Raw genomic sequence first — 72089 nt, 5'->3', positions numbered from 1 at the left:
TACCTAGTCTATTTTGTCTTACCAATTCACCCCATAAGTGAAGTAAGCCTCTTTAAAAACAACTATAACTTGAACAAATTAAGTCTCCCCACAGGGACCATAAAAAATGTTTAGTTCAGGTTAGGACCATTGGGGGTAGGCATCCCATAAGCCGCCATGGTAATGATTCACCATTGAAACATAGTTGTTGAATTTCTAGGGAGCTTAAAAATCCCGCAATAATTCCACATAAAAGAAAACCCGAGCATGGCAAATACTCGATTCGGAGGGGGTTTGGCTTAGGCCCAATACGTGCAATACTCTTTGGGGCTACCTAACCCATCTAGTGCTCGGTACTAGTAACCAATTACCAAGAAGTTAAAGACTCGAATGCTCACATGGAACGAAGGTACTTAGTGGCCAAAACTAGGGCATCCTTCCCTATTGGTGATGGTGCAGGAAACACTCGATCCTCATTACCATTACCTTGTTTGATTCCTCCGCTGTTGGAGAGCATCACCAGTTATTTCGGGACGTTGCCCCAGGACCCATCAGAGGTTTTCTCCAGAAGGCCCAGCTACATTGAGAGTGAATAGGATGATTAGGTCTTCATAGGACTATTTATGATACGCAACAAACAAAAACCCTTTTTTATTTTCTTGGTCACATAATTTAATTAAAGGAAAATAAACCATTGATATTTTCTCTTTGCTTTATGTATGTGATCCATTTTTAATTGATATATATATATATATATATATATATATATATATATATATATATATATATATCTGCCCACTATTAAAATAAAAGTAGCACACAATCTAAATCGACACCATAGGGGACCCCATGACTCCCTGTCAATCTAGGCATTTTTTAAACCTCTTCCCATTACCGGGAGGCGTACCAGGACTCTCACCATTTAGGCAGAAAAGACATCATTTAGCCAACATTATTGGATCTTCATTTATTGGTGCAACCTTGCTTGGAACTCCTCCATGGAAAGGGACACCCTTCACCACTTCTGAAGGATCGTGACACGTTACCCCCTTTGGAGCACACACACTTCTCCTCCGAACAGTCCCCAGGCTACCCATCAGGGTAATCCTCCCGTGACATCCCTGTAGAGGACTCCACTACACATAGTTTTCCAGAATCGCTTTTTGATGGCAGCAAACGCACAGATCCCATTTTTAGCTTCGCTAAATCTCCTAGATTTAAGCAAGCTCACAAATGACCTGATCGAACATGGCCAAAATTAGCTAGCTATACCCACAAAGATCCCTTCAGATATTCCAAAAATTGAGGGAAAGCAGGGTGAAGACTGAGGGAACCATGTCATGACATTTCACCCATGGTGTTCATCTAACAGTATCACAGAAGATATTATTAGATTAAGGTTATTTAAACGCACCCTAACAGGGCCTGCGAAGTGTTATATAGACCAGCCCTCTGCGTCTCACAGAACCTTTAGCTCATTAACTAAATAATTCCTTACTTTCTTCCAACTCCCAATCCTCCATGATTCTAGGTTGGAGCTTCTCACCAATTTCAAGCAAACATAGGCTACGCACATCTCGGGCCACATCCACGAATGGCGGAAACGCCGCAACCTATGAAAAACTGATTTTGAAGATAAAGTCCTCCTGGACATTTTCTTGAGATCCCTCACCTCTGAAATCTCAAAAGGTGTCGCCAAAACATTCCCACAAAGTGAGGAAGAAGCCATCAGTAAAGCCTAACAACTGGAGTTGATCTACAACTAGTCAGGGTACATTTACCACGTAATCCCAGACGCCCTGCGCCTGCAACCTTATCGAGAAATAGAAGGTGCATCCAATACTATTGACGGATTAACCGGGGTCCTATCCCAAAGACATCGTAGTAGTAGCAGCCAATACCTTGCATATCCAATGAATGGTCCATCTTACAATGTTGCGCCACCATTACAAAATATTAGATATTATAATGGTCAAACCGCACCTATGCATAATATAGGCAATAGGGATAACCAGCACCAACCCCCCCAAGGAGGCTCGTATCAACCCCCAAAAGGAAATCAATACTCCTCCTGGAGTATGGATAAAACGGCTGCTCCCCCAAACCAGTATGTTAACCAAGGACAGGAGAACCAATATTCTCCTTTCCCAACTCCACAACAAAAAAAATCACCAAAGAAAAGCAATGCACAGTTAAATCTAATGTAACCATCTCTCCCTTGATTGCATCAATCAGAAGAACAACTGAATTCGATTAATTCTTCTAACAGTGCTAGGAAAAAATCGAAAAACAAGCCAAAGGGAGAGCCCAAGTGGGGAGGCAGCAATCAGTAGCAACCCCCAAGGGTACTAGGAAGGTACAACCCCAACTAGAACTAAAACGAGGGTGTTATGTACAAAATGTACGAAATGCTCGCAGTCACCTCATCGATGTTAAGAATCATGATGTTCCCCCATGAGGGAAAGGTCATTACCATTGATCAACTCACATACTATGAGAAGACAATTTCACCAACACAGATGGCGTGTTGTGCTTAGTATCCCAAAAAGTGGTCACTACTTACACTGAGTTCAGCCCACGCAAGTTTAAGCCATCAAGCCTCCTAGGAACATTCCAAGGAGACCCTCCGGTAATACAAGAGTTTGTCCCAAGTATCGGAGCACTAGTTTGCATGATGACTTCATCAAACACTACCCAAACACCAAAATTAGTTCCAGAAACCTCTACACATGAAACTAAAGAAGTCATGTCCTTACCTTCCACAATTACACAAACAACCTTCTTATATCCACCATCAGGTTTTGTTTCACACCAAGTCATCATAACAATCACGTTGCCTGACCTAGCCCTTGCAATACCAGTCTGGTATTTATCCCCCAAGACCATGCCAGTTAGCACTGGTTACACTGCGATAGGGGTGTTCCCTATCCCTCCTGAGGGCGACAAGACACCCCATACGACACCTACCCAGGTTTCACCTATGCCACAAGTAGTGACAATACCAGCACCAGTTAAACCAAAACCAACAGATAATAAGAAAGGAAAAAAGACAGAAGCCCCAAGCGCTTCCTCCTCTAAGACCCCTCAACCCTGCACTTTGTGTGAAACCATAGGGCACCCCACTGATAAGTGCCCTGAATTAAAGAGGCTAAAATATCTTCTACATTCCCCACAAAATCCTGTAAACCATCTAACCTCTATTGAGAAGAAGAATTTACCCACACATTATAAAGCATTATGCACCAATCATGCATGTGCCATCTGCGACGAGTACATGCATTATACCCATAGTTGTCCCGAAGTGCCTTGATACAAATATGCGTTAGTAACACTCACTCAACCTAGTTCCCCATTACTCTCCATAGAGTATGGTTCCAAAAATATTTTCTATGTCGTAAGCGAAGAAGCCTCTTGCTCCTCTCATCTGACTGGTCCATCAACCTCCACCCATGGTCGAAGGCACCCTCAATAAGAACACACCTCACCATCACTAACATGTGCTTTGTGTGATGCGTCAAAAAATTTAATCAACCAATGCCCTGAGTTACAAGCATTTAATCGATTGTATCCAATTCCTCACGTCACCCAACCAACAAGATCAAGATACAGGCGTCACACTTGCCAAATTTGCATTGACAACCATCACGTGCGACACTATCCACATCTTTCTTAATTCCCTTCCAATATTAGGATTCCATTGACGGTGCTTGTTGAAAATGGAAACAAGAAATGCTAAAAATAGCACTGCTTTAAATAGTAGTTTGGGTACCAGTGTTGGACATAGCAGCAAGGAATGAAAAATGGAAGTGTTATAAATAGCATTGCTAAAAATCGCAGTTCGAGATAGATTCCTATTTTAGTTAGTCCCTGAACTAAAATAGTGAAGTAAAATTCGAATTTTATCTTAGCGGCTATTTGTAAATTAATTAATTAATTCATCTTGAGATAATTAGTTAAGGAAAAATAAACATGCAATCTATGTGAGGACATGCAACAATTATTCCTTTGATTAAGGGATTTATCCATTAGTTAAAGAGATAAGAGTGAGTTGTAATTAGTTAGCTTAGTTAACTGAGTTAAGTCTAGTTAGATTAGTTCTAATAGTTTTTAGAATCAATTGTGAGTTCAGTTAGTTAATGCTTGCATGCATGTAACTGCTGCTCTCGAAATAACTGAATATTCTCTCATAAATAACTCATACATGTCAGTTCAATCAGAGACCCAGTTGAGATCAGAGGAAGGGACAGTGTACTATCAGTTGGAGGATTTTTCCTATATAGGAAACTCATCCATGCAGAAGGAATTATCTCCTTCAGGATTACACAATTAGATCAGAGGTTAGTGAGTGTGTGAAGAGGTCAATTCGCATAGGTGGCAGCACTGGACCCTAAGGAAAACTGCGCAAGGAAATAGGAGGCTTGGAGGGCAGAGGAGAAGGCTGTGAGAACCTTTGACTGTCTATGAGTAGTATTGTTTGATTATAGAGAGAGCAGGATAGCTTGAGAGCTGATTCTTTTTGTAACTTGAACAAGATTTCCACTTGTATGATAATACAGAGATTGGGGTTTTAGGCTGAGGCTTTCCCCAGGTTATTTCTTCTATGTTATGTGTGATTGATTTCTCATTCTCAGTTATATGTGTTCTCATTGATCTTGCTCAATTCGATTAAGCTTCCGCAAAGTTTGTTGTAGAAGTAGATCTTGTATTTTGCTTTAGTCTATTGCATAATATGTTGATCTACAGTGGGAATTTCTACATGGTATCAGAGCAAAGGTGATCAAAGCGAAGAACAGTATACAATAAGGGAGGAGTTCAAAGTTTGAGGTTCCTGAATATAGAAATCGAGTTCTTATCACATCTCAATTTCACCAATGGCGTTCAGCGGTTTAAGACTCAAGTATGCCCTTGATGGCAGCTCGAATTATATAGCCTGGAAGGATCACGTGGCAGTAGTATTAGAGGATAATGGTCTAAAGGACTTCATTGATCAAGAAGTCCCCAATCCAGCAGCAGCTAATGCTACAGAATTGGCGGAATGGAAGAAATGTGTGGCTAGAGCAAGGAGAATCCTCCTGGAGGGAGTTCGAGACCACATTGTCTCGAGCCTCCATGGGAAGGAGACACCATTTTCGATGTGGAAAACATTGAAAGATATATATTAGAACAACAACAATCATAGGAAGTTGGCGCTAAAAGACAAGCTTCGGAAAATCAAGTGTGAAAAGGGCGACACGATCTCTACATATCTGAACAATCTCACTACCTGTAGGGATGAGCTTGGAAGTGTAGGGATCATGAAAGTCGATGATGACATGGTGAGTCTTGCTCTCCTCGGTCTTCCTAAGAGCTGGCATAGCTACCAAGACTCGGTAAATGGAAGAGAAAAACTGCCAGATTGGGAACGACTTTGGTTAGATCTGATACAAGAGGAGATAAGAAGAAGCACCAAAGATGGTTCCTCATCCAAGGAGGATGAAGAAAACTGTGCCTTAGCGAGTAAGGAAAAGAAAGGGAAAGAGAAGGATTCTCATCCCAAATCGAGTTCTTCCCATGGTGGGAAGAAGTTTGACAAATCGAAAGTGTGATGCTTTCGTTGTCATGAGGTGGGCCATTTTGCTACAATTTTTCCACTAAAGAAATCCAAGATGGGATCCAAGAAAGGATTCTGAAGGTAAGGCATTGGCCTCACAGTTCAAGTTGGATTTCACCCTCTTCGCATGCATGGTTTCATCCATGGTGGGATGTGGTTGGTTTCTTGACATTGGAGCTTCTTTCCACATGACCGGTGACAAGAGTTTGTTCAGTACCTTGGAGGAGAAAGATCTCTAGATACTCATAGCGATGGTAATGATGAAAAGTATAGTGTCTCAGGTGTAGGCACAATTTTTTTTTAGAGGGAGCATGGAGATCGCATTACCTTGACCAATGTCAAGTATGTACTAGGACTGGGGAAATATTTGGTGTCGATCGCAATGCTGGAAGACAAAGGCTATGATGTAGTCTTTAGTAAGGGAAAGGTTTTCCTTCGATACACCACCACTAGACAAGTGAATCAGATCGGTTCATGAGTTAAGAACCTGTATGCTCTTGAGGTTAAAGATGCATGCAAAGCCTTGAGGAGAAAGGTGACTGATGGAGACTTGGTGGTTGAGATGGAGAGTACATTACCCCTCAACATGCAGCTTCAGAAGAAGTCTCAGAGAATTGTGGAGGAGCCACAATTGGTGAAGCAGCTTCAGGAAGTTGTGGAGTAGCCACAACTGGAGAAGCCGAGAGGAGATCGAGTGGAGGCATCTACTCATGTAGAGACCTCCAATATGGGGAAATTTTGAGCCGAGTGGGCAGAGGGATCACATGCATCCATACCTCCAAGTCGAAGGTGGGGCGATGTGGAGTGACAGTCCCAAGAAGGCTGGAATAGGGGCAGGATCATTGAGGTACCCAACCTCTTTGATTAGACCTTGCTACAGGAGCCCCGACGAGGAGTAGCAGGACTGGCTTAGTGGGTAGAGACGGATGCAGATGGAGTGACAAAGAGAGCTACAGTGTAGGAATCCCAAGACAGTGCAGAGCTAGCAGGCTGCAACAATGCGAGATGCACAAGAGTGTTGCTCCAGTGCAATATGACACAGAGAGGTGTGCAACAATGCGAGATGCATGGAGTGTTGCAGCATCTCAGAGGTCAGAGAAGGAGCACTTGTCAGCGACAGAGGGAGCTTCAGCATCAGAGTATGTTTCTAGCCCAATAGAGAGGTCAGTTGGGAGTTTTCTATTTCTAGAGTTGTTGGGGCAACCACACTTGGAAGAAGTGTTGCATGCAGAACATTCCAAAGGTTCAGGATCAGGTTCGAGTTGAATGCCTTTCTTGTTGATAGGGAGTGTTGAAAATGGCAACAAGAAATGCTAAAAATAGAAGTGCTAAAAATAGCACTGCTATAAATAGCAGTTCGGGTACCAGTGTTGGACATAGCAGCAAGGAATGAAAAATGGAAGTGCTATAAATAACATTGCTAAAAATAGCAGTTCAGGATAGATTCCTATTTTAGTTAGTCCTTGAACTAAAATAGTGAAGTAAAATTCGAATTTGATCTTAGCAGTTGTTTGTAAATTAATTAATTAATTCATCTTGAGTTAATTAGTTAAGGAAAAATAAACATGAAGTCTATGTGAGGACATGCAACATTTATTCCTTTGATTAAGGGATTTTTCCATTAGTTAAAGAGATAAGAGTGAGTGTAATTATGAGTTGTAATTAGTTAGCTCAGTTAACTGAGTTAAGTCCAATTAGATTAGTTCTAACAGTTTGTAGAATCAATTGTGAGTTCAGTTAGTTAATGCTTGCATGCATGTAACTACTGCTCTCCAGATAACTGAATATTCTCTCACAAATAACTCATGCATGTCAGTTCAATCAGAGACCCAGTTGAGATTAGAGGAAGGGACAATGTACTATCAGTTGGAGGATCTTTCCTATATAGGAAACTTGTCCATGCAGAAGGAATTATCTCCTTCAAGATTGTGCAGTTAGATTAGACGTTAGTGAGTGTGTGAAGAGGCCAATTCACACAGGTGGCAGCACTGGACCCCAAGAAAAACTGCGCAAGGAAATAGGAGGCTTGGAGGGCAGAGGATAAGGTTGTGAGAACCTTTGACTATCTATGAGTAGTATTGTTTGATTTTAGAGATAGCAGGATAGCTTGAGAGCTGATTCTTTTTGTAACTTGAACAAGATTTCCACTTGTATGATAATAAAGATATTGGGGTTTTAGGCTAAGGCTTTCCCTGGGTTATTTCTTCTATATTATGTGTGATCGATTTCTCATTCTTAGTTATATGTGTTCTCATTGATCTTGCTCAATTCGATTAAGCTTCCACAAAGTTTGTTGTAGAAGTAGATCTTGTATTTTTCTTTAGTCTATTGCATAATCTGTTGATCTACATTGGGATTTCTACAGTGTTGGACCTGCCAACATGTCAGGGGATCTCCCCGATAAGAAGTCCCAACTAGATCTCAGACCGTTTGGTGTAGGAATCCCAATAGTGGGTCGTATGGTATCGCCTTGACCGCGGTTGCCTACAGAGGCAAGTAAGATGTCCTTGTTGGTAGCAAGGGTGTGACATGTGCAGCAAGCCAAGGAAGGTGCATGAACGTTTCTAACACAGGGAAAGTGAGGTGAGTGCACCTCTCTGAAACCTGTGGAAGCACACAACTTGGAAGGGAACACACGAGCGAAGATGCATCATAAACTAGAGAGAAATTAAGCTAACAATCCAAAGTGATGGTTAAACCAATAGCACATCTCAGTAAGATTCATTCATACTTATATAGAAAGAGTCCATACACTTATATAGAAAGAGTATAGAAAGAGTCCATACATGCATGCATAAGAAAACAAATACATATATCATTAGAGTAAACGAGATAGATGAGATACCTAACAACATATGCATGAAACGTGTTGGCTTTGTTATATTAAGAAGTGAAAGTTCCAATCATACAGTACAACCATGACCAACCACTAGTCTCGATAGCAGAACGTTACAGTCATTGCCGCTTGCTCCTCCAAAGAGATGTACTAGCTCTGCATTATGGAGAAGCCAAGGCTCATTACAATACTCTCCAAGCATTCTCTAAGATACTCCTATCGAAATCTTGGCTGACCAAAATCCTATACAATGAGTTATAAGGGAATATATATAGCAAAGGGTGGGGTGACGCTTAACATTCCCCTTTGTGACTATTGATTTGCCCTCATGACTCTTCAACTACTCTATGACTATTATATTCATCTATTGACACTTGAACTTCCACTTGACAAGACGTTACATACAATTTGCACATGTACCCATGTGAGACAAAATAGGCTTGAGCAAGCCACGCAAGACATCACTATGATATGGAAAACTATGGGAAGACTAGCTCTTCGACATCCTCATGATGGTTGACGGTGGCGAACTGATGCCAAGCTTGGTAGTCCATGATGGTGTCTGTTTAGTCTGCGGTGACATATTTCTGGAAACGAACTCTTGTCTCTGTTGCATCCAGGTACACTGCTCTGTATCCTCTGTCCAACTCATCTAATAACATGTGCATCATTGTCTTGAGTGCGACCGGACCAACGAGATACTGATGCATGGTGTCTGCACTGATCGCCAAGTCTGCGCTGGTGGCTATGCACATCAACTCATCAAAGTATGGTTCAAGCTCTAGTTGGACTTGTGCCTTTGTCTTTACCTCAATGAGTGTCCCAATAGATGGGATGCATGTGCATGAACAACAACATCCATGTTTCTGAATACCCGTGCATGGGAAGCCTGCAAACTAGTAATGAGTTGTGGGAGTTCTTCATAGTTCTGAATCTAACTCTGAATGCGTGCCTTCAACTCAACCGCTTTGGGCTTCATCATCTTGGGCAAGTGTAATAGGGCTCCCTTGTATCTCATTATCCATGTTTGCATGTGATCGATGGCAGCATGCAATTTTGACAAAGTACATGCTCTCTTAGCACATTGTTGTTGCCAATCATTGAGATGGACAACTTCCTTATGCATGGTACCAAATATGGAATACAACACTCGCATGACTGTCTCAAGGGACGATACTTCATCCAGTATCGCCTTCTTCAACTCTTCTCGAGCAGATGTTGTAACCAGTTCTCGTCCCTACTTGGTCATCTTTAACTCCTTAGTCATTCGTTCGTTCTCCACTATCAAGAAGCGAACACTCGAGCTAGTGGCTTTGGCATATGCTCTGGTAGCATAAGAAAATGTTGTTGGATGCTTGCACATATCAGATACGATCACTCGTTCCTCAAACTGTGCAGGAGATGTGTGATCATCCAGAGTAGACACTCTGCATGATTGAACAACTCTATGGATTGACCCCAAGGATATTAGTATCTCCTTAGTCACTTGGGACCTGCTCTACTTATGGATCCGATGAAGCTAGTGGATTGACCTCTTGGTGTTAAGGCATGAGGTCTATGTCTTGCTCTAACTCTAGCTGCTCCATAACTGTATCCATCTACTCAAGTGCTCGTTCAATCTCTTGAGCAAAGTCCTGCTTACCCTGTTTGCTTTGTGCCAGCTGCTTGGATGAGTCTTCTACTTGTACCGGCGTAGTTTCATCTAGCTGTGTATGTTGTTCCCCTTGTTGTATCTGTCCTTGTTGCGCTTCCTTCTCCTGTCTACGCAGCTCTTGTTCCTTTCGGAGTTTCTCCTTCAAATCATGCAACTTCGCCATTGTTTCCTCCATCCTCTATTTTTCTCTCTGCCTTTGCGCGTTCCTCCTCTGGCGATGTTACCTCTTCACCTCTATTTCCAAAGCTGCTTTCTGCACAAGTTGGTCTGCTCTGAACTTGCAACTTTGTTCTGCCTCTGCATTTTCGAAGATCTTTCTCTGTCCTTTGTTGCGCATTGGTATGTTTACCTCTACTATTGGTGCTCTCCTGGATGCTACTTCGCTAACCATTCCACAACGATGTTGACTGGTTCATTGGGCCTGGAGAAGTTGTGAAAATATATTCATGGGTCTTCCTCATCCCAATGACAAGCCCCGTGGATCCATGGAAACTATACTCTCGTGCAGTGATCCTTCACAAAACAATGTAGGTCATACGGATTAAAGCTTTTGGTGCCAAAAGGATATTTGTTGAACTCTTTTGTTTCAGCATCCGCATGCTTGAGATTCTGTATCTCGTACAACCCGATTCGCAATGAAAGAGTGGGCCAAGGTGTCTTGTTCTACCGATGTAGCCTAGCTGACAGTCTTGCTGAGATGTGGTACGATACTTCTTGCATGACAAGCTTGTCCCTGGAAAACTTCGGCAAAACATGGGGAGGCTTCTCCACCTTGTACATTTGTATGAAGGTGCCAAGAGGTGAGGCATACCAATCTACTATGTCAATCAGTGCCTCCATTGTTGCCTTCAACATGCAAGGTGGATCCTGCTCAAATATCATCTTGTACACCGGCGTGACAAAATGATCTAACAGTTGTGTGGTGACTCCTCAAAAGCTGCATTTGGAAAATAGTTTATAATAAGTATTGACAAAGTTTTTCATTGGTGCCCATGCCCACTTCAAGCCCGGGAACTCCTAACGGGCACAATTTCATCCAAGATGTATGCAGACATGTAGATTTCTGCTTTCTGACCTCTGGGTGGCTGTCGAGCTCTTGTTACCTATTCCTTCAGCCTGTGAGCCAACATGTTGGGCCAGTTGCATGTTTTACCTTCATTGGCGAGTTGGTCCAACGCAATCACCCAACTCTGGGGAAGGTCTCCGTGCTCTCTTGTCCATACAAGCAACATGAAAAGATGACCAAGTATGAATACACCTTCCATAGTATCTTCGTCTTGTAAATTTGGTTGGGTGTCATCCTAAATTTGGCTGGCTCCTTCACCCAGTTATGTGTTACATCTGTTGATAGTCTTGTGCCCTGAAGGTAACAATCTCTATCTCGCTGACACTGCTCAATGTCATCGTCTTGGGATCAGTGTGCGAGAAGATACAATTTATCATGCCCATGCATGGGTACATGAGGTATCTGCATGAAATCTAGTACAAGCTGGACTTGTGAATGTTCACATAGACTTTACGGTCTTCAAGATATTCCCCAAATGTGCCTGAGAATGCATCATTGACCTCTTGCCATTTCATCTTGATGTCTTTGTCTACGATCAGCTTGGTGTCTTCGTATATTGGCAAACTCATAGACATTCACTTGACTGCTTCACCAATTGCGCTTCTGTCGGTGTCCTTTGACCTTGCTGTCTTGGAAGCCATTGATCCTAAACTGCTGAGAGACGGACAAACACCTGCTATATTTGGAGACAAGGTGACATGCATGGCAAGAAATCTGTCAGTTAAAACCAAATCAAACTTGAGGACTGACATGCAACATACCTGGGGAACTACTATCAAGGATTGTGCAATTTTCACTGGGAGGCTGGGAGAATGACTATCAGAACTACGCAAAAGGCAGTCCAGACTGTCGTGAGGCTGGTTGATTGTTGGAATTATGCAATGCACAAATTAGACTGGCCTGTTGGGTGTTGACTGGCTAGATTTGAGCATTTTCTGGGAGGAAGGTAGAGACTTCCTTCTCAAAATTGTGCAATGATGTCTGGGCAAGGCAGAGTCCAGGCTAAAGTTGCTTAGACTCGTCGATGGGCAACTGAAATCATATGAAGATGTGAATGCATGGCGATACTGAGTGTAAGTAGGATTGAATGATCATGCATGCAAACAGTGAATGCAAGATTCAAAAAACAGAACAACATGCATGTGTGTGAAACGAGTCACTGAATCAGCGACCATTCGTGCAAAACAGTGTCATGCATGTGACAGCAGTGAGATGCTAACGAAAACTAAAATGGTTCTTGTATAGGCTAGCATGCATGCAAACGACAACAAGCGTTTATAGAAATCAATCAAACAACACTCACACAAGCCAAAACACAAAAAGCAACAGGAATGCAACAAAACACAAGTAAAGTGGACTTACCCAGAAATAGTTGAGTGGATGTGCCAAAGACTCCTGGATGTGTTGTGGGATGTTAGAGCTCCAAGATCAATGTGAAGAATGAGCTCTGGAGTGTCAAATAAATAAGTTTGAGTCTCATGACGCACATGCCACAAATATAGAAAAAAGCAACACTTGGAGGAAAGTTTCTAAAACGATCTTTGCATGTAACATCCATCTGCCAAAAATAGATCCCTAAAGTCTAGGGATGCTTTTTGCATGTTGCTTTTTTCTATTTCGGGAAAAAGAATCCCATGCATACAAGTTAAGTTTTCTCGGTCCTGGAGGGGACCGGTCAACCTGAAGGCACATCCAACAGCCTGCTTGACTGAGAGGGATTTTTGCACAATTTATGGGAGGAGTTGGGTTGGCTGTCTAGAGGGATTGCACAATTTCTAGGAGGAGCAGTTGACTGCTTCCCAGAATTGCACAATTTCTAGGCTGATTTGCACTGTTGGGCCAGTTCGCGCAATTTTCCTGAGGAAGGATGTTTGACTATATTACGCAATTTCTGGGCCCAACAGGTTGCCCAGCATATTTGCGTACTTTCTGGAGGGAAGGTTGGTTCCCCTCCAGAATTGCACAATTTTTTGAGCGAGTTTCTCAGTCAGCAGTTGGCCCAAGTCCGGAGTGGTAGCCTGTGAGGGGAGTGAAGCAACTAACATGCACAGGTTGAAAATTTGTTGAAAAACCAATGAAGCTAATGTACTTGGCAGTGCAAGACATGCTGCTAGGGATGGTTGGTAGGGAGGCTCCAAAACGAAGCTAAGGAAAATTTTTGGAGGGTGGTTGTAGTTTCTACAACATTTGGCGATACACTGGTAGAACTCCAGCTCTCTGAATGGACCTTGTTCGTGAAAAGCAAGTCTAATAGCTTTGGAAGTATTGTTCGTGTTCGCCTTGGTTTCCACACTTGCTTGATTGTAAGATATAGCATCTGCCAAGCCCTTGGTAGGTAGGCACACATTCCAAGCCAATTCAACCCAGTTGTTTCGATTGGGATGAGGGGTATATTTGGTGCACAAGCTTTATGGTCATCAGAGTTTTAGTTTCATCTCTAGTGTTGCTCCACTACCAGCAGGCTTGGAAAGTACCCCGACGAAGTCACATAGGAATACAAGTATTGCTCCGCTGCCAATGAGCCTGGTAGGTACCCCAGTGGAGTTACCTACATCACCTCTCTGCACAAGAAGCCTTTCTCTTCTTTCACCTTATTCATTTTTCATTTCTTTCTGTTATACTCCTATAGTAATAGGTGTCATATTTCATGATTGACTAGTTGAGCTCTCTAATATGTTCATCCTTTCCTTGCTGTAAAGGTTTCCATATTATGAAAAAATCAAAAAATTAAAAAATGTAAAGAGGGTATACCCTAAAAGAAAAATCAAAGGGTGAAAAAAATAAATGGTCAAAAAGAAAAAATTAAAAGAGATGAACCCCAAGTAAATAGACAAGGAAAGTGTGCAAGTCCAAATGCCACTACTATTTCATTTTTGCAAATAAAGAATTGTGTGCAACTTGTCAAAATCATGCCACAATTGATGAATGGCCAAACAGCTTAATCTTGGCCAGTTCATGTTTCAATTTCCTGTTTTAGAGATAGAGAATTAAAATCTGTCCAAACAGCTTAATCTTGGCAGATAAGTAGATAGGTAGAGAAGCAAAGGAGCTCAACTGTTTAATCTGAGCCCTTGGATGTAATAAGTGCAGACTTAGGTAGAATTCCCATGCAAAAGAAAAGAAAAGATTGAGAGGGTTTGCTAGTCTAAGTGCACCCAAATAAGAGAAGGAAAAATGTTAGGCAAAGTAAGCTAGGTAGGTAGTTTTGCTGTTGCAGAATGAGACTTGTGATAAATTTTGTCTCTCAAAATGTTAATCTCACCTCTATCACAAGTACCACGGCAGTTTTATATTTTGATGCAGCTCAAGCGAGGCATGACTAACTCCCCTTCTTCCTTTTCCCCAATCACTCACTAACTTCCCCAAAGGTATTAAGATCTGCTTAATATCCTTAAAATCACTCATTCCATTTTTCATCAAATGCCTAAGTAAAACTCCATTTTTTGCTTAGGGAAGTGGCCACATTTCTTGTATAAACCCCTTTTAAGCCTAAGTTTTAACTACAAAAGTTAAAATATTTTTATATGACTTAGCGCTTTTTACTTCGAAAAAAATTCATATTAACTCCTAACATTATTATATAAATCCCATATAACTTGTTCCCTTTCCCGTATTATATTAAAATATAAAAACCCCAAAACATTATTATTCCCGCCCCCGGTTTAATATAACCATATATTACTGTTTTAAATGGGGATTAATGGTTCATTTGGAACCCATTAATAGCCCTCCCCGTGCGCATCCCGAATTAATTGACCTCTGGTTAATTAACAACTTAAAAAACCCCGCGAACCAATAGAATCCACCCCGACACCATTATAAAACATTGTTTAAATACATCCCCCGCGCGTTAAACTCCCACCGTCTCCGCAAAGCGCCATCCATCGGATCAGCGCCCTCACATCCGACGGTCTGCGTTAATTTCGCAACCCCCACCATTGCCGAAAGTTAAGTCCCGGAAAACTGGTGGTTTTTGCGCCGTACCCTGGACACGCTTCGTGCTCCCGCGTTGATCACTAGCCCTCCGCCAGAAACCGCCCAGCCATGAAAGCAGTGCAGGCAAAGCAGCTTACCGCCCTCCCGCTGACCCTTCGCTGACATCATCCTGCCACATCACCCCTCGTTGATGTCAGCCGCCATGTCACCATTCGTACTACCGCGTCATCCATCCCGTACCCCCCGCTGACATCATGCTTATGTCACCCATCCGAAAAATCAATTTTTCCCACCAAAAATCATTTTTACAAAAAAGGGTAAAAGTGACGTTTTTTCTATAGTTTTTTTCATTCGGGGCCTTGCGCTCTCCTGCAGAGTAAAGACATTGAGGTCGCATTTCTGCCTCCCGACCAGGAAAGGCTGCACCGACGAGCTCGCCCTTAACCAAAGTTGCCATTATACAGTCGTCTTCCTTTATTAATACAGTTCAAGGCAGCGCCGAAGGATTCCCAGTTCACAGAAGAGAGAAATGAGAATAAACAGGGATGTTTTGTTACCTTGGCCAGTGGATTGTCAGAGACAGGATTTACCAGAAGAAAGGCGGTGAGAAGACATGCTGCAGTTTTATTTATTGCCAGAAAAGCGATGAGCAAGGTTTGTTCAGCATTAAAGAAGATGACTAAAGTCAAAGAGTATCAGAGGAGCAATAAAGAGTATCAGTGCAAAATTAAAGACAAATCAAATCAGCATTAAAGAGTGTCCGAGCCGACTAAGAGAAGCAGGTCAGAAGTTAAAGAACAGTTATTACAAACTATCGACACAGAGCTACAAAGGACACCAGCAAGCCGAACCCTAAAGAGCCAGCCTCCAGCACAACATAAGTTACCTGTTTCTACTTTGCTTGTAAAGAAATTTAGGTTAAAATTAGATATTATCTCAGAGCTTTTATGAGATATTTTTGTACATATTTATGTTGTATAAATACCCCCTTCATCAGAGTTTTGAGGAGGTTGGGTCTGTGAAGATTTCCTAGACTTTGTTGTAAATACTGAACTTTGGAATAAAAAGTTGTTGGAAACATTTGTTATCGGGCCTACTGTATGAAGAATTGATGCTGAGGACCTATTACAGAATTCTTGAATCAACCCATGGATCAATAAGTCCCCTATATCTTATGTTTTATAGTTTTCTTGTTTACTATATCATTTGTGTTTCATGATCTGAATAGTAAAGAAAATGATTAATCTAGAATTTGCTTAATTGCACTCTGTTTTCAGTCTTTATTATTCTCTGTGTTTTCTTCAGAATTAGAATAAACAATGAATTCTTAATTGCTCATGTTTCCTGATTCTTTCATGTTGGTTATTTGACAAAGAATTCTTAACTGCTCTCTGTCAGTAAGCATACATTTTCCCTCTTTCAATATGTTGAAGGATTCTTAACTTCCCTTCACCCATTTGAGTCCATTCCATCTGATTCCAACCTTTAAATTGTTCCATGTTTGACTACCTTGCTTTGTGATGCCATCCTCTGTTAGAAACCAAGTCCAGGAAACTATCCTTCTTTGACTCAATCATGCCCAATGGACTAAACTCTTCAGTTTTACCTCACTGTTCTATTGAATCTCACCACCCAAACTCAAAGAAAAACCCTTGTACTTCATAACTAGCCTAACACCTTTAAAAACAAAGCTAAATCATAAAGAGAGAGCCCTCTCTGGATGTAGATTGGCTAGAATCTGTATCTAAAAGATTGGTATGTGGTTACCTTGGCCGTATTCTCTTTCGTACAACTTTTTGGAACAACCTGAGTGATAATATCATTGGCGACTCCACTGGGGATCTGAATAAATGTTTGTTACTATTATTTACTGTATAAACTACAGATGGAGCCTGAAGTTAGCCAGGTAGCCTTTGAAACTGCTTTTTCTTTGCAATTGCAGAAGTAAATAAATGTTGCTTCAGTCTATCTTCGGTCTAGTTTATGTTTTGAACAATTGCTTCCAAATACTTGATCAGTTCCTCTTTTGAATAAAATCTTTAGGAAAGTTCAAAATTCCCATATCCAAAACCTTCTAGAAGAGACTGTTAAAGTTGTAATGACAAAACTATTACAAGAAAAAACCAAAAACACCTAGAAATTGGCTCCAAAAAAGATTCGTTACACCAGATCAAATCCTGATCCGAATCCTCCACCTATGTTTGAAAATCCTAACCTGATTCCCAGGACCCTTAGAAGACAAGAGAGCCAAGAAACATCTGCTAGTTCACACCCTCACAAAAATTTGCAGAACCCTATCCAATCTGAGCTTACCTCTGAAAAAACACCAAATATTTTTGTCATTGATGCAGCTTCTCCAAGTTCCCCATCAGCACCTCAAGCCATCCTTTCCACTCCTCCATCTACAGTATACATTCCCATTGTTATCCATACTCTTCCAGCTGTTACTTTGATCTCTGGAATCAAAACCGATATACTCCCCTGAACTTACCTGCAAATCCAGGGGCTATGCCTTAAGACTATCAAAGTAAAATCACCTATTTTGACAGAACTGGCACTTATACATCTCAACGGCATACCAAGAAAATGACCGACTATTTTGAAAACTATAAGATTGATGATGATAATGTAAGAATGAAAGTATTTGTTCAAAGTTTAACTGGAGATGTTAGAACCTCATTTAGAGCCCTCCCTGTAAACATTATCAATGACCCACAAGCTCTTTATCAAACCTTCTTGAACAGATGGGAAAAGAAGAAAGATCCTCTCCACATTTTATCAGAATATGACAATTTAAGAAGAGGTACACAAGAAACTATCCAAGACTATTGTACCAGATTAAATAATATTTACAATTCTATTCCTCAGAATCTCAGACCTCCTCCATATTTAGCCTTGATAAAATTCCCTGATGCATTTGATTCTGATATGGAATACCAACTTAGGGAAAGAGATCCCCGAAATTTAGAATAAATGCAGAGAATAGCTGTCAGTGTTGAGGCCAATCTGATATCTAAACAGTCTAGGGCCAGAGTTGAAAGAAGGATACCTGTTGTTGAGCAAAAATTAGATGCAATTATCAAAGGAATGGACATACTTTGAGATAGAGTAGAAACAATCGAGAGAAAATCCCTTTGGGATGGTCAACCAAGCAATGCTGGGAGAAATCCAAATTTCAGGACAAACCAAAATCCTAACACCGGAAAGACAAGGCCTAACCAAATATCAGGCCCCCATTTCAAGAAAATTATGCTGAAGCCTCAACATCTGATGAACCAACAGAAGACACTAAAATTAATTTGATGGGACTCAAAAATGAACAACAAGTTTGCTTGATCCAAGAGGATCAAGAAGCTCACATTGTAAAACAATTCCAAACTCAATCAGGTGAATCATTTGACTTTAGGGAGGGATATGACACAACCATTTATGAAGTCCACAAACAGTACAATCTGAGGAGCATAAGAATAGATGTCCCTGAAATCAGCAAACAGAAAGATACCAAGCAGCCTAACAAAGATAAGATCAATAACACCCCTGTACATATTCTTTCCAAAACAGATCTTAACCCTAATAATCCAATTGTGGAAGATATAACAGACAATCAAATACCCAACAGACAACCTTCCACTGCTATTTCTTCTGAAGAAAAACAAGAACATCCTCTAGAACATGATTTGGAAAAAATTTCAGCCCATAATCCCACACCTGAAAAAGAGAAAAACACAAAAAATTCAGCTGTCTGGAATACAAAGATTCAGACCGAAAAACCTTTCAATTTTGAGACAGAAGTAGGCAAACTAAATATAGTTGTTCCCTTATCAGAATTAGCTAAACATGATGTCTACAGAAGTCAAATCAGCAGATCACTCAAAATTTCTCTCAACGATGATTCAATAAATGTTTTTAATGACCAGCCAGAACTGATATTTGGCCCTGAAGCAAATGGAAAAACAACAGAGGGACAAGTTCCTCCTTTTTATGTGGCTTTGAACATACATGATAAGGTACTCCACAACGCCATGTTCGATTCTGGTGCTTCCCATAACTTAATGCCTAAATCTGTAATGGAAAAACTTGACCTTGACATCACCAGGCCATATAAGGATCTTTTCTCTTTTGATTCTAGTCAGGTCAAATGTTTAGGTTTAATCAAATATTTATGTGTGTCACTAGTCCAATATCCTGCCAAAACCATCTTGATGGACATAGTAGTAGCTGATATTCCTCCAAAATATGGTATGTTATTGTCTAGATCTTGGGGTGCAAAGCTTCAAGGTTCTCTACAGTTAGACATGTCTTATGCTACTATTTCAGTGTTTGGTCAACCAAAGAGACTATACAGAGAAACCTTAATGAAGTATGTAGTAAGTAGTCAAGAGAAACTTCAAATTTCCCTATCTACTCAGTACATTCAGACATGGGTTCTTTTATCTTGTATGATGTTGTAATTTATCCCCCACATGCAATAAAAGTTTTGCCAGATGAAACAGAACAAACAGAAAATGAAAATTCTAGTGTCCAAATCCAAGAAATTTCTGAAAATCATGTAAAATCAGACAAATCAGAAGAAGCTGAAAAACCAGACCTCCCTGCTGAAAAAATCCTCGAAACTTCGGATACAAATAATAAACAGCAAATCCTTTGGTACTTAGAATTTGATGGTTCAGTGAACAAATTAGGAGCAGGGGCAGGGGTCTGGGTGCACAATTTTGAAAACAAACATGCTGAAGGTCATGCCTACAGGTTAAACTTTAGATGCACTAATAATATGGCTGAATATGAAGCTCTGCTGCTAGGTCTTAAACTGCTGAAGAAATTGCAAGCAACTAGAGTGTCAGTCCTAGGGGACTCGGATTTGATCATTCAACAGATAAAAGGGAAGTTCTTGACAAATGATCCCAGATTAAGAGAATACATCGGAACAGCCACAAAAATCCTAAACACATTTTTAGAAACTCAGCTTGCCAAAATCCCAAGAAAACATAACTTACAAGCTCACAGCTTAGCAATATTCACCAGCACCTATAAATTTCCATTTGAACCAAATCACCAATTCACAGTAGAAGATAGACACAGGCCAGCCACACCCGATAATGTGAAGAATTGGAAAGTGTTTGAAAGTGATAAACATATCAACAATTTTTGACCCTAGACAAAGAATTTTCCATCACTAACGCAGATGAAGACATAGTTAGTGAGTTTGATCTAGCCAATCAGATACAAATAGACATTTCAGTAGAAAATACAAGTCAAATGCTTCATCCAACAAAATTCACCAAAGAAGAAATACAAGAGCTTGAAGAAACAGATGTTGATGAAATTATTGAAGAAGAATCTGAAGTCATCCATTTGAAAGACAATCATTTGCCTAAAGGATTAACTCCTTTGGAAGATCTCTTTGATTTTAACGATATTCCGAAGAAACCCCAGATGGAACCTCCAAAAGAAGACATTGGAGATTACAACATAGGAATTGAACACAATCCAAAAATGATAAAACTATCCAAATCTTTGCCCCATGATCAAAAGCTGAAGTATGTTAAACTAATCAAAGAATTCCAAGATGTTTTTGCCTGGAGCTATGAAGACCTGAAATCTTATGATACCTCTGTGATTCAGCATACAATACCCCTCAAGGAAAATCAAAAACCATTCAAACAAAAGCTCAGAAGAATCAACCCTGTACTGCTTCCTTTAATTGAAAAAGAAATCAGACGAATGCATAATGCAGGGATAGTTGCCCCAATCAGATTTTTAGAATGGGTGTCTAATCTAGTGCCTACCAAGAAGAAGACAAGGGAAATCAGATTATGTGTTGACTTGAGAAATTTAAACAAGGTTTCTCTGAAGGACAACTACCCTTTACCCAAAATGGATCATATTTTACAAAGGGTAGTAGGTGCTTCTAGGATTTCACTTTTGGATGGGTTTTCAGGTTTCAATCAGATTCTCGTTCATCTTGATGACCAAGACAAAACAACATTTACAACACCATGGCCTACATTCAAATATGTTAAAATGCCATTCAGACTCAAGAATGCAGGGGCAACCTTTCAACGAGCAATGGACATAACTTTTTCCAAAGAAATTCACGATTTTCTGGTTGTATATATTGATGATCTCACTGTGTTTTCCAAAACAGACCAGCAACATTTAGATCATTTGAGACAAGAGTTTTTAAAATGCAGAGAATATGGTATATCATCAAATCCTAAAAAATATTTGTTTGGTCTGGAAGAAGGCAAACTGTTAGGCCACATCATCTCCAAAGATGGCATCAGAATTGACCCTGCTAGAATTGAAGCTATTCTGCAAATACCTCACCCCAGAAATGTCAAAGAACTTCAAGCTTTCTTAGGGAAGATTAACTTTTTGAGAAGATTCATACCTAATCTGGAAGAATTAGCCAGATTGCTGAACAATATGTTAAGAAAAGATTCAAAGGTTAAATGGACAGGAGAAGCCAAACAACCATTTGAAGAAATTAAATTGGCTTTGACCAGAACACCAGTCCTCACAAGTCCAAATTTTGACAGAGACTTCATAATTTTCTCCTTCGCATCAGAACACACTATAGCAGTTGTTTTACTTCAAAAAGATGATCAAGGATGTGAAAAAGCCATAGCCTTTTCTAGTAAATCACTTAGAGATGCACCCGTGAAATACAAAATCATGGAAAAATAGGCCTATGCACTTGTGAAAGCCATTCAAGGCTTCAGATTCTATATACTATACTCATATGTGGTAGCTTATGTGCCAAATGCTGTTGTAAAGGCCATCTTGACTCAAGATGGAATTGAAGGCAAACGAGGTAAGTGGATAGCTAAAATATTGGAGTATGACATTGAGATAAAACCTACAAAACTGATAAAAGGACAAGGATTAGCTAAACTCATGACTGAAACAAACTTTCAAGCCCTAGATATCAATGAACTGGATAATGAATAGGAGATGGCGACTCCACAAATCAACCAGGCCTTCTTAGAATCACCTTGGTATGCTGATATAATTCATGTATTATTAAACCTGCAGGCTCCTACAGGGTTATCCAGAACAAAGAAAATGTTTTTAAAAATGAAAGCTTCAAAATTCTGTATTGTAGATAATGCTCTTTTTTGGAAAAATCTTGAATGTATTTTATTGAAATGTTTGATAAAAGAAGAAGCTAACGAAGTTCTCAAATAATTTCATGCAGGCAACTGCGGCGGACACCTTTACTGGAAATCAACTGCAGACAAAATCCTAAGGGCTGGATTTTACTGGCCATCCTTGTTCGCTGATGTAAAGAAGTTTGTCACTACTTGCCACAAATGCCAAATTTTTGAAGGAAAAAGGAAACTGTTGCCCTTGCCCTTAAGACCAATTTCCACTGAAAGACCATTTCAACAATGGGGTTTAGACTTCATTGGAGAAATCCATCCTCCCTCATCTGGCCAACATAAATGGATCCTTACTGCTACAGACTATTTCACCAAATGGATAGAAGCCATCCCTGCTAGACAAGCCAATGATACAGTGATCATAAGATTCCTAGAGACCAATATCTTGTCTAGGTTTGGCTGTCCTGAAAAGATCATAACCGATAATGTTGCTGCCTTCAAGTCCAAGAAATTGATAAATTTTTGTAGCAAATACCATATCACTTTAGGCCATTCCACAGCCTATTACCTTCAAGGTAATGGTCTAGCTGAGTCTTCCAATAAAAGCCTAATCAATATTATTAAGAAACTGTTGGAGGAGAACAAGAAAAACTGACACAAGAAACTCACAAATGCACTATGGGCAGACAGACTTACTACAAAAAGATCAATTGGAACTAGCCCTTATGAGCTAGTTTATGGCATGGAGGTTGTATTTCCTTCATCCTTGGGAGTTCCTGTGATCAAGTTGCTGCAAGAAGCTCAAGTGGAACCCAATGTTATTCAAAGGAAAATAAATCAGACCATCCATTTGCAGCAAACCAGAGAAGAAGTGCACCGAATATCTCAAGCGTTACAAGAAAAACTCAAGAAGATATTTGATAAAAGGACCAAAGCTGAAGATTTTACATGGGAGACAAAGTTCTGAAGTGGATTCCAAGAGAGAAGACAAACAAAAACATGGGAAATTTGACTTCCTATGGAAAGGGCCATTTATCATCCATGCATTACAACGAAATAATACTTAATTTTTGAAGAGGCTGAATGGTACAGAAACAGAAGATGTACCAGTGAATGGTCGAATGATGAAACATTATTTTGATCCATTTTTTTGATATATTCTAAACTCTAACATGTACATAAGGAAATTCAGATTCAACAGCTTGAAAAAAGTGATCAGATTGTTTATTACAGCAATAAGAACGAGAAGGAAAGTCCAGAAAATTTTGAAAGCAGTGAAGTAACTTTATCATTTTTTGTTTTGCCTCATTTCACTTTATCAGAGATTGCAGAAGAAGACTTGGGAGCAGGAAACATAAGATCAAATAATCCAAGAAGACTATCCAAAAATAGATGTACAGTTGTTTGAATTAGCTCAAGAGTAGTGTATATATTTTACAACATCCTTTTGTACAGTTTCTAGATTCAGCAAAGGAAGATTTCAGAGCACAACAAAAAGTTACTTATAAGGCCATCTGACCTGTTGTTCTTGACTTTCCACCAGGGAAAGCCATCCCCAAGTGGAGCCAATGTTATACTCCTATAGTAATAGGTGTCATATTTCATGATTGACTGGTTGAGCTCTGTAATATGTTCATCCTTTCCTTGCTGTAAAGGTTTCCATATTATGAAAAAATCAAAAAATCAAAAAATGTAAAGAGGGTATACCCTAAAAGAAAAATCAAAGGGTGAAAAAAATAAATGGTCAAAAAGAAAAAATGAAAAGAGATGAACCCAAAGTAAATAGACCAAGAAAGTGTGCAAGTCCAAATGCCACTACTATTTCATTTTTTCAAATAAAGCATTGTGTGCAACTTGTCAAAATCATGCCACAATTGATGAATGGCCAAACAGCTTAATCTTGGCTAGTTCATGTTTCAATTTCCTATTTTAGAGATAGAGAATTAAAATCTGTCCAAACAGCTTAATCTTGGCAGATAAGTAGATAGGTAGAGAAGCAAAGGAGCTCAACTGTTTAATCTGAGCCCTTGGATGTAATAAGTGCATACTTAGGTAGAATTCCCATGCAAAAAAAAGAGAAAAGATTGAGAGGGTTTTCTAGTCTAAGTGCACCCAAGTAAGAGAAGAAAAATGTTAGGCAAAGTAGGCTGGGTAGGTAGTTTTGCTATTGCAGAATGAGACTTGTGATAAATTTTGTCTCTAAAAATGTTAATCTCACCTCTATCACAGGTACCAGGGTAGTTTTATATTTTGATGCAGCTCAAGCGAGGCATGACTAACTCCCCTTCTTCCTTTCCCCAATCACTCACTAACTTCCCCAAAGGTATTAAGATCTGCTTAATATCCTTAAAATCACTCATTCCATTTTTCATCAAATGCCTAAGTAAAACTCCATTTTTTGCTTAGGGAAGTGGCCACATTTCTTGTATAAACCCCTTTTAAGCCTAAGTTTTAACTGCAAAAGTTAAAATATTTTATATGACTTAGCGCTTTTTACTTCAAAAAAAATTCATATTAACTCCTAACATTATTATTTAAATCCATATAACTTGTTCCCTTTCTCGTATTATATTAAATATATAAAAACCCCAAAACATTATTATTCCTGCCCCCAACCATATATCACTGTTTTAAATGGGGATTAATGGTTCATTTGGAACCCATTAATAGCCCTCCCCGCGTGCATCCCGAATTAATTGACCTCTGGTTAATTAACAACTTAAACAACCCCGTGAACCAATATAATCCGCCTTGACACCATTATAAAACATTGTTTAAATACATCCCCGTGCGTTAAACTCCCACCGGCTTCGCAAAGCGCCATCCATCGGATCGGCGCCCTCACATCCGACAGTTCGCGTTCATTTCGCGACCCCTGCCATTGTCGAAAGTTAAGTCCCGGGAAACTGGTGGTTTTTGCGCCATACCCTGGACACACGTTGTGCTCCCGTGTTGATCGCTAGCCCTCCGCCAAAAACCGCCTAGCCATGAAAGCGGTGTGGGCAAAACAGCTTACCGCCCTCTCGCTGACCCTTCGCTGACGTCATCCTGCCACATCACCCCTCGCTGACATCAGCTGCCATGTCACCATCTGTACTGCCGCATCATCCATCCCTTACCCCCTACTGACGTCATGCTTACGTCACCCATCCGAAAAATCAATTTTTCCTGCCAAAAATCATTTTTACAAAAAAGGGTAAAAGCGACGTTTTTTCTATAGTTTTTTGCATTCAGTGCCTTGCGCTCTCCTGCAGAGTAAAGACATTGAGGTCGCATTTCCGCCTCCCGACCAGGAAAGGCTGCACCGACGAGCTCACCCTCAACCAAAGTTGCCATTATACAGTCTTCTTCCTTTTTTAATACAGTTCAAGGCAGCGCCGAAGGATTCCCAGTTCACAGAAGAGAGAAATGAGAATAAACAGGGATGTTTTGTTACCTTGGCCAGTGGACTGTCAGAGATAGGATTTACCAGAAGAAAGGCGGTGAGAAGACAAGCTGCAGTTTTATTTATTGTTGTAAAAGCAGTGAGCAGGGTTGGTTCAGCATTAAAGAAGATGACTAAAGTCAAAGAGTATCAGAGGAGCAATAAAGAGTATCAGTGAAAAATTAAAGGCAAATCAAATCAGCATTAAAGAGTGTTTGAGCCGACTAAGAGAAGTAGGTCAGAAGTTAAAGAAAAGTTATTACAAACTGTCGACACAGAGCTACAAAGGACACCAGCAAGCTGAACCCTAAAGAGCTAGCCTCCAGCACAACATAAGTTACCCGTTTCTACTTTGCTTGTAAAGAACTTTAGGTTAAACTTAGATATTATCTCAGAGCTTTTATGAGATATTTTTGTGCACACTTATGTTGTATAAATACCCCCTTCATCAGAGTTTTGAGGAGGTTGGGTCTGTGAAGATTTCCTAGACTTTGACTTTGGAATAAAAAGTTGTTGGAAACATTTGTTATCTGGCCTACTGGATGAAGAATTGATGCTGAGGACCTGTTACAGAATTCTTGAATCAGCCCATGGATCAATAAGTCCCCTATATCTTATGTTTTACAGTTTTCTTGTTTACTATATCATCTGTGTTTCATGATCTGAATAGTAAAGAAAATGATTAATCCAGAATTTGGTTAACTGCACTTTGTTTTCAGTCTTTATTATTCTCTGTGTTTTCTTCAGAATTAGAATAAATAATGAATTCTTAATTTCTCATGTTTCCTGATTCTTTCATGTTGGTTATTTGACAAAGAATTCTTAACTGCTCTCTGTTAGTAAGCATCCATTTTCCCTCCTTCAATATGTTGAAGGGTTCTTAACTACCCTTCACCCATTTGAGTCCATTCCATCTGATTCCAGCCTTTAAATTGTTCCATGTTTGACTACCTTGCTCTGTGATGCCATCCTCTGTTAAGAAACCATCCTTCTTTGACTCCATCATGCCCAATGGACTGAATTCTTCAGTTTTACCTCACTATTCTATTAAATCTCACCACCCAAACTCAAAGCAAAACCCTTGTACTTCATAACTAGCCTAACACCTTTAAAAACAAAGCTAAATCATAAAGAGAGAGCCCTCTCTGGATGCAGATTGGCTAAAATCTGTATCTAAAAGATTGGTCTGTGGCTACTTCGGTCGTATTCCCTTTCTTACAACTTTTGGGAACAACCTGAGTGATAACACTTTCAAACTTTTTCACATTTTCATTTTTTCATTTTTCATTTTCATAATTGTGCATAGCACTTATTCATTTCAGGGGCGGAAGAGGGATTTCGACTTATTGAGAGCAAAAGAGGTTGTTCCTTCAGAGAAGTAGTTTATATATATACCTCTGACATGCTTGTTAAGGTTTTCCTCCTCACCTTACTCTACTTGACTGAGTTGACAAGGATTAACCCAAAAACAACCGAATAGAGTAGGTGACACTAGTTAGCATGCAAGCGTTGTGTTTTCACCAAGGTTCACTTTGAAAAATACGTATTTTCCATTGGCGTATCATGGACTGAAGATATAAAGTACTTCATACAGAGGAAAGACAACAAATAACCAAGTATTGAAAACTACACAAGTCCTCTTGTACTTTACCTAGCTTATTTCAAGAGTCATGCACGATTTCATGCAAAACTAACTTACGAGCAAAAATAAGAAAACAAACACAAAAATGGATAAGAAAAGCGAGTAAACAAACAAGCTGGCAAACAAACAAACATGCAAAGTAAGAATTAAACAAGAATGTAAGAAAAGAAACCAAAAGCAAACACTACTCCTACTCCTAAGCTAACGGTGCATGGGTCTGCTCACGTGAAGTGATACTTCCAACGTAGCCAACAGCGCATATGTCGACCCATGTTGGTGAAGGCATGGTTCGCGAACAACACAATTGTGTGAACCATCAAACATGAAAGATACAAAAATGTAGACAAACACACTCTGATTTTAAACGCATCCACAGAACATAAGTGAGTGCAAGTGCATGACATGCAATCCATGGACTTACCATGGTGTTGTGTGACACTACGTACAATTGTTAAACATACGCATACTCTTGACTGTGACATGCAAGCAAATGAAAGAAACAAAGACAACTTGCGTCGTGCACATGTGCTTTCTATGTAAGATTCCTCCAATGCATTAGTGATGGGATTGTGTATTTCAAGTGGAGGAAGCATAATCTGTGTGATATTGATCTTCAATGCATATAGATGAGTGACAAGGAGCCTCGGGTGATTCAACAATTTCCTAATCGGAAGTGAAACCAACCTCAGGACAGCGAGGGTCTGACATAACCATCAGCTCAAGCTTAAGTGCCTCGACAGTCTGCGGGGTTTTGACTTCATCGACAGATAGATCATCATAAACAGGTGGCTTGGAAAAATCAATTTTGATAGAATCATTATCATGATTGAATACGGGAGTAAATAGATCACGTAAGCTATGATCAGAAAAATCAATGATTTCATTGGCATCCCCATGATCTGATGAATCAAATAGAGGGGTAGACAAGAAGTGGAAAAATTCACCCTCTGCATTTCCGGAAAAGGCAAATGAAAAATCGAGTGGATTTTCAATGAATGATTTTTCCTCTTCGTTATTGGTTGATGGACTGAAATCCGGTGTGTTCTATGAATGATCAACAATGGGTGCATCCGTAGATCAAGATACACATGCGAAATCATGGATGGAAGAATCACCAAAGATGTCAGGAAAAAACAGAGGAGGCTCGGATAGAAGGGATTCATCCTTTGCCCTCCAAGTCATACTCTTCAAGAATGACAGTGCAGGTTGGTTGTGCAACACCAACTCCATCGATAGATTGATCCTCGTTCACAATAAGTGTAGAGTCCAAAACACAAGACAGTGCAATCCGGAGGATCATCAGAATATGAAGACGGAGGTTGAGGTACAAAATACATGTGACAACTCATGGGATTCGCAACTAGATCTGCGCGAAAATTGAGAGAAGTGATGTTGGGAGGATGTGATAGTTGAATGGATGCGTGTGCCTATTCTCCCACATCACTCTGCGGTGGTGGAGTTGTTTTATGAGGGAACGGCAAACAGTCACTTGTGACAGTGACTATGTCCATCTGTGATTGTGCAGCTCCATCACCGAAGTATGTTGAGCGGGGCTTGGGCTTAACATTCCTTTTAGGATTAACAGATTTGGTAAGACAGTACTCAAATATGTCCATGAGATACTGGAATTTCATCTGACTTTTCGGAGCTTGAAACTACAACAAACGGAAGCGGTCCCAAAATTCCATAGGTGATTCATGCGGGGCCATCCGTTTTTGTAACAATTTTTTGTTAAGAGATTCTGGATCAAAATGATGGAAATTAGATTCAATGAGATCACAAAACTGCTCAATTGAGTGCCTGCTGCTGGAAAGCAAACTCTAGCACCACCACTGTGGGGATTCGTGAAGTGTGTATGCAAGCAGCAGGCTGACCTCTTCTGCATAGAACTCGTCTGCATCATCAAGGAATGCATAGAATTCTTCTAATTAATTAGGCCTGGCTACTTCACCTTCACTATCATACGTGAATTCAGACAAAAGATCGAAAAAGTCCCTCACGATGTTGAGAGGTTCAGCACACAAAAAACATCGCAGAGGGATGAGTGTGACATAATCCATGATAGATGTGAAAAGGTTCAAAATAGGTGGAGAGGACATAGCTTATCATCTAGCCCTCCTTCTAGCACCAAAAATTTTGATTGTGGTTGTGCGCAGAGGCAAGTAAGATGTACTTGTTGGAAGAAAGGGTGTGACATGTACAGCAAGCCAAGGAAGGTGCATGAACAGTTCTAACACACGGAAAGTGAGGTGAGTGCACCCCTTTGAAACTTGTGGAAGCACGCGACTTTGAAGGGAACACAGAAGTGAAGATGCATCACAAACTGGAGAGAAAGTAAGCTAACAATCCAAAGTGATGGTTAAACCAACAACACATCTCAGTAAGATTCATACATACTTATACAGAAAGAGCCCATACATGCATGCGTAAGCAAACAGATACATGTATCATTAGAGTAAACAAGATAGCTGAAATACAATAACAACATATGCATGAAACGTGTTGGCTTTGTTATATTAAGAAGTGAAAGTTCCAATCATACAGTACAACCATGGCCAACCACTAGTCCTAATAGCAAAATGTTACAGTCATTGCTGCCTACTCCTCCAAAGAGATGTACTAGCTCTGCATTGTGGAGAAGCCAAGGCTCATTACAATACTCTCCAAGATTTCTCTAAGATACTCCTATCAGAAGCTTGTTTACCAAAAGCCTATACAATGAGTTATGAGGGACTATATATAGCAAAGGGTGGGGTGACCCTTGACATTCCCCTTTGTGACTATTCATCTACCCTCGTGACTCTTCAACTACTCTATGGTTGTTACATTCAACTATTGACACTTGAACTTCCACTTGACAAGACGTTACATACAATCTAAACATGTACCCATGTGAGAGAAAATATGCTTGAGCAATACATGCAAGACATCACTATGAATCGGACAACTGTAAGAAGACCAGCTCTTCAACATCCTCATGATGGTCGACAGTGGCGAACTGATGCCAAGCTCGGTAGTGCGCGGTGGTGTTTGTGTACTCTGTGGTGACATATTTATGGAAATGAACTCTTGCCTTTGTTGTATCTGGGTACACTGCTCTAGCTCCTCTGTCCAACTCATCTAATAACATGTGCATCATTGTCTTGAGTGCGGCCAGACCAGTGACATGTTGATGCATAATGTCTGCATTGATTGCCAAGTCTGTGTTGGTGGCTATGCACATCAACTCATCAAAGTACGAGTCAAGCTCCAGTCAGAATTGTGCCTTTTTCTTTTCCTCGGTGAGTGTCCCAATAGATGGGATCGCATGTGCGCACCCAATAACATCCATGCTTCTAAATACCAGTGCATGGGAAGCGTGCAAACTAGTGCTGAGATGGGGGAGTTCTTCATAGTTCTGGATCTGACTCTGGATGCGTGCCTTCAACTCAACCACTTTGGGATTCATCATCTTGGGCAAATGTAACGGGGCTCCCTTGTATCTCATTGTCCATGTTTGCATGTGATCGATGACAACTTGTAAGTTTGAAAACGTGTTCTCCTAGCACAGCACTACTACCAACCGTTGAGATGGAAAACTGCCTTATGCACGGTACCAAATATGGAATACAACACCCACATGACTGTCTCAAGGGACAATACTTCATCCAGTATCGCCTTCTTCAACTCTACTCGGGTGGATGTTGTAACCAGTTCTCCTCCCTGCTTGGCCATCTATAACTCCTTAGCCATTCATTCGCTGCTATCAAGAAGCGAACACTCGAGCTAGTGGCTTCGCATATGCTCTGCTAGCATTGGCCAATGTTGTTGGATGCTTGCACACACCATATACGATCACTAGTTCCTCAAATTGTGTAGGAGATGAGTGATCATCCGGAGTAGACACATTGTGTGATTTCACAAATCTATGCTAAAACTCGTCGAATAATATGTTGTGCATCTCTTCTTCCATATTGACCCCAAGGATCTCAGTATCTCCTTAGTCGTTCGGGACCTACTCTTCTTCTAGATCCGGTGAAGCCAGTGGATCGACCTCTTGGTGGTAAGGCATGAGGTCGATGTCTTACTCTAACTCTGGTTGCTCCATCTCTGTATCCATCTACTCAAGTGCTTGTTCAATCTCTTGAGCGAAGTCCTGCTCCTACGACTTCTCACCCTGTCTGCTTTGTGCCAGCTACTCGGATGAGTCTTCTACCTGTACGGGTGTAGTTTCATCTGAATTTGTATGTAGCACCCCCTGTTGTATCTGTCATTGCTGCGCTTCCTTCTGCCGTATGCACAGCTCCTGTTCCTTCCGGAGTTGCTCCTTCAACTCATGCAACTCCTTCATTGTTTCCTCCATCCTCTGTTTTTCTCTCTACCTTTGCGCGGTCCTCCTGTTGCATTGTTGCCTCTTCGCCTCTATTGCCAAAGCTAATTTCTGTACAAGTGGGTATGCTCTGAACTTGTAGCTTTGTTTTACCTCTGCGTTGTCGACAATATTTCTCTTGCCTTTGTCACGTGTTGGTATGCTTACCTTATTGTTGTTGCTCTCCTGGATGCTACTTCACTAACCATTCCACAAGGATGTCAGCCGGTTCATTAGGCATGGAGAAGCTGTGACAATATCTCCATGGGTCTTCCTCAGCCCAATGACACGCCCCATGGATCCACAGAAACTCTATTCTCGAGTAGTGATCCTTCACAAAACAATGTGGGTCATACGGATTAAAGCTTCTGGTGACGAAAGGACATTTTTTGAACTCTTATGTTTCGGCATTTGCGTGCTTGAGATTCTGTATCTCGTAAAACCCGATCTGCAATGGAAGAGTGGACCAAGGTGCCTTCTTCTTCCGGTGTATCCTAGCTGACAATCCTACCGAGATGTGGCACGATACTTCTTGCATGATGAGCTTGTCCATGGAAAACTTCGGCAAAACATGTAGAGGCTTATCCGCATTGTACATCTGTATGAAGGTGCCAAGAGGTGAGGCATACCAACTACGTCAATCAGTGACTCCATTGTTGCCTTTGATATGCAAGATGGATACTACTCAAAATACCATCTTGTACAACGGGGTGAAAAAATGATCTGACAGTTGTGTGATGACTCCTCGAAGGCTCCATTCAAAAAACAGTTTACAATAAGTATTGACAGAGGTTTCCATTGGTGTCCATTCCCACTTCAAGTCCGGGAACTCCTGACAGGCACAGATTGCATCCAAGATGTATGTGAACATGTATATTTATGCTTGCTGACCTTTGGGTGGCTACCGAGCTGTTGTTACCTATTCCTTCAGCCTATGAGCCAACATGTCAGACTAGTTGCATGCTTTACCTTCACTAGCAAGTTGGTCCAACGTGATCACCCAACTCTGCAAGAAGGTCTATGTGCTCTCTTGGCCATACAAGTGACATGCAAAGATGACCAAGTACTGATATTCCTTTCGTAGTATCTTCGTCTTATAAATCTGGTTGGGTGTCATCCTGAATTTGGCTGGCTCCTTCACCCAGTTCTTCAAGATATCCCTGGAGTTGGCATTGCTGCTGGGTATTCTGAAGGGTGTCTCCATGGTGATCAAGGCTTTGGAAAGTGGTGTATCTGCTAATAGTCTTATGCCCTGAAGGTAGAAATCTTTGTCCCATTGGCACTGCTTAATGTCATTGTCTCGGGATCAATGTGCGAGATGATCCAATGTATCATGTCTGTGCATGGGAACGCGGGGTATATTCATGCAATCTGGTACAAGTCGGACTTGTGAATGTTCACATAGACTTGGTGGTCTTTAAGTTCTTCCCCAAATGTGCTTGAGAATGAATCATTGACCTCTTTCCATTTCAGCTTGATGTCTTTGTCTACGATCAGCTTGGTGTCTTCATATATCGGCAAACTCATAGACACTCGCTCGATTGCTTCTCCAGTTGCTCTTTTGTCGGTGTCCTTTGACCCTGCTCTCTTAGAGGCAATTGATCCTAAACCACTGAGAGACGGACAAACACCTTCTATATCTAGATACATAGTGACATGCATGGTAATAAATCTGTCAGTTAAAACCAAAGAAAACTTGAGGACTGACATGCAACATACCCGGGGAACTGCTGGCAAGGATTGCACAATTTTCACTCGGAAGTTAGGAGACTGACTCTCGGAACTATGAAAAAGGCAATCCAGACTGTCGGGAGGCTAGTTGAGTACTGGAATTGCGCAATCCAGACTGGCCTACTGGGTGTTGAGATTACACAATGCACAATTTCAGTTGGAAAGTGATGAAGGCCCAGGGACTGCATTATGCAATTTTCTGGGCTAGCAGACACTGCCTCTCAGAATTGTGCAAAGAAAGACTATATGCCTCTGATTGGCTATATTTGCACATTTTCTCGGAGGAAGGTAGAGCATTCCTTCTCATAATTGTGCAATGTTGTCTGGGCAAGGCAGAGTCTGGGCCGAAGTTGCCCAGACCCGTCGACGGGCAATTGAAAGCATATGAAGATGTGAATGCATGGTGATACTGAGTGTAAGCAGGAATGAATTATTGTGCATGTAAACAACGAATGAAAGATTCAGAAAATGGAACAACATGCATGTGTATGAAAAGAGTCGTTGAATTGGTGACTGTTCGTGCAAAACAGTGTCATGCATGCAACAACAGTGACATGCTATCGAAAACTAAAACGGTGCTTGTACAAGCTAACATGCATGCAAATGACAGCAAGCGTTCACAGAAATCAAGCAGATGGCACTCACAATCCAAAACACAAAAAGCAACATAAATGCTGCAAAAGAGAAGTAAAGCAGACTTACCCGGAAATAGCTGAGTTGGATGTGCCGAAGACTCCTGGATGTGTTGTGGGATGTCAGAGCTCCAAGATCGATGTGAAGAATAAGCTCTGAAGCATAAAATAAATAATTTTGAGGCTCATGAAGTGCATGCCACAAATATAGGAAAAAGCGACACTTGGAGGAAAGTTTCTAAAACAATCTTTGCATGTAACCTCCTGCTGCCAAAAATATATCCTAAAATCTAGGGTTGCTTTTTGCATGTTTCTTTTTGCTATTTTGGGAAAAAGTATCCCATGCATGCAAGTCAAGTTTTCTTGGTCCTGGGTGGAACTGTTCAACCTGAAGGAACATGTAATAGCCTGCTTGACTGAGAGGGATCTTTGCACAATTTATGGGAGGAGATGGGTTGGCTATCTAGAGGGGTTGCGCAATTTCTAGGAGGAGTTGTTGACTGCTTCCTAGAATTACGCAATTTCTGGGCTGAGCCACACTGCTGGGCCAAATTGCAAAATTTTCTTGAGGAAGGTTGTTTGACTGTATTGTGCAATTTCTGGGCCCAGCAGGTTGCCCAGTAGATTTGTGCAATTTCTGGAGGGAAGGTTGGTTCCCCTCCAGAATTGCGCAATTTTCTGAGGGAGCTGCTCAGCCAGTAGTTAGCCCAAGTCCGGAGTGGCAGCCTATGAGGGGAGTGAAGCAACTAATATGCACAGGCTAGAAAGTTGCTGAAAAACTAATGAAGCTTATGCACTTGACAGTGCAAGACATGTTGCTAGGGATGGTTGGTAGGGAGGCTCCAAAATGAAGCTAAGGAAAACTTTTGGTGGGTGGTTTTTGCCGCTACAATAGATTCATGCAGTGATTTATCACAGAGAATCCATATTTTCCAAGACATTCCCCCCCCCCCGGGAATGAAGCATCAAGGTCCATTATGTGTGTATTCGAGGAAAAGTGACTCCCAACAACATGGCCTAACCCTCATTATGTGAGCCCCCTTTAACACCACCAATACAGATTGGACTTTCCAATATGGTAAGTAGGTATCAACACCTAGTACCATGACCCTAGTATGCGGAATATGTACCGTTGCTACTCATACCAATGAAGTTTGCCATATGTTACACACATTTCGATAGCTTTGGATTTAACACCAACATCCCACAGAAGAAGCTTCTCTTGCCCCCCGTACACCAATGAGAGAGCGAGAGCTTCCTCTTAAGAGGCAGCAACCACCTATAACTAAGATTTTTCCACCACCCAATGCTGATGATACACAACATCATATATGATTTATTTCCTCATCCGTAGGAACCATGATCCGTGCAATCTGCTCATCATTTTTTGGTGTCGAGACCACAAAGTCTACCACAATGGTAGTACCAACTCTAACGATGCAAAACCATCCAATCTGCACCTTGTCAACCTCTCTAGGTTCTACAGCTTCAACCGATGAGTCATATTCGTGTTTGTCCACTAGCACAACCAAATCTACATCTCAAGACTCAACCCACTCCCAGTCAACCTTGGATAATATTTTCCACTCGGATGAAGATATTCTCGAGGCCATGATGGAACCCAAGTGTCCTTGGGATGCCATGCATCATCGTTCATTTTTCTTACCCAAAGAAACATTTTCCCCTAGCATCAAGAAAACCCACGACATTTACGCCATTGAAACAAAAGACTTTCTCCCCCCAAGAAAAGTGGATTGGTTCAAAAACCCCATCCCAGCACCCGATGCATTTGAGGAAGGGAACATGTCCAATATCTCACCCACCATAAAAGTGAATATTGCAAAAGATCCTGGCAAAACTGAGGAAATCTCCCTGGGGGCAGCATGCTCCCCCAAAGAAATAGTCGCATACACATCCCTATTCCAAGAATATAGAGATATTTTTGCATGGGACTACTCAGAGATGCCAGGCCTTAGTCCCACAATAGTGGAACATCATATTGACACATGGCCAGACACCCACCCTATCCGCCAAAAACAACGTCAGTTGCATCCTTCTAAGGCAACAACAATTAAGCAAGAAATCGATAAGCTTCACAAAGTTGGATTTATCTACCTAATTTCTTACACATCTTGGGTTTCTAACCCTGTACCCATCATGAAAAAACAGGGCACCATTCACGTTTGTACTGATTTTAGGGACCTAAAAAAAGCATGCCTTAAAGATAATTACCCAACACCATTCATCGATCAAGTCATCGATGCTTGCGCCAATCATGAGGCCTTATCGTTTATGGATGGGTTTTTAGGGTACAACCAAATTCATATCCGTCATACAGATCAATACAAAACAGCATTCACTACCCCTTGGGGGACATTCTCATACCAAGTCATGCCCTTTGGTCTTAACAACATCAGTGCCACTTTCCAGCAGGCCATGAACTACATCTTCCATGATCTATTTCACCTGATTCTTGCATATCTGGATGATTTCATGGTATGGTCCAAGAACATCGCCAACCATTTAGAAGACCTCCATGTGGTGCTTCAAAGATGTCGATGGGAGACTCCTAGGATTCTTTGTTTCCCAACAAGGAATCAAAGTATATCCCCTAAAATTCCAAGCCATCAAAGAAGTACCTCCCCCAAAAACTTTAAAGTAGTTACAAAGCTTACAACATAAAGCCACTTCTTACGTCATTTTGTACCAGATTACGCCACATGCGCACAAGGTTTTCTATGTCTTCTTCATCAAGACATCCCTTTCCAATGGGATGATCAAGCTCAAAAACATTCGACGCCCTAAAAGATACCTTATCCCAAGCACTGTTGATTAGCCCCCCCTGACCACAACAAATATTATACCCTATACTTATCACCTTCAGAACGACCCATATCCGGGGTATTATTCCAAGATGGACCAGACAACAAGGAGCAGGTAATTTATTACGTAAGCAAGAATTTATCCAAACCCACATTGAACTATGATCCTGAAGAAAAAACAACCCTAACACTTGAACACGTTGTACAAAAACTTCGGCATTACATCATCCTTAGGACCGCTATGGTGGTTGCAGTCATCAACCCCATACAATACCTTCTTTCTCGTTGCATGATGAATCACAAATACGCCCAATGGGTGGTGATTCTACAAAAAATTTACCTTCAGTTTACCACCCCCAAGATCAAAAAAATGCTCATATTAGTTGAATTCATCATAGATCTCCCAACAAATAATCAGTGATCCTCGGTTAATGAGGCCCTTCTTGAAGAACATCTATTTTTTTGTGTCCACAGACGACCCCTGGTACAGTGATATCCTTATCTTTTTACGAACCCAAAAGTTTAGATCTCAGCTTACGCATGACGATAAAAAACGCATACACCAACAAACCCCTCGTTACCTCCTATTAGGAGATGTCATCTATCGACGAGGCATTGACACCATCCTACATCGATGTCTCAATCACCAACAAGCTCAGAAAACCTTAAATGACTGTAATAGCGGGGCATGCGGCGACCATCTATCTAGGATGGCCACCACCCAAAAGATCCTTCGCGCTGGTTATTTCTGGCCCACCCTCTTCCACGATTGTATATAAGCAATCAAAAGATGTGAGTGATGCCAAAAATATGCTCATAAGGCATGTGTGTCACCCGCCCCCTTATTTTTAGTTATAGTGGCCGGCCCATTCTGCCCCCATCGTTTGGCAACCACAAATACATTGTAGTAGTCGTAGACTATTTTACCAAATGGGTAGAAGCAATGCCCACATATAATAACACCGCTAAAACCGCCTCACATTTTTTTCTCTAACCACGTCATAACACGGTTCAGTGTTCGCAAAGAGTTGGTGTTAGATCATGGTAAACAGTTCGAAAATGAAATCTTTCAATAGTTTTCCCAACTCCTTGGTTTCTCCCATGAGTTTGCATCTCCATACTACCCCCAATCCAATGGGAAAGTAGAAGTTGTCAACAAATTCCTCAACCATGTTACAACGTATGGTAAACACTCACAAAACTAACTAAAACCACATGGTGTTCTCAGCCCTGTGGGAATACCGCACTGTCATTAAAGCATCCATGGAATTCACACCCTTCCAACTTGTATATGGTATAGAATCGATACTTCCTATTGAGTGTGAAATTCCCACGCTACACTCAACCATTGAGCTTATAGAAGACACCAAACCACTAGAACAAATATTAGTCTAGCTAGATCTCGTCAATGAACGTCGGTAAGAATCCCTTCAACACAACGAAGCCCACAAGAAAAGGGTCAAAGCCTCATTCGACGGCAATATCACCCCTCGGACATTCACCGAGGGAGAGTTAGTCCTCTGCTATGATGTTGCCCAAGAAGCAATAGGACCCAGGAAGTTCGAAACCCTTTGGAAGGGCCCATACATCATCAACCATGCCTCCGAGAGGGGGAATACATACTATCAAAGCCCGATGGGACTTTCCTGAGAAACCCCATCAATGGTCTCTACCTCAAAAAAAATCACCCATAAAATGTTAGAGTAAGCATGTATGTACAATGACTTATTGTTTATGATGATCACTTCATCATAGATGTATTCTAAAAATTGCTCTCTCCTCTCATGTAAACAAATGGATCTTCTTCCAACTTATCACCACAGGTTCACTGACGGTGCATCTTGATGGTCGCAAAATCTTTTTGCCGCAGCATGGGCAATATACTCTCTCGACTGAGCACCTTGTCTCTTCAATGGGATATGTATCAGGTCAGCCACCAATAATCAAGTAGAATAAGATGTCGTCATAGGCCTCCTAGTCGATTCCCACCACCTAGGCATCTATCACATGCATGTATTCCTTGATTCCCAATTGGTAGTGTCACAGTTAAATAGGAAGTTCCAAGTCTGTGATTCATGCCTTTTTCGCAAGTATATGCATGCACAAAGGTTAGCTAGACATTTTGATCAAATCACATTTACACAAATACCTAGAGATCACAATCGTATAGTTGATCGCATCACTAATCAAATCCTAGACTGGCATGCATCACACATATATAACCCTCAAGATATGTAAAAACATAACAAAAGATACATCTATAAACATAAACGCAAAAATACACCAACAAGTATGGATGCACATATCACACCATGAGAGCCGCCAAAAAATGCCTCGTATATACATCAAAATATATATATAGGTACAAAAATCACTGGCCCAAGACCAGGAATGATAAGTCATCAAAAAATATAGGGGAGAATCCTCATAAATGGGTGCTTTCCCTGGTACATACATCATCTCAACCCAAAACAAAAGTACATAACCAGCCTCCCTAAGCCTCTAATGGTGCCATCTATGCATTAAGAGCCAAAATGGGACCAGTTGTAGTTTCCGCCATAGCAATACGATGGAAAGTCGTCTGATGCTCTCGTTCCTGGGACATCGTCATCTCAACCACGGCCTATGGAAGGTGATCCCATCCCTCAAGGGGAACACCTCCAACCAAGGTCTCCACTCATCTCCAAGAGTCACGATACCGCTGTAACTTTGCCTCTACAGCATCTCGTCACACCTTAGCCTCCTCAGCTCGCGCGACCAGAATATCTCCCATCCATATTTGATTTTTACAATCCATGGCCCTTGCCCGCCTTCAGTCTTCGATCATCTTTGGTCACAACTCATCAACAAAACACCCCCATTTTTCACGTCCATCAAAAATCACTTACACCCATCCTGGAAAATCCTACCGACTCCAAGATCATCAGAAAGCATGTTTTGACTGCCACCATTTGCATCTCGAGCTCTGACCTCAGAAGATCTATCTGTATCCTCCAATATTGATAGCCCTCGCTATCATGACTATCTGACCCAAGTTATTACAATCTATTCATATCTATTTCCCGACTCACCACGTCGGGCAGATGACACCCCTTTCTTGTCAACTTCAACAAATGTATTCCAGGAAAGAAGTAGTACCTTGGATACTCCCTCCGTTAATAGGGATATCCTCGGGTTGCACAGTGGGAACCAATATTTCCCAGTGATGTCATCGGTTCCCTTAACATTCGACATCAACTCAAAAATTTCATGTCAAGGTGGTGTTGTACTTAGTTACTATTTCATCTCGTTCACATAGTCGAAGACCCCTGCTTCACTAGGCAGCTCATTCAGCAGCGTTTATATTATGAGGAGGGGCAGGTACCTACCGCCAAACATCTGGGCATACCATAGCACCCGTCCAAAGTGCTTCACCAAGATATGCATGGGAAAAGAAGATTTCACCTATTTGACCAGAAAGCGCCCCTGAGGGCGTGAGCAATGATCATCATCAGCTATCAGCAGGTCAACAACCAAAAATTTGACTGGACACAAATCAGTTGTTTTCCAATTGTAATCAATTCCAATTAGCCATCATAACAAGCATGCGACATACCCGCCTCGTATAGAACACACTATTATTGAAGTTTTTTCCACCAGAGCATGGGTATCATTTATACTTAGTCAAGGATTTTTCTCTACTCATCTCTGAAACAAGTTATCCTCTCTCTCAAAAGGATAATTAGACTCTCCAAAGAAAGTGAAAACATGATGTATTTCAGTTATATGTCTGCTCCTAACCTCATAAATTAGGGGGAAACTGTTAACACTGGAAAATCATACACCTGCTAGTACAATCCATAAGACATTAAAAGTGTCCAACAGAATGCACAGGTGGACAATTTTCCAGCCGAATACATTACAAAGATTCAAAAATCAAAGGTTCTCTTAAGTTCCAAAGTTTATAAAGGAAATCAATTAAGGTTGCATGTATATTTCTTCAATAAACGTGCGCATGCGGCATATCATCCAAAAAGTTGTACAGTTGCAGAAAAGGTGACTCAGCAGTCTGGGACCACTCCACACACTTGGAGCCGATTTCTTGATATGAGGTCGGCCTAGTACAGCTGAATTCGAGTCGCCTTGGAGAAGTGCAACCCTCAATGGAATCCTCTTGTCCTACTCATGTGTCTTTATCATACATGTACCAAGAGAGGGAAGAGGGATTCAAAAAACTCTATATAAATAGGCCATGGGAGAGCCAAAAAGAAGAGACATTGTTATGCTGGCCAAATTGCTTGTAAGCAAACCACCATTTCATTGTTGAACCAAGGAAGTGAAGAGCACTAGCATGTTGGCCAAATTGCTTCTAAGAAACCCAACATCTTAGTGAGTGAAGAACAATCCACCCTTTGGAGAGTCTTCACACTTCTTTGAGAGAGAGGAGAAACTTGCAAAGAGATTGAGGAAAAGAAACATCCTTGCTGAGGATTATTGAGCTCCCTAGCTCAAGGAATTCTCTTCAAGTGTTCTAGTATTCTGATTGTATTCAACCTCTACCACCAATAATCAATAAAGGGAGCTTTTTGATATATTATTGATGTGTTTGCTCCATTTGAGTATTGTTATCTTCATGCACCTCTTTTTTTAAGTTTATGTTTTTTGTGTGAATTGTATCCATTATTTACAATGTTGTGTTTATTAAAGTTTGTGCACTAATAGCAACAAATTTGACTGTGATCCTTTGCAGGTAACAATCCACTGCTAAGGGGGTGTTTTTTTGTACACTTGTGCTCCAAAAACACTACAACAACTTCATCCTGGGCCATCATTGTAATCATCATTTATGGGTTTTCCAATAAGAATAGTACTATGATGATTCTCTACATGAAGCCTGCAGCTACCATGAGATTCTTCCTGAGCCATCACTACTAGCATCTGCTGCAACAAGAAACCAAGCTTATCTGGTTGACATCAATGCCAACACTCCTGCTAGTTGTTAAGCAAGCCAACTGCACAAAACAACTCAGCATGATCGTTGACATCAAATCCAACACACTTTTATATGCCTTCTCAAGGCCATTGGCCATGCACACAATGCCAACTATCCAACAAAGCCCAGAACTAAGCCCAGAAATTGCACAACCCTCACTGAGCTCAGAAACTGCACAGTGCACTAGACCTGAAAGTTTCTCAGTTCCTGGAATTGCGTTGTCTTTCCCAACACTGTGCATGGAAAGTTTCCTTGAAAAAAAAAAGGAAAAAAAAAAGTATCCCTAAAAAATAGGGATATATTTTTAGTAGCTTGAAGGAGGCACTTGTGCTATTTTAGAAACTTCCGCCAAGTGTTGGTTTTTCCTAGATTTTAGGCATGCGTGTGATAACCCTAATCTGTCCAAATCTATTTAATCAATGTAACTAGAGCTCATTTGCACACTCGACCTTTGCGCTCTAGCATTATCGAGGAGATCAAGGAGCCTTCGGTGCGATTGTCATCACTTTTCCAGGTGATTTTTACTTTTTTCATCTTTTGTTGCTTTTTATATTGCTTTTTGTTTTTTTCCTTGTGTGAGTGTTGTTTCAACATTTTCTCTACATGGTTGCTAGTGTTTTAATTTGTTTTAACTTGTAGAAGTGTTGTTTCAAGTTATAGATTTCCTTTCCCAAGTGTCGCATGATTTTTCCTCTTTTTGCCCCAATGGTCGTCATTGCAACGACTCTCCTCACATACTTCATTTTCCTTTCATTTAATCAATTACTACACTTTTTCCATATGCATGCATCTACACTTAGTCAGACCTGCACTCAACTTCACAATGTCTCTAAGATCTCCTTGTTTTCACACTTCCCTTAGGAAAATTTGGGTTTCCCTTACTCAGATCTCACTTTTCACAGCTTGCACTTCACATTCTGGAGCCTCAAGCCACTAGATTGGCCTCTGCAATTGCGCAGATCACATCCTAAGTTGTCTCGAACTACGCACTGTGCAGTTCCAAGAGCCAGCCTAACATCTTGGTCGTTGATACTACGCAATACGCAATTTCTCCCAGGACTTTTCCCATACTAAACTGTGCATTCCGTAGTTCTAATCATCAAGCTTCCACCCTGGTTGTTGAGATCACACAGTGCATAGTTCCCATAGTCACCCCTATCAAGAAAAACTATGCAATACCTCACATCTAGTGCCTGTCTTGCTACTTGAACTTATATTGAACTTGTTTGGTTGTTAAATTGACATTTGCTTGTCATGAGTGTCCTCTTTGTCCAACAGGTACATCATTTGTTGAGCATCTCTCCAACAGTAACAGTTAACATGGCATCTAAGAGAGATGCATCAAAGGAAACCACCAAGAGAAATATTGAGGAAGCAGTTGAGCAGACATCAGTTGATTTACCAATGTATGTAGATACTCAATTGTTTATTAAGAAGGGAACAACACTAACATGGAAACATATCAAAGACACTTTTGTAAAGGACTTTGAGGCAGATTTAGAGGACCTGTAGGTTTATCTTAGTATCTGGTAGTCAGGGTTATACAAAGTTGTATGCAGGTATCCCGCCTTCCCATGTGTGAACATCATCAGCTCGATTACCTCACATACAGATGAAAAGACTATGACATTGAGTAGTGTCAGTGGGTAGAATATTTCCACCTTTAGGGCAGAAGACTTTCAACAGATGTATCACTTCCCAGAGACGATGAAGTGCATGGACTCACTCTTCTATGCCACCCACAACTATGTGAACACAAGATACATTGTCAAGAACTGGGTGAAAGAGCCATCGAAGTTTTGGCAAAGACCCACCCATGTTTACAAAACAAAGTCCCTCAGGAAGGCTTACCAGTTCTTGATCATCTTTTCTTGCAGAATATATGGTCAAGAGAGCACAAAAACCTTTCTTGAAGGGTGGGAAGTCTTACTGGACTAGTTGGTAAGTGATGGGAGGACATTCAACTGGTCGGATCTGTTGGCTCAACAATTGAAGTCCCATGTAGCTAAGGCTTAGAATCTACCCAAGGATGAGCGAGAAAGGTTTTATATGTCTGCATACTTACTGGATGCAATCTGTGCACAACAACAGTTCCCTGGCATGAACTGGACATGGACACCATGAGAGACTGTCATGAACATCTATTGCAATTTTCTTTCCGACTGCAGTTATCGAGGAGTATTTGCATGACTAACTCACCACTTTATCATCCTGCTATACAATCTTATATTTGAGCAAGATCCACCTTGCATGTCTCGAGAAGCAATGGAGGCAATAGTAGACATTGCAGATTGGTATGCCTCACTAGGTGGCACCTTCATCAGAGTGTTTGGTAGAGAGAAGCCTTTGCATGTCTTACCAAGGTATGCCACTAACAAACTGATCATGCAAGAAGTATCATACCACCTCGCTATAGGGTTGTTAGCAGCATTGCGTAAGAAGAAGAAACCACCACGGACCACTCTTCCTCTGTGGATCACATTATACAAGATTAAGAAATTAAAATATGCATATGTGGAGGCTAAGGACATAGTGAAATTCGAGTTCAGCACCAAGGACTTTAATCTGTATGATCCTTGTAGTATTTTCAAGTACCATTGTACGAGATTTTACTTTTTGTGGATCAGTGGGGAATTTCATTGGCTAGAGGATGATCCTTGGAGGTACTGCTACAATGCCTCTAGACTCAATGAGTCAGTCAGTATAGAAAGGAATTTGAAGGTTGCTCCACAGACAGAATCAGTTCCAAAAGCAACAGAAACAACAGTAGAATGAAGAAATCTCATGCAGGACAATGGGGAGAGGAATATTGCTAACAGCCAAGAGGAAGAGCAAAGATGCAAAATGAAGGAAGATCCTATCATCGTGAAGGAAGCTTCGACAGTGGAAGAAAAGAGGGAGCAACAAATGAAGAGAGCAGAATGGAGGAAGAGAGAAAAGTAGAGGCTACAGGAAGTAGAATTGAAGCTGCAGGAGACAAAGAAGAATTTGAAGGAAGAATAGGAGTTGCAAAGGAGAGAACGAGAAGAGAAGCATAATCGGGAAGAAGAACAAAGGCAATGCATGATGACAAAGAAAACGACATCGATACATGTTGAAGAATCGAAACAACCAGCGACTGAGGAGGAAGGTGAACAGATGCAAGATTGGGAGCTTGCTCAATAGATTGATAAATTGATTGAAGTGACATACATGGAGTTGTAACAGGAGTCCCAGCATGAAGACATTGACCTAATGCCAAAAGCACCACAGGTCATCCCTCAGTCTCCACCACCTCTAGTAGCAGAGCCATCCCAGAGTGAGAAAGGAGATGTTTTTATCCTCGATGATGATCCAGTCATGGATGTGTACAATCTATCATTCGATGAGTTCTAGAAGAGGATTTCACAGGTGCAGAGGAATAACTTTCCATATGAGCACGCATCACCTACATTCATCAAAGAAAGGGTGATAGTGTCGAACACCAGGGAGCATCCAAATGCCATTGCTGAAGCCATCTTGGCCTATGCAAGAGCAACAAGCTCAAATGTTCAGTATCTTACGCCAGAGAATGAGCAACTAGAAAAGAACTTACAGTCTGTCAGGAAAGAGGCAGAAAAAATCTAAGCAACAGCGTGGAATGCAGTTTTCGCATTGGCTGAGATGAGAACGATGATACTAGCTGAAGTATCAGAACTTGGAGAAACCATGCGGAAGCTCTATGATGGATTTGTCACCGTGCATAAAGCAGTTGTCTATTTGCATGGACTACAATAGTAGAGCAAAGAGTTTGTTAAAACTCTCAAAAACATACATGTTGCCATCACCTATATATAGAAGTGGGAAATGAGGTGAAAAGGGGCCCTGCTTGACTTAGTGAAGAAGATGAAGCCATAGGAAAAGTTGGAGAGATCGAATGTCCAAATGTTGATTCAGAACAACAAGCAGCTCACCCCATTCATCAGCAACACATGGGCCTCATATGTGTGGTTGTATAGTAGTTTGTATGTCTTGATGAGAACACATCGAATCCCATCAATCAGTTCCATCGCCAATGCTAAACCCAAGAACCAAGTCTGGTAGGAGGTCAAAGAGTACTTGGAGTAACTATTACAAGAAGCCACCAGGGAAGACTTGGATTTGAATGCACACAACATGCATAAGTTCATCAGTGGTCCTATCAAGGTCAAGACAATATTGCTCATGCTTCAGAACGAGTTGGATATAGGTTCCAATACGGTGTACCCGAATGCCATAGAGGCTAGATTATGCTTCCAAAAAGACATCGTTAGGAAGTTTGGGGACACCATCACACAGTACCAAGCTTGGCACCAATACATGACCAAGAAGTAGCAAGTGGAGGTTGTCAAGCTGGACTTCTCCCAAACTCTAGAATCATAGTATTGTGTCTTGTTAGGCTATCTCTACCCTATTTTGTCTTATATGGGTACGCGTGGAAAATTTAATATTATTTGTAATTATGTTGCAAGTGAAATTCTAAGTGTCAATATTGGAATATGAAAAGCCATTATGTAATGTAATGTGTCATTTTTTGAAGAAGTTGAAGAGTCATGAGGGTAGTCCAAAGTTCACAAAGGGGCGTCAAAGAGTCACCCCTTCTTGTTATAAATAGAACCTCATAACTCATGTAAAAGGCTTTTTGGGAACCAAACTTTTGGCTAGGCTTAGGCTTAGAAAGAGCTTGGGAGTATTGTGAAGAGCCTTGGCTTCTCCATAGCATAGAGCGAGTATACTTCTTTGGAGGAGTAGGTGTTCTTGACTGTAATGCTCCACTATTTGGGCTAGCAGTCGTCAATGGTGTATGTATGGATGGAAATTTCACTTATAATAATAAAATCAAAGCCAACATGCTTTCATGCATATGTTGTTAATATAGTAGGACTATTCTTGTTGTATTGGCAATGCATGTTATTTAACATACACATATGCTTATGAACTATTTTGTTGTCATTTGTATGAATCTTGTTGAATGCGTGTTGTTGGATTAACTCATCACTTTAACACGTGGACTATTTCGCATCTTATCTTGTGATGTCATTTTTCTTGTGTGTTCCTTTCAAGTTGCGTATTATTACAGGCTTCCAAGGGGTGAACTTTATTTTCCTTTCGTGTGTTGGAACCTTCATGTATCGCACTTGACTCTCCACAGGGTCACACACTTTCTCTTACCCAAAGTTATCATACTTTCCTCTGCGCGTTTCTGTAGTCAAGGAATTACATTACCACCCACTACTAGGTCTCGAACTCCAACCGATGTGAGGTCTAGCTGGGAACACTACAAAAAAACAGGCAATTTGCGCCAGATTTAGCACCAGATTCTAGTGCATTTTTTTCTCAATTGGGATGAGCAACCTGGCGCTAAATCTGGCTCTATTGTACAATTTTTAAAGCGTCCTTTTTTGCACCAAATTTTGCATCTTTTTTACGCCAAATTTTCCATCATTTTCTGCATCATATTTTGCACCAAGATTTTCATTTGGTTTTACAACAGGTTTTGCTTCTAGTTTTGTGCCTTTTTTTGCATCATTTTTTGCTTCCTCTTTTGTGGAATTCTTTGCTTCTATTTTTGTGTCATAATTTGCATCGATTTTTACACCATCTTTGACATCTTATTTAGCGCCTTTTTTTACATCCAATTTGTGCCAATTTTTGCATCTGTTCTTATGCCATCTTTTGCTTCTAATTTTGTACTTATTTTTACATCTATTTTTGTGCCAATTTTTCTGCCTTTTTTTACACCATCTTTTCCATCCAATTTTGCATCATATGTTGAATATGATTTAGTGCCAAATTTTGCATGCATTTTTGCACCATTTTTTGCATCCACTTTTGCATTTTATTTATCTCCCTTTTTTGCATCCTATTTTGCACCATATTTTGCATTTAATTTTGCATCATTTGTTGCATCCAATTTAGCATCATTTTTAACACCATTTCTTGCATCCAATTTTTCATCCTTTTGAGCATCTAAATTTGCATCCTATGTTGAACCATATATTGCATCCACCTTTGCATCCCATTTTGTGTCTATTGTTACGTTCACTTTTGAACCATTTTTTCGTCTACTTTTGCATTTGTTTTTGCACCAAGTTTTGAATGATTTGTTGCATCATTTTACATCCAATGTTGCATCTCAATTTGCATCCAAAATTGAGCCATTTTTATGCCCATTTTTGCACCATTTTTTCTTCTTTTGTGTCCAATTTTGCACCATTTTTTATGTCCAAATTTGCATCCTTTTTGGTATCTAGTTTTTCATCCTTTTTGGCTTCCAAATTTGCATCCTTTTTTCTACCACATTTTGTGTCCACATTTGCATCTCATTTTTCACCTAGATTTTAGTTGGAATTTTCATCTAGTTATGCATCATCTTTGACATCCTTGGTTTCACCATTTTTTAGTCCCATTTTGCATCTTGTTTTGTGTCTTTTCTTACATCCTTTTTGCATCCTAATTTTACACCATTCTTTGCATCCTCATTTTGGTGTCCATTTTTGCATCCTTGTTTGCACCCAATTCGGTATCCTTTCATATGCCCTATTTTGTTCCCTTCTTTGTGTCTAGTGTTGCACCCTTTTTTAATTTTACTTTAAAAACATTTTTGTGTCATTGTTTGCATATTGTTTTGATGGCTAGTTTAACATCCAATTATACTCCCAATTTTTCATCCATGGTTAAATCCACTTTTGGCTTCTTGTTTAGAGTTTTACTTTCATTTCCATTTACGACCACCTCTATGGGTTCATTTTACTAAGTTCATTTACATAGTGAAATATATTAAATTTTCTAAATATCATTTTGCTGTAGGATTTAATGCATGGTTAGATGAAAACAAAACCCTCTCAGTTTATCTCAGAAACCTAGGACAAACCAATTAAGAGAAAGGTTGTTCTAAGGCTTAGGATTCTTAGTAGATCAAGATGTAGAGTATAGATTAAGAAAAAGAGAATGAATTCTTGTGAGTCCTCGCATGCAGGTCTTCTTGGAGTTTTTCGTATAGCCAAGAAGCGCTCCTAGCTAGCTCCAAAGCTTGGTCCTACACATAAGAGAGAATAAAGCAACCTTCACAACATAATATCTTAATAATCAAAACTATAAAAAACATATAAAAATTATTGAATAAATAAATATAAACCAAAAACCCATGCATACATTAGTTAAATAGAAGAAGTAAAGAATGAATAGAAACATATGGAAGGAAGAACAACTGATCTATATGAATAAAGGAGTTGGAGGAAAGTTACAACAATCATATATAGTTGCAACATCACCTCCCCCAACTCATAGCTCCAAAACTCTCCCTCTCAAGACAGATCTCAAGAGCGTGACAATACAAAATTCCCATCATTTTTTCAATGGCCAAGCCTCTAATATATAGGAAAGTGTAGGCTATGAAGATTTCCAAAATTCCTCATTACTTCAATTTGGGAAAAATCTTTTGGGTGAATAATGTTTCCTCATATAAAAAAGGAATTTTCCACTTTTTAGATGCTTTTGTGCTTAATGAAAAAGCTTCTCCATGCTTTATGGCTCTTTCCCACTTTTGTATGCTTTTATTTTTTAGGAAAAAGCTAAAGATGAGGATAAAGAGAATACATTCCACCATATGTTTCCGAAAGTGACCAAGAATGTCAAATTCAAATTCTAGTTTGCTTATGTTTTAGTTTTTTTTTTAAATATATATTTAGTTTTAGTATTTTTTTTTTTCTAGAAAAATATATTTAGTTTTTGGTATATTTTTCTATAAGAAAAATTATATTTTGTTTTTATAAAAATGGATTTTAAACATTCCATTCATGCTAAATTTGTGATTTTATGATAGGAGTTTAAATTATATATAGTAAAGTAACTTAATGTCATGTGTCGTGTTGTTGAGATGGGTGTTATACATCTCTTTCTTGCTAAGTTATAGAATGTGCTTGGGTTTTCTTAATGCAATAAAACTAATTATGTTCTTCATGATATCTTGAAATGTTCATCTTGAACCAGGCTAATAAAACAATAAAGTTAAAATAGGTTTTCCTTTGTCCTTTATAGATCTTTGTCCCCATTAATCTTGGTCTTAATAGATTAATTGTCTTGTGGTGGCCTTGAGTGGTCACTTCCATTAGTTGCATGCTTTGTAGTTTTCAGTTAGTGACATTTTTTAGGCTTGATAATATGTTATTTAATTTATCAAAATGTGTTATTGTCCATATTATTGTTAAATATTAATATTAAATATGCTGATTTTTAAGCATGTTTTAGCAAAACTTTCCCAAAATGTTTATAGATTGTATTTTATAATGCAATGATTCTTTGCTTGATGAAATTGTTTTGGATATTTTTTTTAATGATTCATTGATTGATGAAATTGTTATGGATATTTTTTTAGTATATTAAATTGTATGTGATAAAGTCAAAAATCACCTCTTTTTTAGATTTTCATTGATCAATTTCCCTTAAGGCCATCAAGTTCACCATTTGGTCCCAGGTTAAGGAAATATAGGAGTCATGAAGTGGAATTGTCCAAGCACTTAAATCTTGAGACATGTTTCTTTTTAGTCACTTTATACTTTCTTTCTATGTAAATTTTTGATGAAAATAGTCTTGGAACATGAGGGGCGTCAATAGTAAGCGAAAACAAACTCCTAAAAGAAAAATGGTATGCAAAGCACCCATAAATAATGTTGATATAAGAAGCAAAAATATTAAGTGAGGTTCAGCCTCATATAATTAGAAAATGGGGGAGGAATTTCCAAGTAGTAGTGATTGATGCTTAGAGATACTTGGGTGGAATGGTTATTATTTGAAATGATTAAGACATCAAGGTTACCAATATGTTTACCTCTTTTCGCATTATGATAATACAATTTTAGTTAATTGACATTGAGGACTACTACCATGTATCCAATGTCTATGACTCCAATATCGCAAATGGAAAACCTCTATTTCTCAATTCTATTTCTAGCACAAGTAATTTATACTCCCCATCTCCATGGATTGTTGGGAGTGACTTCAATATTATAAGTGTCTCGAGGAAAAGAAAGAATGAATTGAAATGTTTAACAAGATATTTTGTAAGCTATACCATTAAAGCCACAAAGTAGTCTCCATTAAAGTTGTCAAGAAATGAGTCTCCAACCCACACATGTGGATCAATGAGATGTAATACATGTGTGTGTGGTTACGAACTCAATACACCTCTATAATAACTCCACAAACTTATGTATTTCACTCTGTCACATAAATTGACAGTAGTGTGACATAAGTAAACCAAGAGTAGACATGAAAGCCTTAGGAAACAAACATTCCTTAGATCCTCAATTAGGTGCTTAAATGATGAAGTGAAAATGCAAGGAGAAAAGAAGAATTCATGATTTAACCATCACATACATGTGATCAAGTGTGACTAGGAGTGTATATATTCATATATTTTCCAAAGAGGGAGTGAATACATGAGTTACCATTTATTGGCCCTTATTTTTCTTTCATTTTCATTTTCTTATATATAGGACTTAGGGAATAAGGTTTTCATAAGTTTGGCACAACTCATAGATATAAGATTTACATGAATTTTCACTTCAACCTTAGAGTTTAGACTTAGATAAATCAATATAGTGTATGTTTAATGATTTTGGCTTTCACTTTTTTATTGTATTTCATCACAAATACAAAAGGGGAAATATTTTGCCACAAATCTATGAATGCTTAATCATAAAGTCATCATGTGATGAAAACAAATTAATGATGTTATTCTCTACGAAAATGATGGGTATTCTTGAGAAAATCTTATGCTTGTGGATGTTTCCTCCCTGGTTGAGAGGGAGTGAGGGTAGACACCATGTTATCCATGTGTCATGTACTATGGCTAGGATTAACAATCGTAAGCCTAGTAAAGGCACTAGTAGGGATAATGGTGGATTGGATAAACATCTGGGACCAATATTCTTTGAGAATTTGGACATTGACTAGGACTAATCGCCATAAGTCAAGTACATTAATCCAAGATAAGAATAGTCATGAGGATTGACATTTTCTGGTGTCAAATATTATGATAGTGGTTAGGAAATGATCATGTGAGGACATACCTGGTAAACATCTTGGTGGGGTAAGTGCCTTGAAAGGCAGTGGTGTCCAAATTTATGCCTCCCAACATTGTGCTCTGATCTAATGGAGAGATAAACTTGTTAGTCAAGGCCTTACTATTTTGAAAATTTTGACTATGATGATGTAAATCATCATTGATGCTTATCAATCTAGATCCCTTCTTATATGAATATTTCAACTTGAGAGTACTTTTTTGTCTCATTATGAGTACCTCGCTAGTTTAGAGGGAGGGTCATCATCTTCATTATTGCCATCATCACCACCATCAATGTGATCATTATTGTCATCATTTCATTATCATCATAATCACCATTCATGTCTTCTTCATGATCATCATCATCATCATGATTTTGTATATTGTCGTCAATTGTTCATAATTATAGGTATCATAAGAAATATCACCAACCTTAGGACACAAGATATACGAAAGAAAAATAAAAACCTTTATTTTTTAGAAATGATTGATGATCATCAACATCACTACCATTATCATTGTCATTATAATTGTCATCATCCCCATCATCATAACTAATATAAGTTTTATCATAATTTTTGTCATCTTCATCATGAACATCATAATCATCATTCATGTCATTATTGTTCTTGATTATGACCAAGATGAAAATAATGATAATGATGATCAGATGATGATGACTTGGAAGATGACGCCAAAGATAATTATTATGATTTTTACCATGATAACATTTAAAAATTGGGAGGAATGGCCAAGGTCATTAGCATCATCATCATTTTCATTGTAACTCCCATCGTCTTTATCATCATTGTCATTATCATAACAATCACAATTCATGTCATCGTCATCATCTTCATTATCATCATCGTTATAATTATTGACATTGTCATCAGTTGTTCATAATTTTCAATGTCATAAGAAATATAATCAATGCAAAAGATATGATGTGTGTTGGAAAATGGATGCAAAAGTAAACAAAAAAATGGGGGTAAAAATAGACGTAAATTTGGATGAAGAGTGGACACAACATAAGTAGATGCAGAACAAGACAGAAAAATTGAACAAAAGTGGATGAAAAAGTAGATGCAATAGTTCATACAAACTTGAACACAAAATAGGACTCAAACATGGATGAAAAAGTGGAAGAAAACATGGGCACAATAGTAGGCATAAAACTTAGCATGAATTGTGGTGAAACAAATGTGGATACTCCAATGAATGTAAAAAAAAAGGGACACAAACTTGAATGCAAAAAGGAGGAAACCTTGGATGAAAAAAGGGATGTAAACATGGGCCAAACATGGGTGCAATAGTGAACATAAAATTAGTTGCAAAACTAGACAAATCAAAAGTGGATGTAAAAGTAAATTTGAAATGGGATGCAAAAAACATAAACAATATTTGATGCAAACTTGGACACAAAAGAGGATGCAAATATGGATGCAATAGTGGAAGAAAATGTGGGTTGCAATGATAGGCATAAGATATGGCACAAATAATAGCACAAAAAAGGTGGATGTAATAATAGACACAAAAAAATATGCAAACTTAGATGCAAGACAAGATGCTATAAGGGATGTAAAAGTGGATGCAAACACGGGTGCAACATGAGAAACAAAATTGAATGCAAAATATGGATGAAATGGAAGTACATGCAAAAGAAGATACAAAATGAGATGCAAAACCCAACACAAAAGTGGATGCAAAAATAGATGAAATATTTTATGCAAAAGAGGATGTGAAGATGGATGCAAAATTGGAAGCAAACGTGGGTACAACAGTATGTGCAAAACATGGAACAAATTTTGTCACAACAAAAGTAGATGTAATGATAGATGCAAAAAAAGAAGCAAATGAAGATGAAAAATAGGATGCAAAAAGGGATGTAAAAGTGGGTGTAAACATGGGTGCAACAATGGATGTAAAATAGCTTTTGCAACTTATTTGAAAGAGCAATTTTGTCCCAACAATTAGAATTGTAGCATAAAGAACATGGTTAATACATATGATTCGACCAAAAACTAGTTAATACCAAAATTCAACCAAAAAAAATATTACTGCATAAAAATAGAATTAAAAACAAAAAAAATAAAAACAAAAATTTCCCAAATTAAAAATAAATAAATGATAAACTTTTTTTTACCAAAATTTAGTGATATTTTTAGTGCTAATACTAACATCACCATTACAACAAGATATTTTTTTAGTGCTAATACTGCCATTACAACAAGATATAAGAGGGATATAATGCAAAAAGTTTAATAATAATATGTATGTAGAAGTTGGTCTTCAGACTGGTGAATTCATGATAATCAATGGGACTACAGTCAAAATAATTGGATGTTATTTACTTTTTTACATAGATTGTCAAAATAATTACATAAATCGATTTTTTTTAACCAAAATTTAACAAAAACTTTGCTAGTGCTAACATTAGAACCACCATTACAACAAGATATCTTTCTAGTGTTGACAACACCATTATAGTAAGATACCTCAAGAGAGACAGACAATTTAAAAAGTATGATAGTAATATGTATCCAGAAGATGGTAGTGAAACTAGTAATTGTTCATTCTCATTATCATAATCATTGTCATCATCATCACCATCATCCTTGTCATCGTTATTGCCATCATTACATTATCATCATAATCACCATTCATGCCATCATCATCAGCTCCATCATCATCATCATTATGGACATTGTTTGCAATTGTTTATAATTATAGACATTGTAAGAAATATCATCAACCCAAAAAATGTAATCAGTGCTAGAAAAGGGTTGTTTAGGACACATTGATATACGTAAGAGAAATAACAACTCTATTTTTGAGAGATGATCGATGATCATCATCATCACCACCATTATCATCGTCATTGTCATTTTTATCATCCCCATCATCATCATTAATGTAATTTCTATCAACATTGTTGTAATCATCATCATCATTCATGCCATTATTGTTTTTGATGATGACCTAGATGAAAATGATGATGATGACACCAAAGATAATGCTTATGATTATGACAATGACAACATCTAAAATTGGGAAGATTCGCCAAGGTCATTAGCGTCGTCATCATCATAATCATTGCCATCATCATCATTAATGTCATTGTAACCACTATCGTCTTTATCATAATAATCACAATTCATGTCATCGCCATCATCTTCATTTTCATCATTGTCAATATTATTGACATTGTCATCAATTGTTCATAATTGTCAATGCCATAAGGAATATCATCAATGCAGAAAATATGATGAGTGTTGGAAAAGGGATGCAAAAGCGAACATAGAAATGGGGGCAACAATAGAAGTAAAATTGGATGAAAAGTGGATACAACATAAGTAGATGCACAACAACATGAAAAACCTAACACAAAAGTGGATGCAAAAGTAGATGCAGTTGTCAATGCAAACTTGGATGCAAACATGAAGGCAAAAGTGGAAGCAAACATGGGTCCAATGGTAGGTGTAAAACTTGGCACAAACTGTGGTGAAACAAATGTGGATGCAACAACGGACACAAAAGTAGATGCAAAAATGGATGAAACAAAAGTGGATACAATAGGGGATGCAAAAACATACACAATATCTGATGCAAACTTGAACACAAAAGAGGATGCAAATGTGGATGCAAACGTGGAAGCAAATGTGGTTGCAATGGTAGGCGCAAGATATGGTGCAACAAAAGTGGATGTAACAATAGACAAAAAATATGAAAAATAAGATGCAAAAATGGATGTAAAAGTGGAAGCAAACATTGATGCAATAGGCAAAACAAAATTGGATGAAAAAAATGGATACAATGGAAGTAGATGCAAAAGTAGATACAAAACGAGATGCAAAACCCAATGCATAAACCTGACACAAAAGTGGATGCAAAAATAGATGCAATATTTGATGCAAAAGAGGATGTGAACATGGATGCAAAATTGGAAGCAAACGTGGATACAATAGTGAGTGCAAAACATGGTGCAAATTATGGCATAACAAAAGTGGATGTAATGATAGATGAAAAAAAAGAATCAAAGTATGATGCAAATGAAGATGTAAAAAGGGATGCAAAAAGTGAAATTTAAAATGGGTGTAACAGTGGATGCAAAATTGTATGCAAAAGTGGATGCAATAGAAGTCGATGCAAAAGTAGATGCAAAACGAGACACAAAACCCGATGCAAATCCTGGTCCAAAATTGGATACAAAAAGGGATGCAAAAATAGATGTAGTAGTTGATGAAAACCTAGATGCAAATGAGGATGCAAACGTGGATGCAAAATTATAATCAAAAGTGGGTGCAAAAGGAGGTTCCAAACTAGGCGCCAATTGTGGCACAAAAATATTAGATGCAATAGTGGGTACAATAATAGATGCAAAAGAGGATGTAAATATGGATGCCAAACAAGATGGAAAAGTGGATGCAACAAAAGTAGATGCAAAATTATATGCAAAACTAGACACAAAACTCGATGTAAAACGTGGCGCAAAAGTGATGCACAAATGGATGAAAAAATGGATGCAAAAAATGATTTAAAAAAGGATGCAAAAGTCGATGCAAAAGTTGATGCAAGTGTAGGTGCAAAAAGTGGATGCAAATGAGGATGCAAAAGTATGTCAAAAAAAAATAGATGCCAAAATTGATGCAAAACCTGGAACAAAACCTGGTGCAAAGGATGACACAAAACTTGGCATAAAATTTGGTGCAAAACGTGGTGCAAAACCTATTGCAATACCTGGTGCTAAACTTGGTGTAAGATTTGGTGCAAAACTTGATGCAAATTTTGTGTCAAGTTTTGCACCATATTTGATAAATGGATGCAAATAGCACCAAAAATGGGCTCTAGATGCAAAAAAAGAAGTAAAAAGGGACGCTAATCGCTGGTTTTGTTGTAGTGGAATTCATATTAGGGAGATCCCTTGAATGTTGGTGGGTCCAACACCATCAACATTTCTAGTCCTAGAAGAAGAGCCAAATGACAAGTTGAGCCCTTGAAGTTTGTTTTGAATTTATACACACATTTGATGAATTCATCCTAAATCATAACCCGAGAATGTTTTTCTAACTCTACAAATTTCAAAGTGTTGGCGAGCATTTTAAATGACTTCTCTAAATTCAAGTTCAATTGCGAGGGTGGGATAACCTTCCTAAGGCATGCAGTTGATTTTCTTGGTTTTTGTGACAGGCATGACATCCAGACTGAGGATGTTGCCTATGGGTTGTTTGCTCTCATGTTCGAATGGCATACAAAGCAATGGTTTCACACATTGCCCGCAACATCCATACACTCTTTCAAACAGTTTGATGGTGAATCATGACACGCTTTCATTCTCTATGATCATAAAGCCCATAATAGCAAAATTTTAAAATTGTGAAAAACACCTAATGAATCTCTTCAAGATTTTCATGATCATTTTGTTCATTATTGTTTTGAATTTCTTGAATATGAAGTTGATTGGGAATTTTTTACTGAAATATTTCAATATCTTGTTCACATTTCTGAAAATCCACATGAGTTAGAATCTTTTGAACCTCTCCCAACATACCTCAGTGTTAGAGCTCCTAAATCTGAGGCAGACAAGGTTGTTGTTCCAAGTGACCCTCTGTCCCCTTCTCATCAAATAGCTCTAGCCATGTAAGTCAAGGTGGGATAAGTTGAGAATCCACCTGTTGATCTACCACCATCTCCTCCTACCCCACTTACTCAGAATTTCTGTGCAACTTTGGACTATAACGCCAATGGTCGTGTTGAAGTGTTATCTCCTCATCCTCCATCCTTCGTCCCCTTTTATCCTTTGAATTTTAGTGTGTTGTGTTCAACTATCTCAGATCTCACTTGTGATGTTCACAAGGATCAAGCTCTGGACGAAGTTGGTGTTGAACAACCAACCTGCGATATCATTTTTGATGAGTATGTGTGGGAGTTTAAACAAGAATCTGTGGTGAAGGATGACCTCCTTCCATCTGCACCTCTTCCACACAATCCTGAAATCTTTCATGATACTTTCATTCCTTTTCAATCTTGTGAAAAATCATTTTTGGATGTTTCTAATTTTGATCATTCATAGGACATGTGGAATGTTAGTTTTTCATTTGAATGCGAAGAGGAAAAAAATTTCTTCCCTAATCCTCCCAATCTCTCATCTTACCTTTCTGGAAACATAGAGGGTGAAATTTCTCATTTTCCATCATCCCTCTTTATGATTCGTTAGATCATGAGGATGCCTTTGTTCGTGATCTTGAACTTTCTAATCGTGGTTGTCATGATCTTTTCGTTCATTTGTTTGATCACGATGTTGATTTTCAATTGTTGATCTTTCTAAGCCACAGTTCTTTGATGATCCATCTTCTAATGGATTGGAACCTCCCCAAGCTATGGAGGCACTTCAGCCTGAGTTGATGGTTATTAAGGGTTCTCATAGCCTTGAGGTCATTTCCACTTCTGATCATAAATGTGTTGAATATTTCCAGGTTCCTCATTGCTCTGTTGTTCACATTGAACATCAATCTCTCTCACAAATTTCGCATCCTCCATCTATATCACACAATCCTATCACTTAATCATTGGAGGATTCATATGTGGCAAGCACTATTGCAAAACGGAAATTTTATTCTTTCTTCATGCTTTCTCGTTTTTCAAGTTCGAAAGTGTGTACATGTTTGTCTTCCACTCGCAATGTGTTAGGAAACCATGGTACATCTACAAAGTTCCTCTCATGCGCTTTACATTGTTACTTTTCTACAGGTTCATTCAAGCTTTGGATGTTCTGGTTTTTATTGACTTATCTTTCTTGTTTGTTCATTTTCTTGTATATATTTTTTTACATTCATGATCTCACCTACATGGGCCAGCCAATGCATTGATGGTTGCATTGGAAGTATCACTTTACATAAGTTGGCATATTTTCTACTTAGGTTAGGAGTAGGAGTAGTTGTTTTATTTTCTTATTTATCCTTACTTTGCTTCACTTTTACTCCGCTTCTCTCATTTTTTTGTTTTATTTTGTAGTTGTAGGTTATTTTTTGCATGAAACTGTGTTCAGCTTCTTAGACAAGCAAGGTGAATTTCAAGAGAAAAGTGTATTGCTATCAACACTTGATTATTTCTTTATTCACTCTCTTTATGTGAATCTTGCATTCCTTCAGTCAATGATACCCAAATGGAAAATATTTTCCTTTCGGAGAGAGTCATGGTGAAATCATGATGCTTGCATTCTTAACTAGTACCGCCTACTCTAAGAGGTTTTATATTTTCGGTTAACCCTTGTCAACTAAGTCGAGTAAAGTAAGGATGGGGGGAAACCTTAACAAGTATGTCAGAGGTATATATAAATATCCTTCTCTAAAGGGACAACCTCCTCTGCTCTCAATAAGTTGGGATCCCTCTTCCACCTCATGAAATAAATAAGTGCCTTTGCATAATTCTTTGAAAAAAAAATGAAAAAGTGAAAAAAAGGGTGAAAGAAGGGAAAGGCTTCTTACATGGAGAGGTGAAGTAAGTAACTCCTCCGGAGTACTATCTAGGCTCACCAACAGCGGAGAAATTATTGTGTTCCTAAAGTGACTCCATCAGGGTACTGTTGAGGCTTTCTCGCAGCGAAGAAACACCAAAGATGAAAATAAAACTCTAACGGCCTATTTTTACTCATGCATCTATATACCCCTCATTCCCAATCTAAACAACTCAGTTTGAATTGGCTTGGTATGTGTGTTGTCGATGAGGAAAATGGTAGGGACCACATCTTTAACTCAGGCTAAGTGAAGAAACTATGATCATCAACGAACTGAACAGTACTTTCGGAATGGTTAGACTCACTTTTCATGAGGAGAGGTCCATACAAAGAGCTGGAGTTCTACCAGTGTGTCACCAATGTTGTATCGGCTACAACCACCCTCCAAAAATTTTACTATGCTTCGATTTTGGAGATTTCCTTCTTAACCATAGCAACTCATCTTGTACTAATCCAAGTATTCATGCTTCAAATGAGACTTTTCTTTTCATTTTTCCTTGTGTTTTCTTACCGTTGTAGCGACTACAACCACCGTCTAAAATTTTGCCTTAGCTTCGTTTTGGAGCCTCCCTACCAACCTTTCGCAACAGCATGTCTTGCTTCGTCAAGTACACAACCTTCAGTGATTTTCTTGTTGAAAGAAATCCTATCCATCAAATCTTGTTGCATTCCCCTCACAGGTTGTTTCTCCGAACTTGGTCCAGCTGAAGGCTGAGCAGCTCCCTCAAGAAATCACGCAATTCTGGAGGGTAACCAGCCTTCCCTCCAGAAATTGTAAAATTCTGTCTGGCAGCCTGCTAGGATCCAGAATTGCGCAAATTTTCCAGACAAGCTTCATCCAGAAAATTGCGCAACTCCTCCCAGCAGGGTTACTTAGCCCAGGAATTGCGCAATCCTGGGTAGTAGTCAGTTGCTCTGCCCAAAAATTGTGCAAATATCTTGGGCAGCCAGCCCCGCTCCCTCCAAGAAATACGCATTTTCTCCCAGAAGTTGAGCAGGCTCTTGCAAGTGCAGTTGGTTTGATCAGTTACACCCGGGACCAAGGAAACTTGACTTGCATGCATGGGTTGCTTTTTCCTGGAATAGAAAAAGCAATATGCAAAAAGCATCCCTAGATTTTAGGGAGCTATTTTTAGCAGCTATAGGTGACATGCAATGATCGTTTTAGAATCTTTCCTCCAAGTGTCGCTTTTTCCTAGATTTGTGACCGGCACGTCATGAGCTTCGAACTTATTTATTCAACGTGTCAGAGCTCATTTATTCACATCAATCTTGGAGCTCTGACATCCCACAACACATCCAGGACTCTTCGACACATCCAGCTCAGCTGTTCACGGGTAAGTGGTCTCAACTTGTCTTTTCAGCATTTCTGTTGCTTTTTGTCTTTTCGTTTGTGTGAGTGATGTTTGCTTGATTTTTGTGAATGCTTGTTGTCATTTACATGTATACTAGATTGTACTACCACTATTTCAGTTTTCATTAGCATCTCACTACTGTTGCATGCATGAAACTGTTTTGCATGAACAGTCACCGATTCGGAGACTCGCTTCACCCACATGCATGTTGTTCCATTTTCTGAATCATTCATTCACCATTTGCATGCATGATCAATTTCTTCTGCTTACAATTAGTATCGCCATGCATTCAATTTCACATTTTCTTTCAGTTGCCCGTCAGCGGGTTTGGGTAGTCGTGGCCTAAACTCTGCCTCACCAAGAGAACATTGCGCAATCCTTAGAAGGAAGGCTCTATCTTCCTCTTAGGAAATGCGCATTTTTTCCCAGGAGTTGTCCTCCAGGCTTGCTTTGCGAAATTCTGAGGGACAATGACTGTTGGCCCAGAAAATTGCGCAATGCAATCACTGAGCCTGCAACCATTACCAGCTAAAATTGTGCATTGCGCAATTCCAACAACCAGTTAGCCAGCCTAGATTGCACATTGCATAATTCCAGCAGTCAATTAGCCTCCCCAAATAGCCCAAACCGCCTTTTGCACAGTTCTGGAAGCCAGTCAACCAAACTCCTAGAAGAAATTGTGCAATCCTTGTCTATCGATCCCCAGGTATGTTGCATGTCTTTCTTTAGGTTTGCTTTGGTTTTCGCTGACAGATTTCTTGCCATGCATGTCGCTTTGTCTCCAGATCTAGCAGGTGCTCATCCGCCTCTTTACAGTTCAGGATCAATAGCCTCCAAGAGTGAAGGATCAAAGGACACTAATGGAAGTGCATCTGGAGCAGTGGTTGAGCGAGTGTATGCCAGTCTACCGATCCATGAAGATACCAAGTTGATTCTAGACAAGAACATTAAGATGAAATGGCAAGAGGTCAATGATTCTTTCACAGGCACATTTGGGGAAGACCTCGAAGACCGCCAAGTCTATGTGAACATCCACAAGTCCGGCTTGTACCAGATGCATGCAGGTATCTCATGCTCCCATGCGCAGACATGATACATTGGATCATCTCGCACACTGATCCATAGACGATGACATTGAGCAGTGTCAGCGGGATGGAGATTTATACCTTCACAGCACAAGATTATGATAGGATGTATTAGATGATGGATCCCTTGACCATCATGGAGACCCCCTTTAGCTTACCCAGCAGTAATGCCAACTCCAGAGACATTTTGAAGAACTGGGTGAAGGAGTCGGCTAAATTTAGCATGACATCCAATCACATCTATAAGACGAATATACTGCAAGAGGCATATTAATACTTGGTCATCTTTGCATGTCAACTGTATGGCCAAGAAAGCACAGAAACCTTCCCACAGATTTGGGTGATCGCGCTGGACCAACTGGCCAGAGAGGGCAAAGCATGTAACTGGTCCAACATGTTGGCTCATCAGCTGAAGGAATAGGTAACAAGGGCTCAACAGTTGCCCAAAGGTATGAAAGCAGAGATCTACATGTCCACCTACATCTTGGATGAAATCTGTGCCCGAGATGAGTTCTTGGGCTAGAAGTGGGAATGGACACCGGCGGAGACCGTTGTGAACACTTATTGCAAGATGTTGTCTAAATGCAGCTTCAAAGGAGTTATCACACGGCCATCCAATCATTTTTTCACCCCGGTTTACAAGATGATATTTGAAGGATCCACCTTGCATGTCGAAAGCAGAAATGGAGGCACTGATAGACATCGCTGATTGGTATGCCTCACCGTCTGGCACCTTCATACAGATGTACAGCACAGAGAAGCCTCTGCATGTTTTACCGAAGTTTCCTTGGACATACTCGTCATGCAGGAAGTAGCATATCACATCTCAGCAGTATTGACAGCTAGGATGCATAAGAAGAAGAAGGCACCTTAGCCCGCTCTTCCATTGCACATTGGGTTATATGAGATTTAGAGTTTCAAGCATGTGGATGTCAAAGCAGAGCAGATGAAGAAGTATCCATTCGACCTCCGAAGTTACAATCCGTATGACCCGCATTGTCTTGTGAAAGATCACTGCACGAGAGTACAGTGCAACTCGATCCACAGGGGCAGAGGAGGACCCATGGAGATATTGTTACAACTCCTCCAGACTCAATGAACCGGTCGGCTTCATTGTGGAATGGTTAGTAAATCAACATGAAGCAACATCCCAGAGAGCACCAAAGGCAGTAGTAGTAGCAGAGGTGAACATACTAGTGCGCGACAAGGGCAAGAGGAAGATTGTTGATCACATGGAGGAAGAGAAAAGCTACAAGTTCCGAGCATATCCACTTATGGAGAAAGTATCAATGGCTATAGAGGTGAAGAGGCAACAGCGCGACAAGCGAAATGCGCAAAGGTAGAGAGAGAAACAAAGAATGGAGGAAACGGAGAAGGAGTTTCATGAGTTGAAGAAGCAAATCCGGAAGGAACAAGAGTTACGTAAATAGGAGAGGGAAGGGAAACAAGAACAGGTACAGCAAGGGGGCGCAACTTGTGCAAACGGAGGAAACAACACTCGTATAGGTAGTGGACTCATCAGAATAGCTAGCATCGGGTAAACAGGGTGAGCCATCACAGGAGTAGGACTTTGATCAGGAGATAGAGTGAGCACATGAACAGATAGATACGGTTATGGAGCGACAAGAATTAGAGCAAGACACCAACCTTATGCCTCGCCACCAAGAGGTCGACCCACTAGCTTCACCACATCCAGAAGATGAGAAAGTCCCAAGCGACCAAGGAGACACTGAGATCCTTGGAGATCAGCCAGAAGGAGAGATGCACAACATCTCATTCGACGAGTCTCAACATAGAGTTGTGCAATCTCATAGAGTGTCGACTCTGGAAGATCACACATCTCCTGTGTAGTATGAGGAATGAGTGATTGTGTTTGATGTGCGCAAAAATCCAGTAGCATTGGACGATGCTACCAAAGATTATGTCGAAGCCACTAGCTTGAGTGTTTGCTTTCTGATAGCTGAGAACGAGTGAATGGAGAAGGAACTACAGATGTCCAAGCAGGGAGGAGAATTTGTTACAGCATCCATCCGAGCATAATTGAAGAAGGAAATACTAGACGAAGTATTGTCCCTTGACACATTCATGCGGGCATTGTATTCCAAGTTTGGTACCGTGCATAAGGCAGTCTTCCATCTCAACGGATGGCATCAGCGATGTGCTAGAAGAGCACGTATCTTTTCAAATGTGCATGCTGCTATTGATTACATGCAAACATGGATGATGAGATACAAGGGAGCCCCGCTTCACTTGCCTAAGATGATGAAGCCCAGAGTGGTCGAGCTGAAGGCACACATCCGGAGTTAGATCCGGAACTATGAAGAGCTCTCAAATCTCATCACTTGTCTGCAGGCTTCCCATGCACGTGTATTCAAGAGTATGGATGTTCTGGTGCATGTACATGTGATTCCATCTATAGGGACTCTCACCTAGGTGAAGACAAAGGCATAGGTCCGAGTACTATTACAGGTTTCCAAGGGGTGCATTCACCTCACTCCCCATGTGTTGGAACCTCTCATGCACCTTCCTTGGCTCGTCGTAGCTGTCACACACTTGTGACCAATAGGGACATCTTACTTGCCTCTGTGTGAAACCATGGTCAAGGCATTACCATACGACCCACTGTTGGGACTCCTACACCAAACGGTCTAAGGTCTAATTGACCCTTATTACCAGGGAGATCCTTTGACATGTTGGCGGGTCCAGCACTGTCAACATTTATGGTGCTAGAAGGAGGGTCGGGTGATAAGTTGTGTCCTCTCATCCTATTTTGAACCTTTGCATATCTATCATGGAGTCTTGCACTCTCCTCCCTCCACGATGTTTTCGCATGCTGAATCTGTTACCATCACGAGGGATTTTTTCAATCTCTTGTCCACATACACGTATGATGGTGAAGACGACGTGGCCTAGCCTAAGTTATTACATGACTTTCTTTCCATGCTTCATGAGGAAGATGGATGTTCTAATGAATAGGCCAGTCTACTGCTTTCATACACACTTTGCGAATCTCCACATTAGTGATTGTACAACCTGCCGGCTAACAACGTGCACTAACTTGAGCACTTTTGTGATCTCACTGAAGACACTTTCTATCATTTTGATCCATAACATATTAACCAAAAACTGTTACAACAATGGAAGGCTCTACATGAATCACCTATGGATTTTTGGCAGCGCTTCCGTGTTTTGCAGTTTCAAGCTCTGAAGAGCTAGATGGAATTTTTCTATCTTTGGGACCGATTTGAGTACTGTCTTAAGAAATCTGCTCATCCCAAGGAGAAGTTTGAACTCAAGCCTCACTCAGCATTCTTCAGTGGCGGAGCTGTGTAATCACGGGTGGACACGATCACTATCACAAGTGATTGTCCGTCGTCCCCTCATCAAACAGCTCCACCACTGTAGAGTGATGCAGAAGATCATTCTCACACATATGTTTGGTTGTCACATCCTCCCAACATCATTTCGCTTAATTTTCGCATGGATTTGGTTGTGAATCCAACCTTATGCCTCGCCACCAAGAGGTCGACCCACTAGCTTCACCACATCCAGAAGATGAGAAAGTCCCAAGCGACCAAGGAGACACTGAGATCCTTGGAGATCAGCCAGAAGGAGAGATGCACAACATCTCATTCGACGAGTCTCAACATAGAGTTGTGCAATCTCATAGAGTTTCGACTCTGGAAGATCACACATCTCCTGTGTAGTATGAGGAATGAGTGATTGTGTTTGATGTGCGCAAAAATCCAGTAGCATTGGACGATGCTACCAAAGATTATGTCGAAGCCACTAGCTTGAGTGTTTGCTTTCTGATAGCTGAGAACAAGTGAATGGAGAAGGAACTACAGATGTCCAAGCAGGGAGGAGAATTTGTTACAGCATCCATCCGAGCATAATTGAAGAAGGAAATACTAGATGAAGTATTGTCCCTTGACACATTCATGCGGGCATTGTATTCCAAGTTTGGTACCGTGCATAAGGCAGTCGTCCATCTCAACGGATGGCAGCAGCGATGTGCTAGAAGAGCACGTATCTTTTCAAATGTGCATGCTGCTATTGATTACATGCAAACATGGATGATGAGATACAAGGGAGCCCCGCTTCACTTGCCTAAGATGATGAAGCCCAGAGTGGTCGAGCTGAAGGCACACATCCGGAGTTAGATCCAGAACTATGAAGAGCTCTCAAATCTCATCACTTGTCTGCAGGCTTCCCATGCACGTGTATTCAAGAGTATGGATGTTCTGGTGCATGTACATGTGATTCCATCTATAGGGACTCTCACCTAGGTGAAGACAAAGGCATAGGTCCGAGTACTATTACAGGTTTCCAAGGGGTGCATTCACCTCACTCCCCATGTGTTGGAACCTCTCATGCACCTTCCTTGGCTCGTCGTAGCTGTCACACACTTGTGACCAATAGGGACATCTTACTTGCCTCTGTGTGAAACCATGGTCAAGGCATTACCATACGACCCACTGTTGGGACTCCTACACCAAACGGTCTAAGGTCTAATTGACCCTTATTACCAGGGAGATCCTTTGACATGTTGGCGGGTCCAGCACTGTCAACATTTATGGTGCTAGAAGGAGGGTCGGGTGATAAGTTGTGTCCTCTCATCCTATTTTGAACCTTTGCATATCTATCATGGAGTCTTGCACTCTCCTCCCTCCACGATGTTTTCGCATGCTGAATCTGTTACCATCACGAGGGATTTTTTCAATCTCTTGTCCACATACACGTATGATGGTGAAGACGACGTGGCCTAGCCTAAGTTATTACATGACTTTCTTTCCATGCTTCATGAGGAAGATGGATGTTCTAATGAATAGGCCAGTCTACTGCTTTCATACACACTTTGCGAATCTCCACATTAGTGATTGTACAACCTGCCGGCTAACAACGTGCACTAACTTGAGCACTTTTGTGATCTCACTGAAGACACTTTCTATCATTTTGATCCATAACATATTAACCAAAAACTGTTACAACAATGGAAGGCTCTACATGAATCACCTATGGATTTTTGGCAGCGCTTCCGTGTTTTGCAGTTTCAAGCTCTGAAGAGCTAGATGGAATTTTTCTATCTTTGGGACCGATTTGAGTACTGTCTTAAGAAATCTGCTCATCCCAAGGAGAAGTTTGAACTCAAGCCTCACTCAGCATTCTTCAGTGGCGGAGCTGTGTAATCACGGGTGGACACGATCACTATCACAAGTGATTGTCCGTCGTCCCCTCATCAAACAGCTCCACCACTGTAGAGTGATGCAGAAGATCATTCTCACACATATGTTCGGTTGTCACATCCTCCCAACATCATTTCGCTTAATTTTCGCATGGATTTGGTTGTGAATCCAACCTTATGCCTCGCCACCAAGAGGTCGACCCACTAGCTTCACCACATCCAGAAGATGAGAAAGTCCCAAGCGACCAAGGAGACACTGAGATCCTTGGAGATCAGCCAGAAGGAGAGATGCACAACATCTCATTCGACGAGTCTCAACATAGAGTTGTGCAATCTCATAGAGTTTCGACTCTGGAAGATCACACATCTCCTGTGTAGTATGAGGAATGAGTGATTGTGTTTGATGTGCGCAAAAATCCAGTAGCATTGGACGATGCTACCAAAGATTATGTCGAAGCCACTAGCTTGAGTGTTTGCTTTCTGATAGCTGAGAACGAGTGAATGGAGAAGGAACTACAGATGACCAAGCAGGGAGGAGAATTGGTTACAGCATCCACCCGAGCATAATTGAAGAAGGAAATACTAGATGAAGTATTGTCCCTTGACACAGTCATGCGGGCATTGTATTCCAAGTTTGGTACCGTGCATAAGGCAGTCATCCATCTCAACGGATGGCAGCAGCGATGTGCTAGAAGAGCACGTATCTTGTCAAATGTGCATGCTGCTATTGATTACATGCAAACATGGATGATGAGATACAAGGGAGCCCCGCTTCACTTGCCTAAGATGATGAAGCCCAGAGTGGTCGAGCTGAAGGCACACATCCGGAGTTAGATCCGGAACTATGAAGAGCTCTCACATCTCATCACTAGTCTACAGGCTTCCCATGCACGTGTATTCAAGAGTATGGATGTTCTGGTGCATGTACATGTGATTCCATCTATAGGGACTCTCACCTAGGTGAAGACAAAGGCATAGGTCCGAGTACTATTACAGGTTTCCAAGGGGTGCATTCACCTCACTCCCCATGTGTTGGAACCTCTCATGCACCTTCCTTGGCTCGTCGTAGCTGTCACACACTTGTGACCAATAGGGACATCTTACTTGCCTCTGTGTGAAACCATGGTCAAGGCATTACCATACGACCCACTGTTGGGACTCCTACACCAAACGGTCTAAGGTCTAATTGACCCTTATTACCAGGGAGATCCTTTGACATGTTGGCGGGTCCAGCACTGTCAACATTTATGGTGCTAGAAGGAGGGTCGGGTGATAAGTTGTGTCCTCTCATCCTATTTTGAACCTTTGCATATCTATCATGGAGTCTTGCACTCTCCTCCCTCCACGATGTTTTCGCATGCTGAATCTATTACCATCACGAGGGATTTTTTCAATCTCTTGTCCACATACACGTATGATGGTGAAGACGACGTGGCCTAGCCTAAGTTATTACATGACTTTCTTTCCATGCTTCATGAGGAAGATGGATGTTCTAATGAATAGGCCAGTCTACTGCTTTCATACACACTTTGCGAATCTCCACATTAGTGATTGTACAACCTGCCGGCTAACAACGTGCACTAACTTGAGCACTTTTGTGATCTCACTGAAGACACTTTCTATCATTTTGATCCATAACATATTAACCAAAAACTGTTACAACAATGGAAGGCTCTACATGAATCACCTATGGATTTTTGGCAGCGCTTCCGTGTTTTGCAGTTTCAAGCTCTGAAGAGCTAGATGGAATTTTTCTATCTTTGGGACCGATTTGAGTACTGTCTTAAGAAATCTGCTCATCCCAAGGAGAAGTTTGAACTCAAGCCTCACTCAGCATTCTTCAGTGGCGGAGCTGTGTAATCACGGGTGGACACGATCACTATCACAAGTGATTGTCCGTCGTCCCCTCATCAAACAGCTCCACCACTGTAGAGTGATGCAGAAGATCATTCTCACACATATGTTCGGTTGTCACATCCTCCCAACATCATTTCGCTTAATTTTCGCATGGATTTGGTTGTGAATCCATCTAGTTGTCATATGTATTTTGTACCACAACCTCCGTCTTCGTACTCGACTATTCCTGCGAATGATTCTATCTTGTGTTATTCCATTCTGGACTCTACACTTATTGTGAACGAGGATCAAGCCACTAGCAGAGTTGGTGTTGCAAAACCAACATGTGTTGTCATTCATGAAGAGTATGACTGGGAGCTTAAGCATCAACACTTGGTGAGGGATGACTCCTTTCCATCTGAGCCTCCTCCGTTCTTTCCTGACATCTTTGGTGAACCTGCCATCCATGATTTCGCATGTGTATCTTCATCTATGGATGCACCCATTGTTGATCACTAGCAGGACACACCGGATGTCAGTCTGTCATTCGAAAACAGAGAGGATGAGTTATTCATTGAAAATCCACTTGACCTTTCATCTTCCTTTTCCATAAACACAGAGGATGAATTTGTTTGCTTCTCATCTACCCCTCTGTTTGATTCATCAAATAATGAGGATGTCGATGAAATCATTGATTTCTGATCGTGGATATCGTGACCTATTTACTCCCATATTCAATCACAATCATGATTCTATTGCAGTTGATTTTTTGAAGCCACCGGTTTATGATGATCTATCTAACGATGAAGTTAAAACCCCCTAGACTGTCGAGGCACTTCAGCCCGAGCTAATGGTTATGTTAGGCCCTCATTGTCCTAAGGTTAGTTTCACTCTCGATCAGGAAATTGTTCAATCACCTAAGGCTCCTCATCACTCATCTGTATGCATTGAAGATCAATCTCACACACAGATCATGCTTCCTCCACTCGAACTGCACGATCCCATCGTTCATGCATTGGATGAATATTACATTGTGAGCACACATGCGCAACGCAAGTTGTCTTTGTTTCTTTCGTTTTCTTGCATGTCATAGTCAAGAGTATGTGTATTCTTCAAAATTGCACGGAGTATCGCACAACACTGTGACAAGTCCACGGACCGTATATCATTTACTTGCACTCACTTATTTCCTATGGACACTTTGAAACATGAATTGTGTTTGTCTTCATTGTTATATCTTTCTTGTTTGTTGGTTCGCACAACCAGGTTACTCACAGACCAAGCCTTCACAAACATGGGTCAACCAATGCATCAGTGGCTGCATTGGAAATATCACTTCACGTGATCAGACCCATGCACCGTTAGCTTAGGAGTAGGAGTAGTGTTTGCTTTCAGTTTGTTTGCTTGCATGCTTGTTTGCTTACTTGCTTTGATTGTTTGTTTGCCTGCTTGTTTAATTACTTTGATTTCGCATTTCCTTATGCTTCTGATTCTGCTTTGCTTTGTTGTTTGTTTGCTTGTTTTGTTCATAGGTTAGTTTCGCATGAAACCATGTATGACTCTTGAAACAAGCTGGGTAAAATACAAGAAGCCTTGTGCAGCTATCACTACTTGGTTATCTGTCATCCTGCCTCTATATGAATAACTTGATACTTTTAGGCCATGATACGTCGATGGAAAATACGTATTGTTCGAGGTGAACCTTGGTGAAAACACAACGCTTGCATGCTAACTAGTGTTACCTACTGTAGTCGGTTGTTTTGGGTTAACCCTTGTCAGCTCAGTTAAGTAGATTAAGGTGAGGAGGAAAACCTTAACAAGCACATCAAAGGTATATAATAAAATGCTTCTCTGAAGGAACAACCTCATCTGCTCTCAATAAGTCGAGATCCCTCTTCCGCCTCTGAAATGAATAAGTGTTATGCATAGTTATGAAAAAAATGAAAACTGAATAAGGCGAAAGAAGAAAGGCTTCCTGCGCAGAGAGGTGATGCAAGTAACTCCGTCGGGGTACTGACCAGGCTCATTGGCAGCGGAGCGATTCTTGCGTTCCTATGTGACTCCGCTAGGGTACTATATAGGCCTACTGGCAACAGAGCAATAAAAGAGATGAAACTAAGACTCTGACGACTTTATCGCTTATGCACCAATATACACCTCAACCCCAATCAAAACAACTATGTTTCCTTGGCTTGGAATGTGTGTCAATCGACCAAGAGCCTAGAAGATGCTACATATTACAATCAAGCTATGTGAAACCAAGACGAACTAAGAACTGAACAATACCTCTAGAGGTGTTAGACTCACTTTTCACGAACAAGGTCCATTTAGAGAGCTAGAGTTATACTAGTGTGTCGCCAAGTGTTGTAGTAGCTAAAGCCACCCTCCAAATTTTGTCCTTAGCTTTGTTTTGGAGCCTCCCTACCAACCTTTCACAGCAGCATGTCTTGCTTCGTCAAGTACACAATATTTAGTGATTTTCTTGCTGAAAGACAGCCTGTCCATCAAAGCTTGTTGCATTCCCCTCACGGGTTGTTTCTCCGGACTAGGTCCAGTTGAAGGCTGAGAAGCTCCCTCAAGAAATTGTGCAATTATGGAGGGAATCCAGCCTTCCCTCCAGAAATTAAGAAATTCTATCTGGCAACCTGTTGGGATCTAGAATTGCACAAATCTGTAAGAAAAGATTCATCCAGAAAATTGCGTAATTCCTCCCATCAGGGCTGCTCAGCCCAGGAACTGCACAATCCTGGGCAGCAGTCAGCTACTCTGCCCAGAAATTGCACAAAGCTCTTGGGCAGGTAACCCAACTCCCTCCCAGCAATGCACATTTTCTCCCAGTAGTTGAGCAGGCTCTTACATGTGCAGTTGGTTTGACCAGTTCCACTCGGGACCAAGGAAACTTGACTTGCATGCGTGGGCTACTTTTTCCCGAAACAAAAAAAGTAAGATGTAAAAAGCATCCCTAGATTTTAGGGAGCTATTTTTAGAAGTTAGAGGTTACATGCAAGGATCATTTTAGAATCTTTCCTCCAAGTGTCGCTTTTTCCTAGATTTGTGGCATGAGCATCATGAGCTTCAAACTTATTTATTTGACCCATCAAAGCTCATTTCTTCACATCAATCTTGGAGCTCTGACATCCCACAGCACATCTAGAATCCTTTGACATATCCAGCGCAGCTATTCACGGGTAAGTGGTCTCAACTTGTCTTTTGCAGCATTTATGTCACTTTTTATGTTTTTGTTTGTGTGAGTGTTGTTTGCTTGATTTCTTTGAACGCTTGTTGTCATTTACATGTATAGTAGCTTGTACTAGCAC

The sequence above is a fragment of the Pinus tabuliformis genome, chromosome 2_1 (genome assembly GCF_031772625.1).
Source record: "Pinus tabuliformis cultivar Carrire ecotype Pingquan chromosome 2_1, CPIR1, whole genome shotgun sequence".
Taxonomy (NCBI): Eukaryota; Viridiplantae; Streptophyta; class Pinopsida; order Pinales; family Pinaceae; genus Pinus; species Pinus tabuliformis.
The sequence above is the reverse complement of the archived record's forward strand: the minus strand, read 5'-3'. Positions refer to the sequence as shown.